The sequence below is a fragment of the Pogona vitticeps genome, chromosome 5 (assembly GCF_051106095.1).
Source record: "Pogona vitticeps strain Pit_001003342236 chromosome 5, PviZW2.1, whole genome shotgun sequence".
NCBI classification, from domain to species: Eukaryota; Metazoa; Chordata; class Lepidosauria; order Squamata; family Agamidae; genus Pogona; species Pogona vitticeps.
Genome location: NC_135787.1, coordinates 123,797,419 through 123,869,507, shown reverse-complemented (window position 1 = coordinate 123,869,507; position 72,089 = coordinate 123,797,419). Strand labels below are relative to the sequence as shown.

General features: G+C 40.2%; 1 long non-coding RNA gene across 1 annotated transcript; it reads left to right on the top strand.

Moving 5' to 3' along the window:
* The first annotated feature begins 37,155 nt into the window (after nucleotides 1–37,155).
* Nucleotides 37,156–66,832, top strand: LOC140707398 (uncharacterized). Its single transcript, XR_013545718.1, has 2 exons — nucleotides 37,156–37,258; nucleotides 66,046–66,832. It is a non-coding gene; the product is annotated as an uncharacterized LOC140707398 (long non-coding RNA).
* The last annotated feature ends 5,257 nt before the right edge of the window (nucleotides 66,833–72,089 follow it).

Sequence of the window (72,089 nt, the reverse complement as noted above, 5' to 3'; positions counted from 1 at the left end):
TTGGGTCATTAGAAAAAATGTGGGAAATACTATGGGTTTGCAATTTTTTCCTATCAGTCATACAATGTAATGGGAAAAGTGAATGTGCCTGGAGTCCCCCACCCCACCCGCCCCTGCAGTTTTTTCCTTACACCAGGGAACTTTCTGAATCCTTTTGCATTGGTTAAGGTGTGTAATCACTTGAATCGATGGAGAAAGGGAGGGCAAGCTGCATGCACACAAACATATACACACAGCACCTTCCCTCTCATCACCAACAGCCCTTTCCTGGCAATAAAACACATTGTTATTTGGTCCTTACTAGTGAAAAACCTACACCTGGGAGAGGAAACAACAGTTAGAACTGAATATGGAACAACTGATTGGTTCAAAATTGGGAAAGGAATACGACAAGACTCTATATTCTCCCTCTGTTTATTTAACTTATATGCAGAATATATCATGCGAAAGGCTGAACCAGAGGAATCCCAAAACGGAATTAAGATTGCCAGAAGAAATATTAACAACCTCAGATATGCAGACGATACCACTCTGATGGCAGAAAGTGAGGAGGAATTAAAGAACCTCTTAATGAAGGTGAAAGAGGAGAGTGCAAAACTGGTCTGAAGCTCAACATAAAAAAAAACTAAGATCATGGCCACTGGTCCCATCACCTGCTGGCAAATAGAAGGGGAAAATATGGAGGTAGTGACAGATTTTACTTTCTTGGGCTCCATGATCACTGCAGATGGTGACAGCAGCCCCGAAATTAAAAGATGCCTGCTTCTTGGGAGGAAAGTGATGACAAACCTTGACAGCATCTTAAAAAGCAGAGACGTCATCTTGCCAACAAAAGTCCGAGTAGTCAAAGCTATGGTTTTTCCTGTAGTGATGTACAGAAGTGAGAGCTGGACCATAAAGAAAGCTGACCATCGAAGAATTGATGCTGGAGGAGACTCTTGACAGGAGGGCCTGGCGTGCTCTGGTTCATGGGGTCACGAAGAGTTGGACACGACTAAATGACTAAACAACAACAACAAAAATCCTACAGCCTGAAAGTGTGTTAGCGTTGTATATTGTTCAGGAGGTAATGGCAGTAATTTTGCTCTGGATAGGTTCATGTTGAGTTTCTTTGGACAGACTGGGCAACTAGAGTCCTGATTACAACTGTTCACATAACAATCTCTGAGGACCATGGCCTTCTGTGGGGTCACAGATGCAACACAGAAGGTCTTTGTTACTGGAAAGGCCCAACAGAAACCTCAAGAATATCAGACCAAAACAAAAGAAAAATAAAAAATAAAGAAGTCAAAAATGTTGTTGCACCTTAAAGACTACTATATTTTAATCTGAGCTTTTGTGGACAAGTCCACTTCTTCAGACATAAGAAGAAAGTGATAGAACTGACATCTCCTTAGCTCCAGAGCTTGGAAGAAATGAGTTATAAATATCATACTTGTCAATACCAAGCTTTTTTGGGGGAGAGCAATGAAGGAACAATTTTTTTTTTCAAACATTGTAATGGATAAAAAGAAGGCATCGTACCTTGAAAAAGTTACTATTTGAGAACTGTCCATTACTGATGAGAAAGTGCAATGGACACAAGATACTTGTTCACTCCAGTGTATATTCCTTGTACAGTGATGAATGATATCAATGATTTGTTTTTGTGACATTTCTCATTTTGTTTAAAAAAATAGAATGTATTTATGTACATACCATGGAGATTAAAGTATATACATTTGACAAAACAGCCCATTGAAATAAATAAAATCACTTCATGCTGGAGGAACATAGGTAAACATGATGCATTGTTCTGCTACCATACATTTATTCTGAAAAAAAATTCTCTACATTTGATATGGCTAGATTTTAAAAAAAGAGAAAACTAATGAATATAGAATAGGCCACCTTATCAAAATTCTGTAAATTATAGCACTCTGTAGCTTGTGTCTGTCCAATGAAGGGCTATGAAGGCAGCAGGGACATTAATTGTTTCCCATCGAACTGTCACATTGCTATTATTTATTGCATTCTGTCCCAGCGTTATATTTTTGGTCAATAATGGGAGAGGACTGCATTTCCTGCAGGCAGAAAATCCAACCAGAAAATGTAGCCTGCCTCTTCAGAAACATTAGAAGATAAAAGGCAGGAAGGAGCTGCAGAATGTTTGAAAGAAAATAGCAAAGATGTTGATGAGATGATAGCAAATCTTTTGCCTACACATAAACCCACAAGACTCATGTGTACTTTATTTGTTTAACGGCATTTCCTGTGGGTCTTTCTTTGCTTTGAATTCTCACGGATCGATTTGATCACAAAATATTGTATGAATAGCACCAATCTCTTCATACCTAGTGTGAAATATTAAGAACATAAGAACAGCCCTGCTGGATCAGGCCAGGGGCTCCTTTTAGTCCAGCTTCCTGTATCTCACTGTGGCCCCACCAGATGCCTCTGGGAAAACAAAAGACAGCTAGATATCTGTCTCCTGATTGTTGTTCTTGTTGTTTAGCTGTTAAGTCATGTCTGACTCTTCATGACCCCATGGACCAGAGCACGCCAGGCCCTCCTGTCCTCCACTGCCTCCCAGATTTGGTCAAACTCATGTTGGTAGCTTCAGTTACACTGTCCAACTATCTCGTCCTCTGTCGTCCCCTTTTCCTCTTGCCTTCACTCTTTCTCAACATCAGGGGCTTTTCCAGAGTCTTCTCTTCTCATGAGATGGCCAAAGTATTGGAGCCTCAGCTTCAGGATCTGTCCTTCCAGTGAGCGCTCAGGGTTGATTTCCTTTAGAATGGATAGGCTTGTTCTCCTTGCAGTCCAGGGGACTCTCAAGAGTCTCCTCCAGCACAATTCAAAAGCATCAGTTCTTTGGCAGTCAGCCTTCTTTATGATCCAGCTCTCACTTCCATACATTGCTACTGGAAAAACCCTAGCTTTGACTATTTGGAGCTTTGTCGGCAAGGTGATGTCTCTGATTTTTAAGATGCTGTCCAGGTTTGTCATCACTTTCCTCCCAAGAAGCAGGCGTCTTTTAATTTCATGGCTGAGTGTCACCTTCTGCAGTGATCATGGAGCCCAAGAAAGTAAAATCAGTCACTGCCTCCATATCTTCCCTTTCTATTTGCCAGACGTTGAGGGGACCCGTGGCCATGATCTAATTTTTTTTTTTGACGTTGAACTTCAAACCATTTTTGTGCTTTCCTCTTTCCCCCTCAATAAGAGGTTCTTTAATTCCTCCTCACTTTCTGCCATCAGAGTAGTATCATCTGCATATCTGAGGTTGTTAATATGTCTTCCAGCAATCTTAATTCTGGCTTGGGATTCATCCAGTCCAGCCTTTTGCATGATGTATTCTGCATATAAGTTAAATAAGCAGGGGGACAATATACAGCCTTGTCATACTCTTTTCTCAATTTTGAACCAATTCATTCCATATCCAGTTCTAACTGTTGTTTCCTGTCCCACATATAGGTTTCTAAGGAGGTAGATAAGGTGGTCAGGCACTCCCATTTCTTTAAGGACTTGCCATAGTTTGCTGTGGTCCACACAGTCAAAGGCTTTTGAATAGTCAATGAAGCAGAAGTAGATGTTTTTCTGGAACTCTCTGGCTTTCTCCATAATCCAGCGCAGTGGTTCTTAACCTTTGTTACTTGGATGTTTTTGAACTGCAACTCCCAGAAACCCCAGCCAGCACAGTTGGTGGTGAAGGCTTCTGGGAGTTGCAGTCCAAAGCTCCTGAGTAACCCAAGGTTAAGAACCAGTGATCCAGTGCATGTCAGCAATTTGGTTTCTAGTTCCTCTGCCCCTTTGAAATCCAGCTTGTACTTCTGGGAGTTCTCGGTCCACATAACCTTGCTAGCATGTGAAATGAGTGCAATTGTACAATAGTTGGAGCCTTCTTTGGAACTGCCCTTCTTTGGGATTGGGATGTAGACTGTTCTTTTCCAATCTTCTGGCCACTGCTGAGTTTTCCAAACTTGCTGGCATATTGAGTGTAGCACCTTAACAGCATCATCTTTTAAGATTTTAAATAGTTCCACTGGAATGCCATCACCTCCACTGGCCTTGTTGTTAGCCATGATTTCTAAGGCCCACTTGACTTTACTCTCCAGGATGTCTGGCTCAAGGTCAGCAACCACACTATTGGGGTTGTCTGGTACATCCAGATCTATCTGGTATAATTCCTCTGTGTATTCTTGCCACCTCTTCTTTATATCTTCTGCTTCTGTTAGGTCCCTACCATTTTTGTGTTTTACCATGCCCATCTTTGTACAAAATGTTCCTTTAATATCTCCAATTTTCTTGAACAGATCTCTGGTTTTCCCCTTTCTATTATTTTCCTCTATATCTTTGCACTGTTCATTTAAGAAGGCCCTCTTGTCTCTCCTTGCTATTCTTTGGAAGTCTGCATTCAGTTTTCTGTAACTTTCCCTATCTCCCTTGCATTTTGTTTCCCTTCTCTTCTCTGCTATTTGTAAGGCCACATTGGATAGCCACTTTGCTTTCTTGCATCTCCTTTTCTTTGATATGGTTTTTTTTGCTGCCTCCTGTACAATGTTACGAGCCTCTATCCAAATTTCTTCAGGCACTCTGTCCACCAAATCAATTTCCTTAGATCTGTTCTTCACTTCCATTGTGTATTCATAAGGGTTTTGGTTTAGATTATACCTGACTAGCCCAGTGGTTTTTCCTACTTTCTTCAGTTTAAGTTTGAATTTTGCTATGAGAAGCTGATGATCAGAGCCACAATCAGCTCCAGGTCTTGTTTTTGCTGACTGTATAGAGCTTCTCCGTCTTTGGCTGCAGAGAACACAATCAATCTGATTTTGGTATTGCCCATCTGGTGATGTCCATGTGTAGTGTTGTTGGAAAAGAGTGTTTGTGATGACCAGCTTGTTCTCTTGACAAAACTCTTGTGGTGTTCAACCTTGTTGCCCCTGTTTTTTTGTCCCTCACAAAGGCTCACATCATTTTTTTCTTCTAGCTGCCACCAGGTATTCTCCTAATACTAATTATGTTATACACGGGTGCTGCTAAAACTATGCGTTATTGAACTTAGGAATCAGAAGTTTAATTAACAAATATTCTTTAAATCGTAAAGGTAAATCATGTATGAACTGAATCAGGTATTAACTAGGATAGGATTATGTATGCAATCACTTTTATTCCAAACTACCATGTACTTTTAATCAATATCTCTCTTGTAATACTTATAACTTCATTCCTGCTTGTTCAATATATTTTAACCTAATTCTCTCTCCTAACACTCAGCTCAATTCCCTAACTCTCTCCTTCCTTCTCCTAAACCCTAACTGTCATTCCACATCTTCAACCTTCTTTAACTCTGCCCCTCCTGCCTTCTTCTTGGCTCCTCCCTTTTGAGCTTCTGTGATGGACAGGCAGAATGACGTCACCTGTTGGTATTTTGCTACAACTCTATTAGACTTTGCCCTGCTTCGTTTTGAACTCCAAGGCCAAACTTATCTGTTGTTCCTTTTATCTCTTGACTTTAGCATTCCAGTCCCCTATAATGAGAAGAACATCTTTCTTTGGTGTCAGTTCTAGGTGTTTTAAGTCTTCATAAAATTGGACAATTTCAGCCTCTTCAACATTGGTGGTTGGTGCATAAACAGGGATTACTGTTTTATTGAAAGGTCTGCCTTGGATTCGTATTGAAATCATTCTATCATTTTTGAGATTGTATCCAAGTACAGCTCTTCCCACTCTTTTGTTGTCTGTGAGGGCTACTCCATTTCTTCTAGAGGATTCTTGCTCACAATAGTAGATAGGATAATTGTCTGAATTGAATTTCACCAGTTCCTGTCCATTTTAGTTCACTGATGCCCATGATGTCAATGTTTATTCTTACCATCTCCTATTTGACCACACACAGCTTCCCAAGGTTCATAGATCTTACATTCCAGGTTCCTATGCAGTATTTTTCTTTGCAGCAATGGACATTCCTTTCACTTCCAGGCACGTCCACAGCTGAGTGTCTTTTCTGCTTTGACCCAACCACTTAATTAGCTCTGGAGCTACTTGTACTTGTCTTTCGCTCTTCCTCAGTAGCATGTTGGACGCCTTCTGACCCCGGGGGCTCATCTTCCAGCATCATATCTTTTAGCCTTTTTTTTCCTGTCCATGGAGTTTTCTTGGCAAAGATACTCGAGTCGCTTGCCAGTTCCTGCTCCAGGTGGATCGTGTTTAGTCAGAACTCTCCACTATGACCTGTCCATCTTGTGTGGCCCTGGACGACATAGCCCAGTGATGGAGAACCTATGGCATGCGTGCGCAAAGCCCTTTCTTCTGACACATGACAAACCTTTTGAAGTGGCTGCAGCTGGGATTTCCCCCTTTCTCTTCCTGTTCTGGGCCCTTTAACTTCCTGTCTGTCCGCATGATTCCCCCTTTAACTTCCTGTCCTTCCTCATGATTCCCCCTGAAACTGCCACTTCCTGTTCTGGTTCTGTTCTTCCGGGCAGCACGGCAGCCACTGGTTTCTTCCCCACCCCCTCATTTTGGGCACTCGAGCCAAAAAAGGTTTGCCTCCACTGACATAGGCCATATGTTCTCTGAATTACTCAAGCCTCTTTGCCATGACAAGGCAGGAATCTGTGAAGTGGTGTCCCCTGATACCACTCTAATATTGAATTATCTGTGATATAGTCATTGTTGTGTACTGTCAAGCTGGAAATGACTTATAGCAACCATAACAGGGCTTTCAAGGTAAGTGAGATATTTAAAAGTAGTTTTACTAGTTCTGCTCCTCCAGTGAGTTTGATAGCTGAGCATGGATTCAAACTCTGCTCTCCAGATTTGTTTCCATTCATCATTTGCATATCCATAGCCCTACATTGGTTTTTAAAGAGATTATCTGAACATGTAGGAAGGGTGTGTTTTATAACTCCCATTCTCGTATGTCACTCTATCCGTTACTACACCACACTGTGATATAGATTCTCCTATTCAGAACTTTCTAAAAATGAAGGTATGCTCTTAATTCTTGTCACTGTTAAAATAAATAAATGCCTCCAAGATTTGGAACTTCAAAACGCCTTTGTTATAAAACAATTCACTATGGCAGCCAATATTTCATCATAAGCTTTTTTGTATTTCTACATTCAAGACTAAATTGGGGAAACTAATCTGGTCTCCTAATCTAGCTTTATATTTTGGGATATTCCTTTATGTTCCTTTTTTCCCCTTTGAAGAACTATTTGCATCCTGTAGGTTTCAAGCCAGGGTAGGAAATTTGAAAGTATCCAAGTTTGATTTGTGTGTGTGTGTGCCTCTACTCCTCTTGTACCTTTCTCCACTTAGCTGCTTCTGCTAGAGTTATTCCTTCAATCTCTTTCTTTCATAAATGGTCAGCTGTGTTTCCTTCTTTAAGCTATGCATCAGTGTGGAAGATGCTGATTTTCCCATTTTATCAACATATATAACACTGCTGTCTGTGATTCTTCTGTTCTTGGACAAAGTTTTTACTTTCTGCAGCACAGCCAGCTATTACATTCTCTTCAGCATCGTCATCCATTTTGAATCTTTTCTCCTTTGTGATGTGAGCATAGATTTTGGATCCAAATGCTCCGAGGCACTCCATGCTTGGTGTTCACCCATGCTACATGTCATATAGTATTTTATTGGTAACTTTGATTGCTAGTCTGTTCTCTAGATACTAAAAAAATGTGATCACAGCTTTTCTCTACTGATTCTCTAGTAGCTTAGAGCCTGTGTGACACCTCTTTTGCTCAGGTATACAGTAATATGGTGTGGTGTGTATGTACGCTATACCCTATTTTTTTCAAGAATATTTAGGTGTGATGCCATATCTACTCTCCTGTGTTGTCTTTCTGAGAAGCTTCAGATTGCCTGCAGAACGTATTTCTGATAGTCATAATGTCTTCCTTAAGCCATTACTGGTTCTGTTTTTTTTTTTCTTTCAGTAGGTAGCTCACATGGTCCCTGGACTCTGTCATGATGTGTAAGGGTGCCTTCTGAAATTTTGGGGTGAGGCTACCTCCATCCTGGTCCATGAGATGCCCATACCTGGAATGTTAGTAAATTAAAGTTTCTTACTTTGGAAGTTGTCAGGTTAACCTCTTCCTTTCCATTTCTCTTCACATGCATCACCTCCACCATAGCTGGCAAGTGCACAGCTTCCAACAGAGCCTTGACCTCCTTCAAATGTTTGATCTACTCTCCTTCTACTGTCCTGAATCCCCTATTTCTCCATACTCCCCCAAAGGCATGCAACACTCCAAAGGCATAACGGGAGTCTGTGTAGACATTTAGTTTCCAGCCCTGGGCCAATGTTAGAGTGAGGGTCAGTGCAACCAGTTCAGTGTTCTGGGCTGAGGTCTGTGGCAGCAGGGCTGGTGTCTCAACCATATCAGAGTCCACTTAAGGCAAGGGCAGAAGGGTGGCAGGGTTCAAACACACATTTGTAATGAGTCATAGCTCCGAGCTATCCAGAAGCAATGCTTGGTGTTTGCTAAGGTGAGCATTTGAAAGCCAGCGCCCCCCCCCTTTGCTCCAGCACCATTGCTACAGCGTGGAGCACATATACTGTTACCAGTGTTCCCAAACAAAATTAGCATGCCTCCTTTGTGAGAAGGACAGTGGCCGCCATGGTTTGTAAACATGAGGGCCAACCCTTGGTCACTGTGTCCAACAACTTGGAAAGGTAGGTCACTGGCCTCTGCCAGCTGCTGATCTTTTGCGTGAGGACCCCAAGGGCCATGCCGTCTCACTCGTGAACAAACCATCTGGCAGCCGGAGTGCTGGAGCACAGAGCAGCTTCTGCTTTATGAGTATAAAAGCCTTTTTTCATGTATAGAATATTTTCTACTCTGTCCCCTGACCCTTTAAATGCCTCATATAGAGAGGAGGTTGCCAAAACAGAAAAATTCCAAATTCAGATTTTTGCAGAATCCCACCATGCCTAGGAATGTACACCAGCCCTGCTTCGTGTCCTAGATTTTCTTCCATGCAATGGTCTTGCTAATATTGCAGTTTCTAAAGCTTTGCTAAATAGGAAATCTCCTAGCAGTGAAATTTGCGATCAGAGGATGGCAACATCTAAAATTAATATTTAGGTCCCCAAATTTAGGACAACTACCATTTTTAAAAGCTGCAGTATCCCAATTACACTATTATTTTTGAACATGGCCTGGCATTGATTTCATATTTTTACAACTTTGCATTTTCCCCACCCACTATAGTCAGTACTACTGGTTCATTAAAAGTTGTTTATCCTTACAACTAACCACATTCTCACACACCTAATTCAAGCAATAAAACCTCCTTCTACTTTTTATGGCAAATCGAAGCTTGTAAATAGTAAATAAAACCAAATCACCTTGCAAAAGCATGCAAGCTCATTTAACAAATTTATTTCAATAGCCTGGCAGGAACGTCTAAAATTAAGACTTTCTTCTTAGTTCTGAAAAGTCACCTTTACATCCACAATCCACCATCTTTCTGAGTTGTTTCTGACTGCATTATTGTTTTGTTCTTGCTTTTGTTTTTAAATCAGCACCATTTAAATGTTCCCAAGAAAAAGTCAAACTTTGAACTCTACGTGATCACTTATGAAATCAGAACCATCACAATAAATTTGTTTCTGGCAACCTAGGTATATTTATTATATTGGTATACTCAGAGGAACCTCTCTACTTCAGGCTGTGCAGTCATTTCCATTATAAATACATTGTTTTTCAAGGGTTTACAACTCCGCTATAAAACTTTTGCTCTAGGCGAAATTTTGGTATTCATTTTCAGATTGGTTACAAAGTTTTGATCCCCCCATTCAACTGCTTTGAAGTATGTGGTTTTTTTTTAACATGTGAGAATGTTACAAAGAAAGAAGTGTCAGAAAGTGATGTGAGTTTGTTCATTTTTACAAGCACAGGTGTATGTGTTTTCTGAAAGGATACAGCCTTAATGCAATAAGGTTAGAAACAGGCCCTTTCTTTGCAGAAGTCATATTGAAAGTCACAAGTACAATAATACAGTGGGAACTGAGTCTGGTAGAGGCGTTAACTTTTAACTAGCAATCAAGGCAGTATCACCTTGGGCAGGCAATCAAATGCATAAGGTTGGGCATTCAGTGCAGCGCAAATGGAACATGACAATGACATTGAATGCAAATCAACTTTGGCCATCCCATGAGAAGAGAAGACTCTTTGGAAAAGACCCTGATGTTGGGAAAGTGTGAAGGCAAGAGAAGGGGATGACAGAGGATGAGATGGTTGGAGAGTGTCATCAAAGCTACCAACATGAATTTGACCCAACTCCGGGAGGCAGTGGAAGACAAGAGGGCCTGGCATGCTCTGGTCCATGGGGTCACAAAGAGTCGGACATGACTTAATGACTAAACAACAACAACAAAATAAATATCATACTAGAGATGGGCATGGACCACTGGTTCAGTGGTTTGGTGTGGTTTGTTTCCTAGTTGAATAGTTGATCCATGGTTCGACACCCCACCCTTTCCAGCAGGCGCTCACTTGGCAGCAGTGCGCAGAGGGGGTGGGGCGAGGTACTCCTAGTGCCACAATTAGGTGTGTTTCTAACCACAAGTTGAAGCAATATTTCTTACCATTAGTTTTGAGTTGCTACTCTGATTTACCTTTACCTGCGTTATTTATTTCAGTAAGTAAAAGGGTTCAAATCACAACTCAACTCTTCAGCTCACTCAGTGACCCTGGGCCTCTCAGCCTAATCTATTTCAGAATGGTGTTGTAAGGATACAATGTTTTTGCTATGCAACCTATCTTGAGAGAAAGTGGGGTGTAAATACAATAAATAAACACTGACAAGTTGGTGATTTCATTTAGCTAGCTGAAGGACAGAATCCATTGGGCTCTATCTTGACATTAAATATTCAGTATTTTGACATTGGAAAAGCAATTTTCAATGGCCAGCATTGCCATATAATTGCTGTTGGGGAGGTAAGCTCTCTGTTTTAGCACAAATGTGTCTCTGTGTGTGTGTGTGCACGCGTGCGTGCGTGCATGTGTGCTTTAATCACAAACTTAAACAGCTCTGGATAAATGAACAAGCAATACTGACTGGAGCAAAGATAATGTCAGGAAACCTTTAAGCGAATGCCGCATTTAGAATGCTAGTGTTTACTGTCATGTTCTTACAGCTCATGGACTAACAATATTTTCTGAGGAAGGAAAAATATAATGGAGGAGAAAAACATAAAACCTTCAGGGCAGTTGAAACTTCTTCTCTACCTCAGATTTCACTTGGAAGAGAGAAATTCCTTAAAGGGTGACCTTAATCACATGGCAGTGATGTACTGTATCATGTTTGGCTGTTTACTTATCTGTTGGGGGAACTGATGCATCAGATAGATGAGCTTGTTTGTCATGTTCAGCTCCTTGTCTAGTTGAGTCAGTAAAAGTTTTATCAGATTTAATGTGGGATGTGTTTATCAGGTGGGATGTGTGTGTTTAATGCAGCTTGCACTAGATAAGCGGGGGGGGGGATGAAGGTGCTCTGAAGGTAAGGAACTGTCAGCATTTCCATTGCAATATCCATTTACCAGGTTTTTATCACTCAGTAGCAGCTTCTGTGTTGTCAACTCAACCTGTATTTTCTACAGAACAAAATCACTTTTATTTATGTTTGGCTTTCTTTAGATGCCGAAGGATTTGGCCACCTTTGTAGAGCTCAAACATCTGGGACTCAACCAACAAGCAGCTCTGAGCACTCAACTGCGCAGAAGTCACCTGTGTGACTGAAAAGTACTTCAAGTACTTCAAGTTTTAATATGGATGATCTCACTCCTCACATGTGTTCCTCCTCAAACTAAAGTGCCATTGGATATAATATGGTACTTCTGAACAAATAGGCATGCTATATTAAGTTGGATCCCCTCAGATGAAGAGCCATTAACTCATGTCGGGGTATTATTATGCTGTATTTTTCCTTTCAAGTGCAATTGAATTACATTAGCAGAGACTGAGGAATATCCAGAGCCTAGAAAACTTACTTTCATGGATTATAACTTCCAGACCCCCCAATTACTGGCTAGGCATTCTAGGAATTGTAGTCCAGAAAGTGACACTTAAAATTCTAGAATTACATAACATACCAACTCTTGCAAGTGAATGCAACAACATCTAGGGATGCAGATTAACATGGGAACTACATTTCACATTATTTCTAGTGCTGGTGAATTTTGCTCCATATTCTTAGGGCAGGATGGAGAGCTCAGCACAGGGACAATTGTGCTGACCAATTCCAAATGAGTTTTGGAAGAAGGAGGATGCTCAAAACAGATGCACTTTAGGCAATAATCTTCTGAAGGAGTCCTAATCTGAGAGGCACACCAATACAATCTTGTGTCTGGACTTCACTGTATTTGGGGCTCATCCCCTCACTAGGAGCATCTACCTGTGCCATTGTTTTTAATTGCTGTATTCATGATGCTGCTTCTTACTGGGAAATCCTTGTGAGGTCCAGCAGCCAAAATGTGTAGACTATTTAGTCACGTTGCTCAGGGTGCACCACGAGGAGGGTAGTCCACATTGCAACCCAAAGTATTTAGGAGTGACCCCTGACTGATCTTTAACTTATAGAGAACATTTAAGAAAAACCACAGATAAAATGAAAACCAGGAACAATATCCTACACAAAGTTTCTGGCACTAGTTGGGGAGCAAGTGCCATAGCTCTTAGGACATCAGCTCCTGCCTTGGTATATTTGGTAGCTGGGTATTGCAGCCCTATATGGCTAAACAGTATGCACATAAAAACGGTGGACACCCTGCTTAACCACACTATGAGGCTATCATCAGGAACAATTGAATTGATGTGGGAGTGACAGAAATGTGAGGTAAACTGACTATTACCAATACAAAGGACTGCCATGATCAAATATTTAGACTCAAATCTAAGAACCCACCATGGAAACTTGGACAGCAACTAGTCAGAGAGGACTTTGACATTGAGATAGCATGGCACCAGAACCAGGCAACTTCTAACCCAGATCTGCTTAACTTGGTGTCAGATCCAGTACAATCTCCTTATGGCTTTGGTCGGGCAAGGAAAAACTGGACAGTATTTAACTGGATCTGAACTAACCACGACAGGTGCCAATACTGAAAACATAAATGGGGGCTGGCCAATAATCCTAATTGTGATTGTGGGTATGTCCCACAAACTTTACGTCACATTCTGACAGAATGCTCCCTTAGAAGATCCCTTTGCTCCCTGCAAGAACTTCATCATCTTGAGGGCGCTGCTGCTCAGTGATTAAGTGATTTTAGATATCCGGCCCTAGGCTTCGTCACTGTAGCAACAGCCCATATATATTTTATATCACTAATTATTCACTATTTGTATTGTGTGTTTTTAAAATCTTGTAGAATTTATTCTTTTAGTTTATATATATATATTATATTGTCTTTGCAAAGTCCTGTTGTGACTTTCCCATGTTTTCACACTACTTTTTCTGTCTGGTTTTCTTATCAGAAGTGCATCTATTAAGCAGGGAAACATGGAAGAGGCGCATAATATCATTTGACTGGTGGAATTAGGAACCATCTGTTTGGCGGTATTCTGGAGCTTGGATTTCAAGTCCACGTGTCCTTAAGGCAATGTTAAGAAACCGTAAGAGTCTAACAGTTTTTATGAGTGGCCTTAAGGCAATGTTGAGAAACCATAACAGTCTAACAGTTTTTACCAGGATGCCTGGGGACATTGCAATGCCCAAGCTATTCTACAAGAAGAAAACTGGCTGGCAACACAATGCTGCTGAGATGACCTCTGCCGGGGTCACAATATAAGGCAAAAAAAAAAAAAGGCAATAAAAGAACATAGGGATCATCACTAAGATTATATAGTGCCAGTAATAAGTTTCCCACTTCTCTTAGCAGCTTTCTGTAGATTTATCCCCAAACCATTTTTTTCTACAATAGTTTCAAGGGGAAATTAATTTATGTCCATTTTGATGGAATAATAATAATAATCTTAGAACTGCAGAGCTGAAAGGGACCCTATGGATCATTGGATCCAGCCCACTGACAAGGAGGCACAGTGGGGAATCAAACTCCCAACCTTTGGCTCCGTAACCAGGGACCTAATCCCTGAGCTATTCAGCAGATCATCAGAATTGTCCCACCTGAAGAACTTTCTGTTCAGCACAAAAAAAAAACAACAAAAAACTAAAAAGTAGGGAAAAGAACAGTTCAGAAATCTTTTGGGCATTATTATTTGTACATATATATATATATATATAAAAAACACAGTGTAAAGGAACCATCTGTATTTGTAGCCTCACTTGCAGTTTGCAATGCTAAGAACAAAGTTCTGATTCATTTGATTTTCAAAATTTTTATACTCAGCCTTTCCAGAAGCAAGATGTTCAAGGTAGCTAATAATAATAAATTAGAGATTAATAACAAATGTTGAGGGCTACCACCTGAGTGGAAAGCACTAGATCCACACATCAACTGTTTCCTGTGGAAACCCCATCTTGATCTGCCAACAAAGTCTTAAGTTCATTCAGCTTTTTCAGAACAGCTCTATTTTCACAGTTCTCTGCCCTGCCATTTCATATGATGTTATAAATATTTATTGTGTGAGATGCATATTAAAAAATTCACTCAGCAAGCATTCACAACTGGTATCCATATGGTATTTTCAATATTTTATTGTAATATTGGAGTTAGTGCAATAATATCGGCAGGAGCTCCAAGGATGGTGGGATATGATTCAAAAATTACTATCTGCATTAAGGCTATATGCCTTCTGTCTTCTTCCAGCTCTTTTTATTTCTCAACGTGACAAATGTCAATGATAGTCTTACCCTGCTGAGGCAAATAATGCCTGCCTATACAAATTGTAATACAAAAATTTTTCATCTGCAAACAATAAAAAAAACACTTCCATAAATTTGAGACACACACACACACAGAGGGAAATATTAGACACAGGAGTTTTGTATTCATATCCCAGGGGCTATGAATACAAAGTGTGACACCACAAGTGCCACAGAGGTCCATTCCCTGCCCAGAATCAGCCCAGTCCACTCTCCAGGCTTTGCGTGGTGCACGTGTCCATTGTCAGTAACACTGTGTCAATTGTGGAAGTAGTATGGCCGGTGCTTCCCCACCTCCCTGCACTGCTGACTACTCCGGTGAGGAGGCGGCATGATGATTCTCTCTGCTCAGCTGCTGAGTGATCAGCAGTGCAAGGAGGCGGGGAAGCACCGGCCATACTACTTCCACAATTGGCGCAGCATGGACGATGGCGTGAGTGGCAAGTGGACTGGCCGATTCTAGGGAGAGGGTCCAAAGGGCCCAACCAGCTGTGGTGGCAATATTCATATTCATCTCCTCCGGCAGATGAATACAAATATCCCATCTATAATAGAGATATTCTTATTCATAACTGAGTTTAGAAGAACAAACAGTATTGGTGCTCTCATGGAGAGGTAGTTAGGGAAATATATTGGGATATCTGTCTTTCCTGTCATCAATCTGGTCATAACATAGGCATTTATAAAATTATTCTTCACCCATGGCAAATACAATGAAAATGAAAATTAGCTTTGTTGATTAAAAAACCCACCTTTCCTTTGATGATATTTAACGAAATATTGAGTTAGATTTGGACTTAGCCATTCATAAGAGTAGACACATGAATTCAGTGAGGCTTAAGTTACTTCCTTAATGTTCCACTGATTTAAATTTATTTACTCAATGGGTACAGTCCTATACCCACTTACATAGCAGGAAGCCCTATTGAACTTGAGAGATTTTCTTCTGAGCACACATACTGTATATTGAATCATCTTGGCAGAGTGTGAAATTATTGGCTTAATAACCTCCAACGATGCAGGGGAAAAAGTTCAGGAATCCACAAGCAGAATTAGCTTCATGTCTCCCCACAGTAGACCCTCCCTTATTTGTTCTCATCAACTGGCACTTAATGTATCAACAACTCACTAAGAGACACTGGTAAGAGAAGAAATAAAAGATTCAAATTTACTCAAAATTTTGGATAGATAAAAACAGCACATTGTAGAAAAATAATGATTGCTTACATGAACAGAGTTTAACTGATTCCTAATCTGATTGACTAACTACATGACAAACTCATTAAATGGTTGATTGAATACAGACACTAACTGACTAACTGACCACAGACAGACTGACTGAAAAAGAGCAAGAAAATAATTATTGAGTAGAGAGGCATGTTTTCTTTCAAAATCAGTCATCTCTGCCCTGAGAGGTCCCTCCCGGCCAAAACCACTCAAAGGCATCATATGGAAGTTGCAATAATTCCAAAAACAAAACAAAACAAAACAAAAAACAAAAAAACAACAACTTTTATTAGTCGATTACTGTCTGTACAGCTAAGCTTGGATTCAAATGACTTTACCTGTGGAAATAGGAAAGGTTTCCATGAACCATTGTATTTCAAGCAATCATGATGTTATTGGCACCATGGGACCACCAAATCATAGGTGGTCCTTGTAAGAAACAGAAGTGGGAATACTTTGGCTGCATTAAATTAAGGGGAAATAGGAAGAATATTCAAAATAATGTTCTTCTCTTTCCATTGAGCCACTTATTTGGAATAGGTTATGATCTGGAAAAGGAAAGGGATGCTGTGTTTACATATTGGACACATGCAATGACCCATCTGCTATAAAACACATGCCCAGTTGAACATGTCAAAGATGAACCAGGAAGAGGTAAGTACATGGCAGGTGTCCATTGAGACCCGTTAAGAGGTATCAAAAATTTCTGCTTTCATATGGAACGATGCATCCATTTTTTGGCTTTACCCATTTCCATATTTTTAACTTGTGTAATTTTCAGCCAAAAAGTGGGCTCCCAAAGTGTCTCATCAGGCCTTATACAAGATTGCAAAGTAAATTTAAATTAAATTATTATTTAAATTTAAAAGATCCAAAGTATAAAGGTAATTTTTAAATCTAAGATATCCGCTCTTTTGAAGCAATCTCTTGCATAGGGGTATATATGCATGCATGTGGATTTTGAAATATGAATATGCTTCTCTTGTGAGGTTCTTTTTCAACTGAAAACAATGTGTGAGAAAATATGGCTATGTGCCACACTTCACTTAAATCTAATTGTGATTCAGTGAATCTCTTTGAAAGGCCCCATTTAAAAAGTGTTTTAAAAAACAATTAGTAAGGATGTGTGTGTATTACCAGGACCACTGCTTGCAAAGAAGTGGAATTCGGTCTGTTTCTCTTGGTCATGACTCTGACAAAATTCATCCTTCCTAAGGCATATATCAAAAGGACAGGTTTCACTGGGATCAGACCAGGATAGAAAGGGTTCCTCCCCTCTATGTACATGATGCAACGCTGAACTTGCTCCTGACCAGACAGCTGTTTGCAGAACAGGCATGCCAAAGGCAAGAATATATGAGCCAGTACCCATTGGGGTGGTGCTATCAGTGGAGCGGCTTTTGCCAATAGAACCAGAAATGAGAGAATTTCACTGCAGCCTTTCCATGCACCCCCAAAACCTGTTGTGGGAGAGGGTTTTTTTTTGGGGGGGGAATCTTGCTGGTGCCAATTTAAATACAAAATGGGACACTGCAGGGAGGAGACATTTATGTTCATGATGAGGTACTGGTGCAACACTGAATTTAGGCCACAATGCTGTGTTTAGCTTGATTCTAACACACTCTGAAGTCAGGAACACTTGATAAACAAGCACTTGTAGTTTGGAACTGAAATCTGAATGAAATCAAAGGCTACATTGCGTATAAGACAATGACATAATTATAGCCCAGTGTTTTGTGAATGTACACATTTGTATTTTTAATTTGCTAGCATTATGTTGTCCAGCTAACACTCTGCAGGTGTACACATTTCTATTTGTATTTTTGTTTTAATTGTAACACTAATGGTAGCTGAATGCCCAAACTGGTTAAATCAACAATTAAGCTAATCACAATTATTGAAGCTGGGAGAATTGTCTGGGGGAAGGACAACAGATATAATGCCAGGCAAAGTAAGGACAAATTTGGAGAATGCCGTGAAGTTCCCCGTTAAGTGCTTCATGTGGAAAGAGGGGTGAGTGAAAAATGGAGTGAGTGAACCATCCCATGCTAACTGCTTACATCCATTCCACTATTATCTCCATTTTTGTATTTGCCTAGTCAAAATTATTTCTTCTCTCACAGCAGTAATGAGGACAAGGGAAGTAAATGATGAGGAAGAAAATTATAGCTGGGCAACCAAGTTAAGTGCTAGTTGAAATTTCAGTCATTTGCTAGATTTTTTTTGCCGTATGTGATTGGGTAATCACACAAAGAATTTTGTGGGCCATCCAACACACTTTGGGACATTACCCATTGTACAACTGATCATGCATTTGATTGCACACATGGTTGTGTGATTAAAAAAAAGTAAAAGTGAAAAATAAAACACCCTTACACACATAATTCTCCTCAGTAGGATTTTGGCGAATTAATTTATCAGTGGAGCCAAATAAAGCTTGTGGTTTGAATAGCTACACAATCCAAAAAGATATGATTAAACAGTTTGGTGGGGTTGTAGCTAAACAAACCCACAAACAAAAGCAAAATATAGAGCCAAATAAGATAGCCAGAGTGTCTGTTAGCTTATTAGATGTGACAATCTTGTTTTTAAAACAAGATGGAGTATTACGTTATCATTCCGAGTCTGTAAAATAACATTCCGTTTGCCTTGCTACTTTGCATTTGGTATGTCTGTGTGTGTGTGTGTGTGTGTGTGTGTGTGTGTGTGTGTGTGTGTGTGTGTGTTTTCAAGTTCTGTCAGCAGCCAATCTGTACCTGTTGACACACAGCAATATAGATTTCATTTAGCCTATTCTGCGTAGCTGAATGGAATGAAATAACGCTGAGCTTCATAAAAAGCTGAGGTGCAAGTGGTGTTGTGAAGATCGGGATGCTGAAAGAATAATGAATTATTCCATCAGAATATTATTTGTTTGCAAGATATCCATTTAAAGTTCATATTTCTCCTGGAGGCTGAAAATGAAAAGTAATGCATTTCCTGACATTTCGCAGTTGAGAGTCACAGCCTATTTTTCTCCAGCTAAATGGAAATATCACAGGAGACATGAATTTACACAACATGGTATATTTCATTTACACCAAACCCAAATATATATTTTATTACAGGCAGTAGTTGTTTATGCCAGATAAGACACTTGCCATTAGTAAACAGGGCAACATAAGCAAGAGTATTAATCATTAACCTTCTTCTCAGAAAATAACACCTTGATTCTCATCTTCACAACCAAGAGCCATATGAAGCCATAGTGCAGAGGTTCTCAGCAGTTTTCCTGGTGGAAGGAATGTTTTTTATAGCAGTTCCTAGGAATTCAGTTTCCCTCACTCCTCAATGTCTTCGTGCATGTATGACATCATGTTCCTTCTGACACCCCCAGTCATGTGTTACTTGTCTGTGGCCTTCATAAAGGCCTGCCTCTGCACTGGCATGGAGCTACATGGCTGGGGAGCTCTTTGCCCACCTGCCCAGACAGGCAAGGCTGCGGAATGCTGCAAGATGTGGTGCGAGGCCAACGTGCCTTATTTAAGGCTTTCCTGCCCTAGTCTCGGCCTCTTTCATGGAGGCACTTGACCCGGTCATCTTCCCTGGGAACTCAATATGAAACCAGCTGGTTGTTTCATGAGCTGGACAGGAATTTTTGACCTGACTCACTGGATTCGAGTATTCAGCAGAAGGTTAGTCAGCTGTCTTTTGCCTGCCCCATTCTGTTTTACATCCATGGACATTGAAAGGCAGATTGGAGCTGATTCGCACTAAATAGGTCACACTGGTGACTAGTGCGGAAGGAGAGGGGGTTTTTTTGTGAGTTCCCGAGGGGCACCCATGTGGTAATAGACCATCTAACATCCTGTTGCTGCAGATTCTGAGGTTACGGTGGCTGAAAGAAGGATGTGCAGGGGGCCTCCCCAGTTTGCAGGCAACCTAGGTCACGAGGCTTAGTGGCCAGTGGACCACACAGGTCATCCATGGCTGGGCTGTCTTGAGGACAGCTTGACTTCGGGGCTTGGGACTTGCCCATTTAAGGTTGGAGCAGAGGTCAGGTGGGACCCCCGGCTCCAAACCAGAATTCCATACCATGGCAGGCCCCTCCCCTGTTGGAAATGCGAGGTTTCAGATTTAACATTTAATAAAATTATGATGCTAATTTCAACCCATCACCCATGCCTCGCCTCTTTATTCTGAGCTAGTAGGGCAATGCTATTATTCCTTCAAATGCTCAGTGTTTCTCCTAGTCCTATTTCACTGGCCACCAACTTACAATGGATATAAATACAATAACAGAATGTCTGTAAATATACAAGGTCATTCTTAAAAAGAAATAAAGCAGGGGGGAGGCTTTTTGTTTCTCTTACAGTTAGGCTCTTCACTCAGTGATGACAACTGTCCTGTGGCTCGCTCCTTTTTTAAAAACTTATTTATTTTAACCTTACACTCAGGCATTTCTATTTTCTCATCATATTATTGGGGTGACCTGAGGGTATCTAGAGACTACAGTGGTGGCCTAAACTGACTTTTAAACACCTGGATGACTGTGGATTATTGGAATTCAAAGAACTGGCATAATGGGGAAGAAGAAGAAACAACAACGGACTGCTTCTAGCTCTCCTCCCAAGGTCGCTAAACAACCGCAGCTGTATCAGATGGACCTATTTGCAATGGAACCTGTAAGTGAGTAAGCTATAAATACCACTCGAAATAAGTTCTCTGTTTTGGCTACAGATTCCCAGGAATCTAATGAGAAAAAGTCTCAATTATTGAAACGCCCTCCTACTGATTTGAAAACAGCAGTACCAGCTATGAAACAAACGGTATCTATTCAAGCTGGTGAAGGGTTAGAAACCTCAGAGGAGGGTGAAGATGTATTGACCCTCCTATATAAGGGGGTTGTAGTTCTCCAACTATTGAGATTAATGGGGGAGCATTGCGGACAGTGAAGGCTATCTTTCAGAAAATCCAGCATATTGCTGATCAGATGGACTCCCTCCAGGACTTACTAAAACAAACGGGAAAAGAATCCCCACACCCCCACGTCCTACAGCTGCAGGCACAGGGGAAAAGTAAGGGAGCCCATCCCAGCAGAGGGGAAATGGCTCAAGACTCCTTTAAACCAAACACAGTCAAAAACAACCACTTCTCAATGCCTTCTTGTAACTTAAATAATCATAGAAGTGATAGACAATCATATAAATAAAGGAAAATGGACAAACAGGCAAAAGGTTCTCCCCTCCCTGAGTAAATTGTTGCAAATAGAGGTGAGCCAACTTGATTTGAAATCTATAGAATGCTTTCCTGCCCCTTGCTATATACTAAGGCTACGGATGGAGTTTTACAAGCCCATGATCCCCCTCATGCTTTACAGGATGAAAAGATTTCTGAGAATCTTCTCCATTGCAACAAAACGAGTCCTTTCGGATGTGTCTCCAGATCCAGATATAAAACAGTCTCAGCAAACTTCTGGAGAGCAAACAGTACTAGCTACTCCTCCGCTGACCACAAGGCCACAGCTAATGGGCTCTCTGCCAAAACACAATGTAGATGAAGGTCCGCTCATGGCACAGCAGCAACAGGAAAGATTACAGCAGTGACCAGCTGCATCTCTACCAGCAGTCAGAGAACTAGTCTCCCTGGATAAGCTGGAGTGCCTGACCAAGTCCTTGGAAGAATCTCTAGTAAATTCAAGAGGGTTCCCAGCTGTGCATAGCTCAGCAATAATGCCAGCAGCTGGGATGATACAAAAACCTCAAATCAAGTCTACTCTAGAGCTCTTCAAGGTTCAGGAGAAGACTCCCAACTTGGGCCACAACTGGGGCAGCATTGCAAAGCAGGTAAACAGTATTACTCAGATGGTAACTGGTCAGGACAAAACTGAATCACCATCCAAGGACTTACTGATGCAACTGGATATACAGTAGATGGAGATGAACTTGTGGAAGAAGTTGTGGCAGCCAAGACTACAGTTCCAAATTCTTGCAGAAAAGTAATATTAGAGCCCTAAGGGGCTCTAATATTACTTCTCTGTTAACTGGAATGTGTATTGGTAAGAAATTAGCCAAGATTATTTTTAATAGTACTTTACAAACTCTTACTTTATTACAATGAGCATAATGCCTTAAACTACACATTTAACACAGCCATTCAGTTGATTGAGCTATGCTGCAGTAGTGATCCAGTACTAGTAAACTAGTATTTACATGGCACAGTTATGCTATACAGGGACAAAAAGCAGGAGAAATGTAAAGAGCCTGGCTGACACTGTGTCGAGTCTTCAGTAACTGCCTACTCACAGAAAGACTTCTACCACTGCAAACCTTCATGTACATTCTGACACAAAGGCTGAAATCCTGTTGCTGTGTTACACACACAGAAGAAAAATGGCGTAACAGTCATTTGTTATACAGGTCACTTGCTTCTAGTCAGCAATTAATAAGTCAATGCTGAAATTCCTGGGGGCACCCCTGCTTGCTGGCTTGCTGCATGCTTGAGAATTCCAGTGGGGACTTGTTAACTGCTGGGCAAAAGTGAGTGAATGTTATGCCCTTTGCCTTCTGCTTGTGTAATAAAGCAACAGGGTTTCAGCCAAAATATTCATTGCAAGGGAGACGCACTGGCCATTTATTCCCTCCTGGTAATTCCATATACATAGAGCCATAAATGTTTCAGCATCTCTATTGAATAAGATTAAGGTGATAAGAAAACTGCAAACGACCAGAATGATTCACCCAGGAGAGTTATTTTGTAAAAGGCAGAATTATGAACATTTCTGAAGAAACTGACATTGTTTATATGAAAGCAAATGTAGAGTGAGTAAATTACCAAAACCAGCCTCTGCTGAGCCTCCTTGAATGAGTATGTTGTTTGGTAAGTCAATACGAAAGTACCATCTGTTCTATTTGAACACCTGCAACGCTAGCATTTTATTCTACAGGTATCAGAATTCCTGTCAAAATATTTTGTTCTGCTTTCTTGAGTTTTGCCTTCTGCCACTTTAAACCTTTAATTCCAGCATTTCCTTCCCTTTAAAAATACATTTTCAATATCTTTCAGTCACATAATGTTCTGCATAATATCCAGATCTACTGATATTATGAGGAAATAGTAACTTGTTTAAATACAGAGCAAAAGAGAATGAAAATCAACAGGGATGGGATTCTGCAGTTTTTGGACTACAAAATCCATAATTCTCCATTCTGGGAGTTCTATCTAACAGATAGCTTATAGAGTTTTCTTGATAGTACATAGAAAGCTGGGCAGAGTAGACCTAGCTACAAAAACAAAAAAACAAAACAAAACACTTGAGGCTTTTCACATAGGGAAGCCACATTTAGGTGTCTGTCAAGTAGAACACCCAGAATCACTGCCCGCATTAGCAGCAGGAAAAGGAATGGCAAGATTTATCTAGCAAAGTACAGCCTGAATGCTGGCAACAGCAATTAAATTCTTCAAAAACCCCTCTGGTTTATTAATGCGAGATACTGTGCTTCTGTACCCATAATTCAAAATAACAGGAAATGGCCTGAATTGGTGCACAATATCATGTGCCCATGTTGTCACCAGAAAAAGGATGTCTTTGAATAACAAAGGACAGTTTGAATGTTTCTATGTATGCTCAACAAAGCATTAAAACAATGTCATTGTTTCTCACTTTTGAAAGGCTTTTTTTGGGAAGATCAATATTTCAGCCCTTGCAACCAGGATTCCTTCTAAATTTAAAAAAACCAGCAGGCAGGGACAACCTTTCTTTTTCAAGATAAGCAAGTATACTATTTTGAATGCATTTGATCTGTTTTAAATCGGGATATTTGAGGTCACCTGCTTCCACATGGGGGTAAAACAATTTTCCTTTTTAAAAAGGTTTTTTTTAATCCATATGTCTGAAGAAGTGATTTGATCCATAAGTACCCACAAAAAAATATAGTAGGCTTTTAAGTACCACATGGTTTTTGCGATTTTTTAAAATTTATTTTTTGTTCTTTTTTTTTCTCCTTTAGATTTTGCCTTAAAAAATCATAACTCAAAACCCTTTGCCCAAACTTCCCCAAATTTGGCAGAGAGCAAGAGCAGTGTATTCTACATTTGTGCCTTATATGGTGCTGAGCAGAAGACCAATTTCAAAGTTATATTTTTTTGGGGGGGGGGTGTACCCATTTTTATAATTGGTCTGTAGAATCTTGGTTTGCTCTGCCAGCACAATAAATATCACTGCAGTGAATACGTACACTTCTGTGAGGTAACTGTATACATTTAGTGAGTGCCGATATTCCTTCCCTTTAAGCTGTGCAATTCAAGAGTAGAGGTGATATTCTTGCCTCAAATTTTATGTTACCTGATCATCCGTGTTGGTGATTTTCAGTAGTTAAACACTTCTACTTTCTGCTCCACAGCTCTTGATATATTCTCAAGGATGAAAGGGATTTCACAGGAATGTTGGGAACCCTGGGGGAGAAACTGGAACTGTTTTATTTTCTAAAAACTGCCACTGCTGATGACATCATCAACCTTGAGGGGTGTAGCTTATGCAACAGAATTTCAGCCACAGTTTGGCTGTTTCCTCCATCTCTTTTCTGATCTGTGAATCTCCAGATTAGTCTAAAGAATTCTAGACCTTTGTGTTTTATCCCACAACTGAATCAGGCCATCCTGACTCAGTCCTGTCTCATACAATTGAGGAAAATTTGGTTTGTAATTTGGGGGTTGTCTAAATCCTGTACATAACCCTAATGATAAACAATCTGATTTATCAGTACACTTTGTCTTACAAATGGGTAAACAAACACACATGTCTGTAGATATGTATAGGAGACAATAACTTTCATTTTTTATAGGGATAGATAAAAGGTTCTTTGTCTCAACAAATTGCCAGTCTTTGGAAACTGATAAATAAAATAGCAAAAGACGGCAACACACTACAAAGCTGAAAGAAATTAAAGATTAGGATATTGCTTGGAGAGGTGTTTACATATATCTTAAAAGAATAAAAGGATTTTGGTGGATTATCACTGTTTAGATTGTTGTCACTCTTACTAATCAGCCTTTTATTGATTAGCTGGTTCTTTGATCTTTTCAAGTTCAAACAAAAGTTTGTCCTATATTGCTCTGGAAAACATAAACAGAAATAAATCTATGTGGATCACCCAAGGGCAAAGGAAATATAATAGTGGAGTTTCTCACACTGAAGCGAGAGAGAGAGATAAAAAAACCTTCTTCCAAGCATGCACATAACAGAAAGAGCTTGCATTGTCTTTAACAACCACCAAATAACGGATGTAAAAGACATGGCATGTTGTATTTACAAATACAACATTGGGCGGGGGTGGGAGAAGGCTCTCTATAGCATTATCTAGGCACGTTTATTTCACTTACATACTCTTATGTTGAATAGGGCATGTAAGCAATAAAACTTGTAGTTCTATCCCGGAATTTAAAAAAAAAGTTCGATTTGAAAGCATGAACAATTAGAGCTTCTGATCACAGAGGGAGGCTCCACATGTAGCAGACAGGGTTTGTTTTTCCCTCCCCCCCCCCACCCTGAGTTCTTGTACATTTTCAATAGCAGTAGGGGTTGGGTGTGAATACACGGGAATAAGGAAAGGATGAGTAAGGACGGGAAAGGGTAAAATTCCAGGAAGTGAAAGAGTACCTGGTTTTCCTGAAAATAAGTCCTAACGTGAAAATAAGCCCTAGTATGATTTTTTAGGATGCTCGTAATATAAGCCCTACCGCCAAAATGAGCCCCGGTTAAGTCAAACCCCGCCTTCCACCCTTGTGCAGCAACCAGAAGAAGATGACATGACTGTAAAATAAAACATCCCCTGAAAATAAGCCCTAATGCATTTTTGGAGCAAAAATTAATAGAAGACCCTGACTTATTTTCAGGGAAACATGGTATTCTTACATCCACTTACTTATGTTAAGAAGAGAAATCACATAAGTAAACAATATTTTTTTCCCAAAATATCTATCATTACTACTCTCTCCGCCCCCCCCCATACTGTTATTCACATGGGGCACTGAAAAATAGGGAGCAGGCCTGCAACTCTCTCCTTACTCAAGTCTTTAAATTAACCCTTTCTGCACAGCAACCGTCTTCCTGAGGTGTCTTGTGCTCCTTAACAGATATGGAGTGGAATTAAGACAGAACATTTTTTTGAGGGGTGGAGTAAAGGTAAAAAAGACAGAACATGTAGTGGGAAAATATGGGATATGGGTCTCCCAAATGGAAGATCTGTATAAATTTAATGACCTCTATATCAGTGGTTCCAATCAGGTCTTCCTGTACTGCGACTCCCAGAAAGCTGGTCAGCACTGCTAGTGGTGAAGGCTTCTGAGAGTTGAAGTCCAAGAACACCTGGGTTACCCAAGGTTCAGAACAACTGCCCCATATAATTCTGTGTTTAAAGCAATAGGACTTCCCACTGGAAGCTTCATTTGGGAGCATCTGTAATTTTAAACAGAAATGCTGAGTTATAAAGGAGGTTCCCATCCCCACAGCTTTCCAAGTAATGGCTGTGCTATTTTACACATCTTCAGAATACCCCTCGTGTTAATTTCTTAGCCTTATTGTTGTGAATTCCCACGATCAGAGCACATGTTCAAGCATTCTTTTGTTTGGTAGACCTATTTTGGCAGGAATGTTTTGACTGAATTTCCGAGCAACCCTGTCATGGCTGATGCTCACAACTACAAATCCCAAGAGAAATATACTAAGGCAATAATTGAGATGAATGCATACGACACCATATATGGACATGCGCTAGCTTGAGGAGTAAGATAGAATTGTTGCAGAGCAGTGCATGAATCTCTATTTTGTCTTCCCCGTGTTTCTCATCTCCCTTTCAGCCTAGGCCAGAATCCTATTAACATTTTCCACATGTGTAAGGGAAAATACAGATAACATAGCTTTTTGTACATTAGATGAGGGCCTACATCAGGTGTAGGCATGCAACTGGCATGTGAATTTACTTTGTCACGCAGCTATAGTGTCTACTGTGTTTTCTCTGTGTTTGCTCGTTGCAAACCTGGATTATTTTTCCATACTGAAATTTCATTTGTCCTGAACACTGGCAACTTTTCATAAAATCTGTATGGAAACGCCTATCATTTTGGCGTGCCCTTCTCCTTAAACTCTGGATGCATTTTCTTGTACTTGAAGAAATCCATTGCAAAACTGAGGACGTTGATATAGTGGTTCAAAGGTGCATTATAATGCAATCTAAAGAAACATCTCTTCCACTCCTACTCTTAGGGAAACATCCATTTTTTTCACCTCATGCTTGCCATGAAAGTTTACAAATTCCAAGCCAAATACAAATGTTAAAAAAAGGATTTTTGTTCCGATTTCCAATCCATTTTACTGTATATATTAACAAGCTAAGCAGGGTATAATTACCCATGTTATAGAACGATCTTCACGCTTGACATTTTTCATTTCTTCACATGGCAATTTGTAAGGACTGGTTCTGCTCTTATAAGTAGGGAAATTCTATGTGTGCAATGTGACATGAAGCCATCATTGCAAATGGGAAGTAGGATGTGATTTGGGTATATATACATACATTTCTGAGCAAAAGAAGTCCCCCACATTTAACATTATGGGATACCACTTCATAATAAGAGCCATGAAAGACTATTAAAATTGTATAGACAAAAAAAGTTTTCTTGAAGAAAGTTATGATGAAATAAGTTATGACCCATCTGCTCCAAACAGTAGATGACATTTTAATGTTACTGTTTAATGATACATTTGATTTCATTTTAGCTTATGTCCCATTTCTTAAATAAGGATGGAAAGGCACCAGAAGACAGAGTGCTACTTTAAAATTTTATATACTTCATATACGCAAGCCCTGGAAACAAAGCAGCACAGTACAAAGAGGAAATGTCGTTAAGAGTAATAAAATAAATGCTCTACTGGAAACCTATTGATCTTTAGCAACTCTTGAAGGGAAACCAATGGTTCATAAAATTTTAAAAATAACAAGTTCGTATAAGAATTACAGCTTTGAATTCAGGCATGTCTGAAACTTTCCTGATATAAATACTTATTAAAGCTCCTTTAATATACATAATATCTTTAATATCTAAGTTTAATTCTGGGAGAATGATAGAATTTCATTTCAGGACAGGGATATTGAAACATCTAAATATACTAGTCATGCCACATGACTGGTATACTGGAATAATACTCCTGGAATTTTAAGATAAGAATCACAACAGTTTTAGAATAAAAGAGACGAAGCTTAACTGAGGGAAGGGGGAATCACATTTCCCAGAATATGGTTTTTGAGTTATGTGTCTTAAAAATGTACTACTATTTTACCCCCTGTTCAGAAATACAGTGGTGCCCCGCTTTACAATTACCTCGTTAAATGATGAAATCACTTCACGACGATGTTTTTGCGATCAATGTTTTTGCGATCGCTATTGTGATTGCAAAACAATGTTTCAAAGGGCGATTTTCGTTTGACAATGATCGGTTCCCTGCTTCAGGATCTAAAAACAGCTGATCGTTGGGTTTCAAAATGGCCACCCGCTGTGCAAAATGGCTCCCCGCTGTTTATGGAGGGAAAGTTTATGGAGGCAGTTCACACGCCAATGCCTTCATCCCTTGGCTGGGAAAAAACATCATTGAATTCAATGGGCCTTAATCCTAAATAGACATGTATGGGAATCATTTTAAGATAATTATAACTAAAAATAAGAATAGCAATCCCTCAGAAAACACTTTGCAACCCCTTTGGGGGCTCCCAACCCCAGGTTGGCAACCACTGGTCTACAACCGGGGTACCCACTCCCTGGTCTGCAGCCTGGTTCCAGGCTGTGGCCTTGGCAGGACCAGGACACAGAGACAGATCTCCTACCCTCTGCACGTACGCCTCCCCATGCACACACACCTCCCCCACATACATGGGTGCCCCACTCACCCACATGCACATGCGCAGGTGCCCCTGCCCATCCATGCATGCATGCACTGGTGCCCCACATACCAGTGTATATGCCCCACCCACCCGGACATGTGTGCACAGGTGCCTCGCTCACTCTCGCACGTGCCCTGTCCACCCAACTGCGCACACGGGTGCCCGTGGTTTGGAAAAGGCTGGGGACCAGTGGTGTACAGGATATCCTCTTGTACTCACTACTTTGCACAAATAGACACAACGCAGAAGATATTCCTGGAATTGGGCTCTTTTCCTTTCATTTGTTTTTTTTAATCCCAATGTAGATAAATAAAGCTGGTAGAAATAGACAAGATGATGTTGCTTGGAATTATTGCAACAGTGAAAAGAATTATATTTTGATACTCAGATGAATTTTAATATGATTGTTTGGTTTCATTCTGGAATTATCCATTTACTGGGATAGAGATCAGCTGTGACAAGCACAGGTTTCTGATTTTTCCCTGGAGGTCTATGGAGTTTCTTAGGGAGAGTCAAGCACCTAATTTCTGGGTTTGACACCAGGATCCCAGATCTATCAGTGCTACAGTAATTCATATCAGAATGAACAGTATTCCAAGAAATACAGTTATTCATGACCTTTCAGATACAGTACACATAAAAACTATGTTTGGTTGCCTTTGATTTTGTTGTCCAATATAAACATTTAGGAAATTCTAAAACCTTGTTTGAATGATTTACAATTCTAACATATAATCTTAACCTGCCCAACACCAGGTCTATCAAGTATCAAACAACTCAAAGGGTAAAGAACATTTTGATTGCATTTTGTGAAGAGGAATAAAAATGTTTGACCTTCCTTTAGCAAACCATCAATGGCAGTCAATACTTTTCTGTTTATAAGAGCTGTTGTTTTATTGGCATGCTCGTAGACACAGGAAGGACACAATGAAATTTATCGGCTTGGTTCCCTGTGATAATTACAGAGTTAATTGGAATATTTAATCTGAAGTGTAACACACATACCCCTGGATTTTATAGAACTTCTTTCTTCATTTCTCTTTTTTCTCTCTGAAAGCAAACATTTCCTGCCTCTGACCCAAGGCACCAATGGCTCCCATGTAAAGGCTTTCATTATCAAAAGTTCATAGGGTATCCACGACTGGAGAAGGAAATCTTTAATTACCCAAAATTGCCACTATTGGCATGATATCATGAATTGCACAGGATTCATGGGATGGAAATAGGGAATATTTCATTTTTTAAAAAATTGTCCAAGCTGATGACAGCATCAGCCTTATGCAGCATACATTACATAAACCTTTATTGGCATTTGATTACATTTAGAGGAGTAAACAGTGTGACCAAGAGATTAAAGGGAACAAATTAGAACTGAAGTTGGGAAGGATGGGGGTTGTGGTTTCTCATAAGAATGGTTAACAGAAATTCCGCCACGAGATAGGTAGTAGTTGGAAGGGAGTCACTAAGGAGGATTGGGAGGGGATCAGAAAGGGCAGGAGGGAGGGTTAGGAGAAAGGGGTTTAGTAGGGAAGATCTAAGGGCGGAGTGAGAGGGGCAACGAAGTAGGATGTGGGCTACTGTGTCTGGTTCACGGGAGCAGAATGTGCATAGTCTGTTTGGTCAGGGAGTATTGGAATATCTACCAAGATGGTAAGCAGATGGGAGGATGTTAAAACGAGCAAGAAGGAAGGCCCTTCTTTTCCTTGGGTCTGTCAGGTGAAAAAGGTAACTAGCTGGGCGGCCCATTAAAGGGGGGAGCCCGAAGTAGGATGGTGAACAGGTGGGACTGAGGTTGGATAGGAGGGTTCGAGTTTCTTGTTCCAGTAATTTGGACTTAATGATGAGGTAGGCTTTTGAAAGGTCGAAGTCAGCCAAGATTTCGGGGGATAGGTCAAGGGTGGAAAGTTTGGCGTCTACTAGTTTAAACCAGTTTGATATGTGAGAGTCTTGGATAAGATCGTATAGAATGGAGGTTGGGTGAGAATTTAGATGGAGTTTCAACCAAAATTTGAAGGTGGAAATCCAGGCAGAAGTGGAGGGGAGATGGATACCTAGTTCTGAAACGATCGTAGACAGTCTAATTAGATTGGGAATCCCCAAGATCTTACGGAGAAATCTAGAGATTGAGCGGTCCAGTTCGGAATTGGCGACTTCGATCCAAACGGGTGCTCCGTACAGTAATTGAGGAATGGATTTGAGTTTAAATGCCTGAAGAGCAGCAGGGATGAACTGATTGCCTTTGTTAAAGAAAAATCTAGCTATGGCGTTTTGAGATAGAAGAGCTGAGGATATGGCAGATTTACGATGGAGTAGCCAAGAATGACGGTAATGGAATGTAACTCCGAGGTACTTGAAGGATGGTACTTGCTGAAAGCTAAGGTTTAGTATTTTCCATTGGGATGGAGTCCATGATTTGGAGAAGACTAGAATTTTTGTCTTCTCAGAATTAATAGATAAATGGTTTATGAGGCAGTACTCTTGGAAAGTTAAGAGCAGCTTACGGAGACCGCGCTTAGAGAGAGATAGAAGGACAGCGTCGTCAGCATATAAGAGGAGAGGAATAGGTGAGTTGTTCAGGGAGGGGGTGGGGAGGTCAAGAGGGAGTAGGGCAGGGGGAAGGTCAGCTAGATAAAGGTTAAATAGGAGGGGTGCCAGAATGCATCCCTGTCTGACGCCTTTGTGAATAGGGATGTCATCAGTCAGGGCGCCTGTACGGTCTAAATGGACGCGGCATGAGTTGGAAGAATGTAGCTGTTGAATGAGGGAGAGGAGGCGGGGGTCGATATTCCAGTTCGTTAGTTTCTCCCATAAGATGTTCCTTATGCAGCATAATTTATATGTAGAGGATTTCAGCTAATGCCTAGTTGATGCATAGGTCTCTATTTCCTGAAAGGGAAAGAGACAAGGATAAGGCACCTAAATGGGACAGTGCATCCATCCAAGATCCTTTAAGCAATTAATTACAATTCACTACTCTGGTCTTAAGAAGCTTGCCTATCTTTCTTCCCAATCTTGTCACACTTTTCAAAAAAATTAGGGGCAATTTGAAGAAAGAACTGGTTGTATATACAAACTAATTTAATCTGAAGTGAAATTCCATTGCTTAAAAAACCTAATTTTTTCAGCAATTGAATTTCAATGTAACAGAATTAACTCCCTCCCCAAAAGGTATGGTTTAAGCTGAGAACATAGGGTGTTATCCACCCGTCCCACACAGGAGCTAAGGACTGATAAATCAGACTATTTCCAATTCGTAAGGTTTGGTATCTGCTCATTTGTCAAGTAGATCTCTTCTCTTCCTGAAATGCCCATGATTGTTTGAAGAATCTCCACATAAACAAATTACATTTAGATAAGGACCAATGTGAATTTTAAAAAGCATTTTCTCTCTGAGCCTTCTGGCGCAGTGGTTAAACTGCTGTACTGCAGCCAAAACTGTGCTCACAACCTGGGGTTCAATCCCAGGTAGCGGCTCTAGGTTGACTCAGCCTTCTATCCTTCCGAGGTCAGTAAAATGAGTACCCAGCTCGCTGGGGGGGGGGGCAATGTGTAGCCTGCATAATTAACTTGTAAACCGCCCAGAGAGTGCTTGAAGCGCTATGGGGCGGTATATAAGCAGCACGCTTTGCTTTGCTTTAAAATATGCATGAATAGGCTATCTGGATATACAGACATTTTGCACTGCTAAATTCAGGCATCCTAAATTGAAAATGTACCTCTATACTGTACTGCTCACTAATGGAATGTGAACACATTTCTCAAGCTTTCTTGCTGGAAACGCTGCACATTTGCAATCAAAGACGCTACACAAGATGGATAAAAGTGGCTGAAAAGCAATTTCTTTTTCTTGTGTTTTTAAAAATTATGTTAGATTACTGTATATAAGGCATATATTATGCTTATTTTTTATATGGACAATTAGCATAGGTTTTAAGTAGAAAAGAAACCCAGTGGGACATGGGTGGCACTGTGGGTTAAATTGCTGAGCCACTAGTCTGTCGATTGAAAGGTCAGCAGTTCAAAACTGTGCGGGGTGAGCTTCCGTTGTTTGTCCCAGCTCCTGCCAACCTAGCAGTTTGAAAGCTTGCAAGTACGAGTAGATGAATAGGTACCACCTCGATGGGAAGGTAATGGCGTTCCGTGTCTAGTTGTGCCGGCCACATGACCACAGAAAGTGTCTATGGACAACTGCTGGCTCTTTGGCTTACAAACGGCGATGAGCACCAGCCCCTAGAGTCAGACATGACTGGACTTAATTGGACCTTTACCTTTAGAGAAGAAACCAACAGAAATGCACACGGGGGGGGGGGGAGAGTTACAAGAGATAAAAGAAATTATGGAACACTGCTTTTCTTGGGATTCCAAAAGGATTTAAACAATGACAACATTTAATTCCAACCCTCAACAACAGAAATGGAGGTAGGAGTAGGGCTAGTGCATTTCTCTTTGCCTGAATTTAAAGCAATACCATTTTAGAACGCACCATTTTAGCAAAATGCAGAGAGAGATTTCCTCTTGTGAAAAGCTCCAGGGAGTTCAACAGGACACACTTTCAGGTAACTGCCCAGATCAACAGCTTTCCTAGTTGATAAAGACTGGTTAGAATGACTAAGTTGGTGAGGCCATGTGCTGTCTAGGAACCATGCAGAGATTTAAATGGAAGATTATTTTTTTCCTGTTTCCTTAGAGTTTAGCATTTTAATGAAAAACTTGACGTGGGCAGATTTCACAGAACTACACCTGATATATCTAATATGTCTAAGAAAAATCATTATCTGGGGGAAATATCATTCTGAAGCACTGGTTGCATGTTTCCTCACAATTTATCTCGATGTCATTTCCAAAAGTGGCAGAGAGTACCCAGTTTCTTTACAATAATTTCTAAATGATTAGCAGTTTTTATGATCGGTTGAAATATTACTCTATCTATCTATAAAACATTTTTTTACAAGTATTCATTCATTATGAATTAAATTTTATATCCCACATTCGGTCTCTGTAATTCCTTCCTCCCAGTGTAGTATGGTTTTCTTTTAAGTATTAGCTGAATATATTTTTGGCCCAGTTAATGGGCAGTTGAGCTGCAGAAGTGTAAGAACCTTGCTAGATTAAGCCAGAGGTCCATCTAGATTAGAATTTGGTAAATTACGTCTTTAAACATAATTTGTTCTGTAATTTGTTAGAAGGCCTCCAGAGAGGTAAGGTGTTACTGACATTGTGCAAGCCCCATTTACTAACTCACTGTGTTTGTCATTATGTTGCTCATTAGTTTGAGGGGGGGAAAAGTGGGCATATTGATAACATAATGCTGTGACACCTTAAGAATTATATCCCAAATCCCTGTTTTAAAAATATCCTGAAAAAGCCCTTAAAGTTAACATTGAGTGGTTGCTAAACCAGATAGGCGGGATATAACTAACTAACTAACTAACTAACTAACTAACTAACTAACTAACTAACTAACTAACTAACTAACTAACTAACTAACTAACTGGAAAACATGATATGTTATACAGTCACTTGGTTTACAGACATTACATTACTTTAAAATGTAATGTTGTTATTTTCAATGAGGGCATCCCTTAGGAAAGATGACATCAAACTCTGAGGCCGCAGGATGATGCTCTAAGCCTCAGAGATCCTGAACTCACTTGGAGGCAGGAATCTGCTGCTCTTGTGAAGAAATGCCAAGTCCCGGACCCAGACATCAATGCTGGCCCACTACCTAATATGCAAGAGCACAGAAGAATAAAACCTGATGGAATGACACGAGGCCTCCAGCCAGTGTGCTCAGCTAGGGCCACAATGTCACCTAGTTGGCTGGATTTTGCCTGGATTTTACACAATACACCTGGTGCCTTTTTAGTCCATCCACTGTTCTGGATTCTAAACATTCATTTTTTTAAAAAAGCAAAATAGTCTCTATCCCTTATAGAACTGGTGATATAACAGGAAATGTACAGGATTCTCAAACTATGGATGCAATTAGTGCTTGTAATGTTTCTCATCCTCAAATGACTGAAATGAATAAAAAGTGATTGTTGCTGAAAGTCAAATTCTGTTTTCATTTTTGTGGGTGTCAAGGAGAGGCTGTGTATCTCATTTCATTGTAAAACCACCACAAGCTGCGGCTTCTAAAGGTCACTGAGTAAAATTGTATAAGTAGGAGCTTCATGGTCTGCTCTGTCTGCTGTCTACATCCCCAACATCAAACATTGCCACTATCTATCAAACCAGAGATCAAATGAATTTTCCTTAAAGATGTACTGTATATTAAAGACCAGATAGCTGTACAGTACTTTAATTCCCATCCACTTCAATCAATATGGTCAATGCTCAGTGATGATAGGAGTTGTAATCCAAAACATCTGGAAGATAGCAGGTTGGGGAAAGTTGATCCAGAACAAAATGTATTAATTTATTTCAGGAACTAAACAACAAAAACAGACATTCAATAAAGAAAAAAAGACAATATTTTCTATCTCATATACTGACCCTGCATCTCTGACTACTCTTTTTACCAGCTGTCTTAAACACTTGCCTTTTAACCTGTTTATTCTTAACTCCATCCTTAGATGCCTTTCTGTACTAACACCTGCCACTTCTCACTCATTCTGACCCCACCCCTGCCATTCCGTTTAACTCTTCTGCTTCTCTTCTTCTTTAACTCTTTCTGGCACAAGAATGATCACTGTTGCTATAACCGGTATCATTAATGACCCTCTCTTCCACTGACGCCCTCCCCCCACCATAAACCTTCGTTATCACCATTTGCTTTTTAGAGATCCTGTAATACCAAGCTATAGACTTCTCCACTTTCCATATTAAAATTGATTTTTTAAAAAATATCACCACCTTTTGCTTTTCCCTTTGTCTCATTCTTTTTTCCCCTTAGCTAAAAAAATGAACCCGTATCCTTGTCAGGAATCCCCAGCTGGATCTACTAGCTGGTCTTTAAGATCTGGCCGCTGATTTAAAAACTTGCATGCTTTTTTAAAATATATTTTGGTATTTCATTAAACTAATTTAATGGCATGAGCTTTTTATGTCCCTCTTGTTGTAGGGCACACATTGATTTGCCTTCTGAGCCTTGTACACTTTCTGTTCTGGGGGTTTGCAAGTTTATTAATCTTCATGTTTTACGATACAAGGTTGTCTGTAGGGCTCTGATTATGCTTTACTCTTTTACTTCTTTCATGGTTCCCATGACTCTGACATTGTCATCAATATGACCTTGGTTTGTCAGAATGCCGTTGGAAAACAACTGGCAATAAAAAAAGGAAGGAAAGCACTTTCATTTCAGAATAATTTCTTAATTTAATCACCATACTCATGCACTTCTCCATCTACACCTGTCTGAATTACAGCCTTGGCAAAGCTATATAAACGTGTCTCTCTTTTCTGGCCATTTACCTGTAGAGAAGCATTTATACCTACCAAATCGTGTAGACTGGCAACTTCTAATTTTGCAGGGGTGGTGTGAATCTGCTCTGGGTTTTAGTTCAGATTTGACACGAACTACCATTCTTATCTCCAAAAATGCGTTCAACACCTGAGATAGTTCCTTTCAAGTTTTGACTAAAACTAAGAACATGAAATTAAAGTTACTAAATTCTGCCACATGCAAGCCCAGCAAACTGGGGATTGCCTTCCAACTCAAGCTGTTTCCTTTTCTACTTTGTCTCTGATGTAAAACTCATCTCATGACCACACCACATAACTATGGGAAAAATGAAAAAAAATCCATGAGAGATCTCTTCTGTTATTTATGTACAAGTTGGCGATCACTGCTGAGAAAGATCTGTGTTTTGAGGCACATTTAGAAGAGGTGATGTTCAGAAAAAGGGACACTCTTTAAATAGGGCTCGGGCAAATCTCTCCACTGGAACACCAAAAATATCTGATCATTATTGTATGGGTGCTGGCTTTCCATTTTACTAATAGATACCTAACCCTTGGAAAATCTGCCCATTTTACACTTAAAGAAAGGTAGATTCTTTTGCCTACACAAATGGCTTACCTCCCTACATTGAAATACCATTGAAGATGGTATGGACCACAAATGCACAAGCCCTATGTGGCTAGGAGAGAATGGGCCTGGTTTATGTCCAAAGGCCAAGTCATTTCTAGTTTCATGATAATGGAAAGATGCGCTCATTTACACAGTCACATACGTTCATCTCTTGGGCAGGATCTCCTTCATGCATCCAGCTGTGAACTGGTCCCAAAACCTGAAGTGTAACCAATTGTTTGATGGATGGAATGAGAGAGAAGAAAAATTGCCAGACATTGATCTTGTGAGTGGTTTTTCCAGAGTCTTTAGGACTAGTTTGACGGAGCCAGACAAACTGGACAATTCTTTATCTACAGCACATTTATACACATGCAGCACCTTCAGGGTAATGAAGACTCAACATAGGCAGCTTCCTAAATCAAAAAGGGATCAAAATTTTAGAAGGTGGCCAGACTAGTAAGCAATGTAGGACCTTCTCTTTGCTATGTCCAGATGGGAAATGACTGCTCAGTTGGTGGAGAAAATTATACAGAGGCTGCTGAAGTTTGTCTAAGCTCTTCCTAGGACTCAGAGACTGCAATTTCCAGGATTGGAAAATGGCTTTTCATTAGGGCTTCAGCTATTACTTTCTTTGTACTCTGGCATTATCTTTCTTTGTCAAGCACACACCCACACATTTCAACATTTATAAACCCAAAGCAGTCTTTAGAAAGGGGCATACAAAGTGCAACTATGGCCTTCTTGAGCTGCTCTACACTTGACCCAGAAAGGGACAGATATCCCTGCTCCAACTCATTTGGATACATTTCTCCAAAGCCGGTGCACATCCCTAATGACAATAGATGAAAACTAATGTAGGTCATCACTATGCCTGTGTTGCTTCAAGCTCACATTTTTTTCGACATGCAGAGGCTGAAATCCTGTTGTGAAACCCTGTGTGCTCAACGGGGATGACATAATCATCATCAGAAAGGCATCCCTAATTAAAAGCTTACTCTGGAAATTTCATGATGCTCCAACTTTGGTACATTGTATGTGAGTTGTGTGCACCCCCCAATCACCATTGATCAGCACCAATTGGTAGCTGCTGCTGCTGATGTCACCACCACCCCTTTGTGCACGCAGATCTGCACAACAGGATTTCAGCTAGGGATACCTATGTTTTAAAAACAATATACCGCTCTGTACCTAAAGAAGATAATCATACAGCATATATAAGAAGTCTCATTGTTCAGAGGAGATTTCCTCCTGTTAAGTATGTCTCAGACTGTAGCCTTTGGAAAGTTGTCTATCGTACAAGGGAGATAATGTTTATCTTTGATGCAGCTTTTCTGCCCTTATCAGTGAGTCACAATGTTCTACAGCTCCCAATATGCACTGCTTAAAAAACAAAGTTTCCTATCACTAATGTGCAGAAATGCCCTCAATAAAACTGAGAAGGTGGGGAAAGCTTATCCATCTCCCCCAGGACTGCACAAAGCATGCACATTGCATTAGAAGTAAAAAGTCCCAGCATAAGGGTCAATTGTAGATGTGATCATGGCAAATCAGTGACAGATTTCACATGGTAATTTTAATGGTAAATACAGCTGCAAAGAAAGGGCATTGGTATTAAAGTGTACCCTGGGGCTGGAGAATGCATCCCTTGCTCCTGTCCTTCCTTTCCCCATAGCTTCTATTTGCCTTACTGGGGAAGTGGGGCAAAAAGAGGTCATGCCAAGCATGGGGGAAGTGCCACCGCCACCTCCTTTGCCCAGCACAGCACTCTTATCCAAAGCCAATGTTACTTTTATCAGATTAAAAAAATATTGTGAGACACGACCAAGTTTGTCTCCTGTGGTCAGATCTAGCTTGGTTCACATTGTGCACAAGCTTCCAATTGATGGCACTGCTGGCTGTCTCTACTGCATGTGCCCAAAAGGTGTAAATATGTTAACAGACATTAAATTATAGTGTATTATAAGAATTTTAGGAACATGAGAAACTGACTCATAATGTGTCAGCCAATTATGGTTAGCTCTGATAGGTGGTTCTTCAGGGTTCCAGGCTGCATTCTTTCCTAAGTGTACCTGGAGATCTCTGGTAGGGCTTGGTGGTCCCCATCCAAATAGAATGCAAGTTCAACTCTGCTTAGGGTCTGAAATCAGCTGTGTTCAAGATGGGAAGTGTTGCAGAGTTTTGAATTTCGTGCAAAATCCCTTTTGCTACACAGTATAAGTACAGATAGGGACGTGGTGGCACTGCGGGCTAAACCACAGAAGCCTGTGCTGCAGGGTCAGAAGACCAAGCAGTCGTAAGATCGAATCCACGTGACGGAGTGAGCTCCCTTTGCTTTGTCCCAGCTTCTGCCAACCTAGCGGTTTGAAAGCATGCAAATGCAAGTAGATAAATAGGGACCACCTCGGTGGGAAGGTAACAGCGTTCCGTGTCTAAGTCGCACTGGCCATGTGACCTTGGAAGATTGTCTTCGGACAAAACGCTGGCTCTATGGCTTGGAAACGGGGATGAGCACCGCCCCCTAGAGTTGAACATGACTGGACAAAAATTGTCAAAGGGAACCTTTACCTTTACCTTTATAAGTACAGAGACTCACAAAGGAGAATAGCTACAAGTTCCACAAATATTCCATCCCTTTCTCATTAACTGGCACTTAAAGTCTCAACAACTAATTCTCAGATATGTGTAGGAGAAAGAATAAAAACATTTCATTATTGTGAAGATGTCAACAGCAAACTGACAAACACTGCTTCCAACAGACTAAAGAGAGGGAAAGGAAATATTCAGCAGAGAGACGGGTCTCTCTTAGAATCAAGAGGTCGGAAGGAACAATTGGTTAGTTACGGATAGATTGACAGTCACCCCAGTACAGAAAAAACTCTCCCAGTCACTTGAACCATAGGTAGTAAAAACTCCAACAGGAGGGTGGTACAGTCTATACCAGTTTTGCATGACTCTTTAATTTGTTAGCCCATTTTATATGTAGAGAACATAAAAGAAAGAAACTTCTTGATATTGTTATCAATGACACATGGTGCTTATGTCTCTTTGTTGTAAGGCTGATCAGAGATGAACATGTGTGGCCCTCCGGATGTTATTGGAGCATAGCCCATATTTCTAGCAGGTGTTTCTAATGGTAAGAGATGTTAGAATTGGCAATTCTATAATAACTGGGAAGGGAAGCATGTCCCTCCTGCTTGGTCTCTATGGGGGGGGGGGAATGGAGTAATTGCTAACATGCACCTCTCTCCCCCCCCCTTTCTATCCTGACAGCATTAAAATGCAGAGCTGAAGCAGAGAACTCAGCTATCATGCAAGCCCCTTATTAGGTTTCCAGCACATTCATTCATCATTTCCAACTATCTGTGATACCGACCTGCATGCAGCAATGTAAATTTTATACAGATGTATTCACACTAGAAATGTACTGTGAGCATTTTTAAGTTGAGTAAGCAAGCGATTTATAGATATACCAATGTTCCTCTTGCAAACACTGCAATTTTTAAAAGTTAATGCTATGGTGACAATTTAATGATAGATCTTGCTGCAGTCACACTGAATGGGGAGACTCAGCGCTTTGCAGCGAAGTTGCTTTCTTCAGGTTTACTGATGATGATCATCATTTATATAAGCACTGTTAATCTGCCAAATGCTTTAGTGAGACAGTCATGTTTTGCCCCTGCAGAAGTCTCCTGAGAAAGGCTGGTATAATTCCCATTTGACAACTGTTGGGAAACTGAGGTTAGGCAGCAATGCTTACCCCAAGACATTCATGATTAATGAAGGATTTAAGCGTGGTCCACCAAAAGCGATCAAAATGATGAGCACAGGTTTTGGCTAGGGCCCACCTAGGACTATGCCATGAAGCATGGGAAGTTGAAATAGCTCCTGGCAGGACGGTGTCTGGAATGACATGGGTTGTGTGACAAAACAGCCGAATGGGAAGACCTGTTTGTGTATCTTTCTCTTGATCTGCATCTTTAACATTTTGTGTTCCTTTCATCCCAGGGGTTTAAAACATGCATAAATATAGGCCAGTGGTTAAAAAAATTAATGGAAATGAAATGACTCGCCCATCTGCATTGGCCAAATTCAGAAGGGTTCAGATATATCCCAGCATGGAGAATAGCATATTGTATCTGCCTGCCCTGCAACTCAACCTGCACCCAATTTTCAGTATGTACCAGCAGCTGAGGCTTCCTGTTCATGAACTCTCTGACTTAGACGTTCCTTTCATTCAGCCAAATTCCTCATCTCTGAGTAATTCCCCCCCTCCAATAAACAGAGTAGTACAATCACCTCAGAGGCCAGACTCAAAGGGGGGGGGGAGGGCAGTTCCTAGTAGTTGCCATTTCCACCTTTTGGGCAGCAAAGTTGTATGTGTCTCACAGCCAGTCTTCAGCCCCTAAATTAGCCTTCTGCCTGCCATTGTGGTGCAGAATGTTATCCATCTGTCACTCTTGAAGTAAGACTCTTGAATCCCTGGTTTGTTTTAATAGCACTTTCTAAAGATATTTTTTACCCTTGTTTTGCATAATTAATACCTATTCCCTCGTCGTTCTTTTCCCTTACTTTTCTGTTTTGTTTTGCATGGTCTTAATCTGTAAACCTCTGGACTAAACCTGCTTCATTTTTAATTTTTTGTTAGTGGTCAAAGATATTAAATACTTAACAGATAATCTAAAATGAAGGGAGACAGGGAAACAGAGGAAGACCAGAACAGGAGGACCGTCAGAAATTCCAACAGTCTTTCTCAAGTAGAGTGGGGTGGACAATTTGGCTACTGTCCACCCATCCGCTGTTTTAAAATAGCACTATGCTTGCATGCAAATTATAACTGAATACAGCACACAAATGAAAAGTAGCCGAGTAGCAGAAGAGAAAATGACTTGTGCAGGTATTTGGGGCAACAGGTAGGCTTAGAGGAGCAAGTTGTACTGTCTGCTTGAGGATGACACATAACGGCTGCTTTAAAAAGTGAATGGCAGCAGGTATAGCCATGAGGGATGGTGCTAATTTAAGCAATGTGACAAATGCCGACAGGTGCTAATTTAAAGAAATATGGCATTGCAGATGGCATACACTTTAGGGTTTCGGTTTTTGAAATGCTCAGAGCAAGGATGACAGCTGAAAAGGAAAAGCGTAAAGGAATGGCACAATAGTTCTCTACTTAACAGTGAACTAGAGCTAAATCTTTGTAAAAAGAAGATGTCGACATGGGAAGGCAATGTAAAAAGGACTAATGGGAGTTATAAGCGAACTATATCTTGTATTATTGGCCATGTCTGTTAAAGCTAGTGCTTTCTGATCTGTCTTGTCTAGCTATCAAACTATCAATTTCTGCAAATGGAAAGATCAATTTGCACAGTTTTGGGCTTCCTCTCTCAAAGAATCCGTGTCTCCATATCAATCATATAGATGCATGCTGTGACTTCTAGGTTAAGCAGGGGTTCGCACTTCTTGGAAACATGGATCACAAAATTATAGTTCAGAAGAATCATCTCACATTCCTGTGTGCCACATAACAGCAGAACATCAGCTTGGCAAAGCACTCCTGGTGCTCGCACCAAGAGGCATCATATTCCAGAATGGAATATGAAAACAGCCTACCTGTTGTCCCCGAGTAACAAGGATCAGCCAAAGACATTCTTGTTGCAACTAGAGATGGTCATGAACCTTCAGTTTGAAGATTTGTGCCAGTTTGCCAGGGTGGCATCACAAGTGCTGTACATTCCTTTCCCTGCCCAGCCAGCTCCACCACTCACCAGCCAGCATGTGCTGCTCTTCTCATCCTCTTTGAGCATTTGACCAGTCCCAGCAGGAGTACATGATTCCCTTCTCCACCTCCTCCGGTAGCCGGCCCACTCAAACCCAACACTGCAGGAATCCTCTGGCAGCCACCTCCTTGTCTGAGTGGGTGGCTGCCAGAGGAGGTGGAGGAGGGAAGCACACACTCCTGCTGCAAGTGGATGATTAGGTGAAGAGGAGGGAAAGAACAGCCTGTGAATGGGGGAGCCAGCTGGACGGTGGGGAAAAGGAATGATTGGCACCTATGGTGTCATGTTAACAAACTGGCAAGAACCTTTGGATTCTGTGCCCATCTCTAACTGCAGCTCCAGGATGTACATGCAAGGATCTGCTGGGAGGCAAGGACAGTAGGAGATGTGAGTCCCTAATGTGACTAAATATTCACTTTCAGAGAGGACACCTCCATTTGAAAGGCTACCAAAAGACAACCCTCCTTTTGAAAGGACCCTGTCTGAGTCTGGGTGAGGTGAGAGGGCTGCAAAAGCACTTTAAGCACTCTTTTCAAGAGGAGCAATTGCCCTTAAGGTGACCTTTCCATCTGCTAGAGAATCACTCCAGCCTGGCCCCCAAAAGTAGCAGGCCTGCAGTGAGACCAAAAAAGCCCAGCTTAGGCATGGATCAGGGCTGGACTGGAGTCCATTTCCCTGTGTGTGATGTGATTGCTGGAAAAGAGATCACACCACACCACTCCACAAGTGGTCTAAATTGCACCCAATGAGCACCTGGATAAAAGACCATGCATCAGTGGGTCATGGTTTTCTGCACTTGAGTCAGATGCATTGTGTTTCTGTTTAATTTGCAAGCGTCTTTTTTGATTTTTGATTTATTTATACAGATGAATTAGTAGCTGGCTAGACAGCTGCTAAAGAGCCTTTCCTAACTCTGATGTCCCAAATCCAATATTTGCCCAACTTGGAGGGGATGGGGAGGAGAGTCAGCTGAAGGCTTGCCATAGGTTTGGCATCTCTAACTCACATGGGAACCATTCTACTGCTCCCGGAAGTCCCGAATCATACAAACCACAAAATAGTTCATTTCATCACAAAGTTTGTGGTTCAGAATTCATAAATATCAACATACCATGAATCATCACAAATTGCCCTCTTCTTGATTCATGTTCATTTCTAGTGCAGAACATGTTAACACAACATTGGATCTTGGCCAGCATATCTTCTTGACATTTTATACAGTGAAAGGAGACGAGCTGTGTCAGAGTGTTTGTCTTTCTGGAACTTTATTTTTCAGACATCTAAGAAATGAATCTTGGGAAGGGAAGAATATATATTGATTCTTCTTGTTTAGAGCCTCCAGGCAAAGCACAATTAAGGAGCATCATTTGAAATCTTGTTGAATGGTGATAAGAAAAGAGGAGTTCAGAGATATTTGTCTTGCCTTTGATATCAGCCTTTGTTTTCCAAATGATAAGCTTTCAGCTTGGATCAAAAATTTGCATTTTCCTAGGGTGATATTGCTTGTAATGTTCTTTGAGAATGACAGGAGTTTCTGTCAGCTTAAGAAAAGCTTTCCAGGTTGGCTTCCAGATTTGCTGACAGAGCAGCCAACAGCCTAAATTGAAAGGCCAAGGGGAATACTTAAGATGTTATCTAGCCTCTAGTGTAATTGATAAAATAATTGTATTTGTGAGAGAACATTCCACTAGGAAGATTTGCTTTTTCACATATATGTCTGTTCTATTCTTTAAATGTAAGAGGATGGTCAAATTATGATGCAATCAAATATGTAATTGATGGCATGCCATTTTTTCCCTAACTGTTAACTTTTGAAAGTTTGAGCGAAGTATAGGCATTCACAACAACAGAACACAAAGGCTATTCTGTCATCAGATCTCTCATTGTTAGTGTGCATGTTACTGGTCCTCCAAATGTTTATTTGATTGTCTTTGTCTTTTATTTAATTAATTTTTATTTTATTTTCTATTAAGAGGGGATGTTACTCACTGATGGCCTTCCTAATTCCTAATTGCACATTAACAGTGTCATGTATGTATGTATGTATGTATGTATGTATGTATGTATGTATGTATGTATGTATGTATGTATGTATGTATGTATGTATGTATGTATGTATGTATGTATGTATGTATGTATGTATGTATGTATGTATGTATGTATGTATGTAATCACTCTCATTCTCTCTGCCTCACTCTCTTTCTAAAAATTAAGGTCTTTTGGGTGACATGATATTCACTCTCAAGTAAATATTTAAGACTGCCGTTTTTTAGGAGTACAGCAGTTCATTTGTACATATGTGGTAAGCAAAAATTCTTTGTTTAGTCTGGGAGGTTCTGTTGATCATGGAAATTTGGGACAGATTCACACAACCTTTTAGGTTGGTGGAGTTTGTGTCACAAAAGCAGTCATCCATATTGCTGAAGCACTTAGATTTGGTAAGTTTTTTTCAAAATAGCCACACACAGACATAGTACAGCGGGGCCTTGACTTACGAGCGTCCCTATGTACGAAAATTTTGAGTTACGAAAAGCTCTGGCTGCAAAATTTTGGTTTTACTTGTGGCCAGAGCTTCGACCTACGAAAGGAAAAAGGCAGGGGGAAAGGGCAGGAAACGCAAAGCTGCCCCTGCTGCCCTCTGCCTCCTGTCCCTGCTACACTCTGCCTCCCATCCCTGCTGCCCTCTGCCTTCCATCCCCACTGCCTCCTGCAGTGGAGGAGGCAGCGGGGACGGGAGGCAGAGAGCAGTGGGGATGGCTTTGGAAGCATTTTGTTTGCAGCCCCAGGGGATTGCAGTGTTTTATTTTTATTTTTATTTCTTTTATTTCTTTTATTTTTATTTTTTTAATTTTCTTTCTGTGAAATGGTTTTCAGTGCATTCCTATGGGAAATGGTGCTTCGACTTACGAAATTTTCGAGTTGCGGCCACCGTTCCAATACAGATTGATTTTGTAAGTCAAGGCACCACTGTATATTATGATGATATCGCTTTCAGAAGTTCTTGGGATGGCAAGACCTCGTCAGAATGAAGCATTCTGTTCTCCAATAAGAGCAGGCATGGAAATAACAAACAACCCTGGTGTTTCTAGAATAACTTGGACATTTTTCACTCCTGGCAATTGCTTAATTGATTAAACTGTTATCACTAGAGTGGTGGTTTGCAGGTAACTGTTGTCCTTGCTGACTGATAGCTGACTAATGTATGAACTAATGATGTGATTAATAATGAAACCAAAAATTCCATATTGTTGGGTTAATGTGATTTCACATAGGAGTATATAGTTCAGTGACCTTTAAGTCACTGGCCATAGCTCAGTTATCAATGATCAGCCATCTAATCAATGGGCTGTTACTCTCATATCTCAGCAGTCAACAGCGTGATTCCTAATTAAAGCTAGCCATTTGCTTGAAGTGATTACTGTGTTCATTATCTTGACAATTTCATTACTGTACCAGGTAGAATGAAACATTTATAGGAAAGGAGGAAAAAGATGAGCTATTGTAAGGGTCAGGGAGTATCATTATAGCTTTTGATTCAGACTGTTCTGATTAAGATCAGTTGTAGAAGAGAACAAATCCTGAAACTAAGTGGAAGTTCTGTCCTATTTTTAATCGAATGGGGTCTTTATCATTAATATCTTCTTGTGCCACTAAGATGTGAACATAATGACCACTCCACACAGCTAGGAATTTGAGCTGATGGGTAGGAGAGGAGCAATATATATATATTATTTGTGCTGGTGTGTTTGCATGTACAGCAACACTATAAATAAGGAGAAATTTGAATTGATTGGTTGATGTGTTCAATGACTGGCCAATGTCCACATTTGATGCTTCTCAGTTTTACTTTAGGTTTGTTAGGGGGCTATAGTACTGTAGTTTACAGGCGCTGTCACCCACCACTCAGAGCAGGGGACTATTGAAGGCAAACAGACAAACAACTTAGAGGGAACACCAGGAAGTGCTGGGAGCTCTTACCCAAAGATCAAAAGGGAATATGAGACAGGATATAGTAAGTAAGTAAGTAAGTAAGTAAGTAAGTAAGTAAGTAAGTAAGTAAGTAAGTAAGTAAGTAAGTAAGTAAGTAAGTAAGTAAGTAAGTAAGTAAGCAAGCAGGCAAGCAAGCAAGCAAGCAAGCAAGCAAGCAAGCAAGCAGGTATGTATGTAGAGAACCCAGTGTAAGGAGCAGCATGTACAGGGCATCCAAATGAGGTTATGGACCTCAGTACCCAGGGGAAAGTGAGAAGAGGTTGGCTAGTGCTCCTCAATTAATGGTCCCAAAATGGGACAAAGGAACAACAAATGAAGACAGCCCATCAAGTGGGAAAAGGCATCTGCATCCCTGCCACCTTGACTATCCTCTGATGAGGAAAGTTGGCTAGTAATGTAAGTGTCTTGGGTTCTAATTACTGCAGGGGAGGCCAAGAGTGAGGCTCAGGGTAGGGATTTGAGCTGATGAGTAGATCAGTGGTTCAGGTCTCTGTCTGCACAGCCAGATGTTGGGAGTTCAAGCCCCTGCTATTCCTCTTTGACAGGGGCTGACTCAGTGATCCATAGGGTCCCTTATAGCTCTGCAGTTTTAGGGTTATTATTTCTAAAGATCACAAGTGTGCAAATCTGTAGGCTCTGGCTAATGACAGTATGTCTTGCTTTACTGAGTTATAAGTTAGACAGTGTAATGCTCTGGGGACACCAGGATGAACGACGGCCAGAATCCAGCCAGTCGGTTTGAACCAGCAGGAGATAGAGATGGCAAGCAGTTTGGGTTCCAGGTGTGGCAGGATGGGTGGCATTGTGGTGTGATACAGCTATACCCCATTTCAACATTACATATTGGTATGGTGGCCTAGGTTTGTCTTCAGATCAGATAGCTGTCTGTGGGCCAACAATGGGGGTTCAACTACATGGTACCCACTGGTACTTTCTTGTACTAATAGGAACTACCACTGGACTGGGTATAGGGCTGTATCCCTCCGTACCTGATGTAGGATGCAACCCAGTTCCAATGAAGGTCTGGTCTTGTTGGGATTATGACTTGCCAACAGGGATTCAGGTGACACCACCAACCAAGAGTGGCTCTGGAAAGGAGATTACAGAGATGTTTGAATTTCTGAATAGAAAAGTCAATAACAAGGATCTAGAGAAGGAGGATGAGTAAGATAGGGTGAGTCACAGAAGGCATTAGCCAGAATGCTCTTGGGACAACTGGCTATCGGGTTTCCTTATTTGGAGTGCAAGTAGTTAGTACAATAGTTAAATTTAATTTCCATGGTGCAGGGACTACCCTGGCCATGCATGGCTGCTGTTTGAGGAAGCCTTTTGTCAAGAGTGGTTGGCAATATAGTGGGAGGCAGAGCTTGTCACGGTGCTGTCAGCAGCTCCTGGAGAAGCTCATGGGGAAAGCTGGAATTGCCTGGTCTGGGGATTCTTCAGAAGACGAAGGGCCAAAGAGAAGACTAGGAGAAGTCTCCCTGAAGCAGTTGGTGAGCAATAGAGGGGAAGGAAGCCGGGCAGCAACCTGGTATTTCTTCCCTCTGAAGAAATCACCCGAGAGCAGATCAGACATGGGAGCCATCTTGGGTAGTTAAGCTGTGAGTAACCCACCCCCTACAGAGGAGAGGAGAACAAACAGATACTGCATTGAAAACTGACAACAATAAAGTAAGTTGAAGCCTTTGATTTATGAACAGCCCCATAAAGTGAAAGAGAAACTAGAGTGCAGAATATTTGGCTGAATGAAGGGAAGAAGTGGCCAGCTTGCTTACCGGTCCTGCTGCCTCAGAAAGCGAAACTAACTTCTAGTTTGCAGGCTGGTCAAGGACAAACACTGAGAGACTGAGAGGAAAAAAACTGATTATGGAAATAATCACAGGGTGACATAATACAACTACGGATTGGATTTAAAGCTGTTATCATTCAGGAAAACAGAGTGAAAAATATAACATTGCACTGCCAGATTTCTCAACAGTACAGACAGAGTCCCATCAAAACTTTGGAACTGTATAACATCCCTGGGGGTGGGGAAGCTTTGAGAGATTCCCCTCAGAGGCTACGGGCTATATCATATACTGGGAGAAGCTAACTCATTCCAAGGGGAGAGAGATATTGTTGCCGAGGGTCGACTATGGAACTGGGAAAACCAGGACTGGAGTTGTTGATTGGATTTATGGATTAATGGAAGGAACATATGGTGGATTATAAGGACACCTACTAGAGGAAAAGCTGAATGACAGCCTCAACACACCTCTTATATTGCCTAAAGAGCAGGTTGGACTACAAATATATATGATTTGATATGTGGAAAGCCTTTTGGAACTCTGGAACATTGCATTGAGGTTGGAACTGTACAAATATTAAGGTGGGAAAGCCTGAGATTTTTCCTAGCTCTGATTTGATATGTGCAATGTTATTTGGGATTCTGGAACCTCGTATGGAAGTTGGAACTGTATAAATATTGAGGTCTGAAAGCCTGTGATTGTTGTTAGCTTGGATTTTCTCTTTGGATTGCATGGGACTCTGGTAATAGAGGTTGAGAGACATAATAACTCTACTAGGCTTCTTGAGAAGAAGGAACAATTTTGCCACGGTTGTATTTTAAACTGTTGGGCTAAAAGCTGATTTACATATCATAATACCTCTGTAAGGATTAGAGAAAGAACCTGGGGGAGGGTTTTGGTTGTTGGTTTTGGTTCTTGGTTAAAACAGTGGAAACATCTGAAAGAGCATGTGGTATATTTGAGGGCTGGACATTCTGGTGAAGGACATAGTATAATTTATACAAAGTCCATTCAGAGACAGTAGGAGGAAAAATTGAGATATTGACATTGAAAAGATCAAAACAATTCCCAAAAAACAAAAACCACAAACACCAGGAACCTCTCTTGCCCAGTCTCAAAGTCTGGGAAAACTAGTGGCACAAAAGAATGGCAGACTACCATGCAAAATTTACTAACAGCAGGATTTCAACAAGTAAATGAACGTCTCTGCCAAATAGCAGAAAGAGATGATGTTAGAGATTTCAGATGCCAAACAATATTTAGCTGAAAACAAAACAAAGAGACAAGATCTTGAGGAAAAAGTGAGAGGAACAGGTGCTAGAGTGAATCAAATTGAAGAAACATTAGAGGCAGTGCAGAAGAATCAGAAACAAAGTGATGGCAGATTAATAATACTAGAGATGGAGAGAGCACTGAAGATGCCTAGATTTCAAAATGTGGCAGAAAATGAAGGGGAGGATCTAGAGATATTAATGAGTAAGGCTTTGGCTGCAGAAATAGGGATGGAAGCAGCCGACTTGCAACAATATATGGACGCGTCTTACAGGATGAGTTCAGCATATGCAAGAAGAAATAATCTCCCCAAAGAAATCCATGTGAGATTTATGAAGAAATCAGTTAGAGACAAGGTTTTAAGAGTATCACAAGATAAACAATTGATAATAGAAGACAGGGAAATTAATGTCCTAAAACAAATCCCCTGGCAAATGAGGCAGAGAAGGAAGCAATACTCCTCCCTTACATCTTTATTTTGACAAAATGGAATTTCATATAGATGGCTGACACCGGAAGGTTTATTCTTTTGAAGTGATACACAGAGATACAATATAATTTCACCGATGAAAGTGCAAGACTTTATGGAAAAAATGAGAAGAAACTTACAAAACAGGGAGAAAGAAAGAAGGAGGGGAAATCAGAAGAAAGACCTCAAGAGAAATCAGACCACTCATCACAATCAGAATCAGACACAGAGCCAGAAAAACAGGAAGTAGCTGAGCCAAGACATACCAGAGGCATGACGAGGAAAAAACAGAAAGGTAGTAATCAGCAACAAGATGACTAAAAAACAAATGAAGATACTTTCAGTCAATATAAATGGCCTGAACTCACCTCAAAAACAGAAAAATACTTTTCTACAACTGCAGAAACAGAAATCTGATTAATTTGCATACAAGAAACCCATATGAAAAGAGCAGATCAGAAACTGTTGGAATGTTCAAGGTCAGGAAAATTGTTTGCAGCTTTGGACATAAGGAAAAAGAAGAAAGGTGTGGTTATGTATATAAAGAAAGAACTAGAACCAAAACTAATTTTTGCCTCAGACAACGGAAGGCAAATGTTGGAAATCCAAAGAATATCAACAAAGATAGTAATTATTAATATTTATGTTCCAAATGGAAATCAAGATAATTTCTTTAAAGAATTACAACTAGAACTAACAAACCAAGATTATGATCACTATTGTGTGATAGGAGATTTTAATGCTGTTTTTGACAAAGAACTAGACAAAAAATCAGAAAAAATAACCAAAAAAGGAGTGAGGAATGATCTCAAGAAATTTTCTACAATTGGTAGAAAAAGTAAATATAATAGATGCCTGGAGGTCGTGTTACCCAAAGACAAAAGACTATACTTTTTACTCTAACAGACATAAATCATGGTCAAGAATTGATCCATGTTGGATCTCAACAGGCCTAATGAAAAAATTGGAGCAAATAGATATTTTACCTAACACATTTGCAAACCACAGTCCCATTTCATTACAACTGGGTAGCAAATCAAAAGAATTTAATTGGAAGCTCAATACTTCACATTTTAAAAAATGAGGAGTTTATCAAGCAAATAAAAGAAGACATGGACTTCTTCAAACAGAACATGAGGCCAGAAACACCAATGACAATGGCTTGGGAGGCAAGTAAGGCATTTTTAGAGGAACAGCCATAAGATTGGCATCAAAACAAAAAAGAGAAAGACAGAAAAAAAATTATAAGGTTTTGGAAAGTAGTTTAGCCTCAGATGAAGTAAAGCTGAAACAAAATCTATCAAATACAGAACTGAAAGAAAAGATAAAGTTAGTACAACACTAGATAAATACATTGCTCACTGAGGAAACTGCAAAGAAGCTTAAATTTGCACAGCAAATTTTTTTTGAAAATGCAAATAAGCCAGGGAGATGGTTAGCATATAAATTAAGGAAAGAGAAGAACAATAATACAAACACTGAAAGATGAAACAGGATCTGAGAAATTTAAACAAGAAATTAAAAAGATTGTTGAGGACTTCTACCGAAATTTATACAGTAAAAGGGAAGTAGACAAAGAATCCCAGAAAGAATATGTAATGAAATACAATAAAATGAAACTGACTAAAGATCAAATGCAGTCTTTAAATGAGCCTTTAATATATGCAGAAATTATAGAAGCCCTCAAAAAGAAAAAAAGGGAAATCACCAGGCCCAGATGGTCTTCCAGCTAAATATTACAAAGAATTAGAAAATGTATTTTTTTAAAACCATATAAAAAACTCTTGGAATTTGTTGAAGAAAAGGGAGAATTGCCACCAACATGGACAGAAGTGATAATTTCTCTCATACATAAGGAAAACACAGAGAGTAAAAAAATAAAAAAAACTACAGACCAATCTCATTACTAAATGTGGATTACAAAATATATGCAACCATATTGGCAACTAGATTGAAAAAAATCTTAATACAGACAATACATCAAGACTAGTTGGGCTTCCTTCCAAAAAGGCAGATGAAAAATAATATAAGGATAATCTTAAATACTTTGGAATACTATGAAGCTCACCCAGAAAAGCAAATGGCTATGATATTCTTGGATACAGAGAAAGCTTTTGATAATTTGAATTGGAATTTTATGCTACACCAATTGGAAGTGCTACAAGTTGGAGAAAGATTTTTGAAATGAATTAAAGCAATATATACCCAGCAAAAGGAAAAACTTAGAATCAATGGAGAGGTGATGAAAGAAATACAAATACAGAAAGGTACAAGACAGGGATGCCCACTCTCTCCATTACTATTCATTCTTACTCTAGAAATATTAACTGAGCAGATTAGAGATAAAAAGGAAATAAAAGGACTGAAAGTAAGAGGTTATACTTTTAAGCTCCAAGCTTTCGCAGATAATCTAGTTATTATATTGGAGGATCCAATAGACTCAATTGAAGACCTGATGGAGATGCTGATGAATTTTGGTGATATGGCAGGAATGAAAATAAACCAAAAGAAAACAAAAATACTTGTTAAAAATATGAGAGACCAAGAACAACAGAGATTAATAGAAAGAACAAACTTTCTTTGTGATTTGGATCCTTAAGAGTCAGATACTTAGGGATCCAAATCACAAAGAAAACTAGTACATTATTCAAAGACAATTATATGAAGTTGATTAAAGAGATACCAAATAGCTTGAAGAGATGGGAAAAATTATAGCTATCATTGATGGAAAGAATAGCTACCATCAAACTGAATGTTCTACCTAAAATGTTATTTTTATTTCAGACAGTTACCATAATATTAAAACAGTCATTTTTTTAAAGAACTTAACAAGATAATTATGAGATTTGTGTGGCAAGGTAAAAAACCAAGAATTAAAATCAAAGCAGTGCAAGATGCCAAACAAAGAGCAGGTTTTGGTCTCCCAAATTGGGTATTGTATTATAGAGCCTGTGTATTAGTCTGGATAAAGGAATGGATAACTTTAGATAACGATAGACTGCTCAAGTTGGAAGGACATTATTTACAGTTAGGTTGGCATGCTTTTCTATGGTATAAAAAAGATAAAGAGCAGAAAAGTTTCAACTCGCAAATGATAAGAAGAGCCCTACTAGGGACTTGGAAAAAAGATCATCCAGCAGATTTACCAAAAAAACACCAGGCTGGGCATCACCCATAGAGGCCTTTACACAATCTAACCACATGACAGAAGCAAAAGTTTTAAGATATCAAGATCTATTAAAAATGATTGTGAGTTAAGGTCCAAAGAAGAGTTAGAAATGCAAAACATATATCTAGACTGGTGGTCCAGAGCACAAGTGGACTCTAGGTATAGAAAAGATAAAATAGAGGGCTTTTACACAGAACGATATGCTGGGCTCAAATGATAAATTAAGAAAATGCATGATTATTTGCTTGAAATTAAAATAGAAGATGAAATGGTAAAAGAATGTATGATTAGGTGGGCACAAAATATAGGACATAATATTGATATTGATCAGTGGTTGCAAATATGGAAAAATAAAGCTCACAAATTTAATGGAGAACATATATAAGATATTTTATAGGTGGCATATGACTCCGAAAAAAATTGTCAAAGATGTATATAGAGATGTCAAATGTTTGTGTGAAGTGTGAAGCACAAGAGGGAAGCTTTTACCATATGTGATGGACTTGTAGAGTAGTGAAACAATATTGGATAGCAGTACATATACTCTGTTACAAAAAATACTGCTTTGTACTGTTCCACTAACCCCAGAATTGTTTTTACTGAGCATTATACCAGATAATATAGATAAGACAAAGAACTACCTAGTTATATATATAGTCACTGCAGCCAGAATTCTGTATGTTAAGAACTGGAAGAAATCGGAGATGCCAAAACAAGAGGAACTCATAGAGAAAGAAATGGGAAGTGGCAGAAATTGATATTCTATCAGAAGTGTTGAAAGACTGTCCAGTACAAAAGGCAACTGAAGAATGGGATTTATTATATACAGTAAATGGATAGAGTCACTAGATAGTGCTTGAATAACATAGAATTAAACTAAGATGTAACTGTAAGTTGAAACCTGGAGGGCAATCAAATTGTAGAAAGGTGAAAAGTCGACTTGATATTGCAACAGAACAGATTGGATGACAGTACATTTTGTGTTCTCCTTCCCCCTTTTCCCCCCATATCCCCCTCTAACTTTTGCACTCCTTACCTTATCCCTACTTGTTAAAATTTTTTTAAAAAGAGTGTTTGGCAATATAGTCTACCTACACAGCTGGGAATTCAAGTCAGATCAGCACAGGGAAGGAGCCACTATTCCTGTGGGTCTTTGTACCATAGAAGATACTGGTCCCATTCATACAGTGAAGGGCTGCTTTGCATCATGGGGTGAATGCCATGGATACTTTTTTTGCCTCAGAGATAGCCCTCCATTGACCAATTGGTGGCAGGCATGGGACATAGCTACGCTAGTCCCATTGCTGTGGTGGGTAGTGCGGAATGCAGATGGATCGGCGAGTTCCCCTTGGTGCACAGAGGAGGTTATAGCCCAGCACTGTAGATCGTGAGATTACAGTGGGGGGCAGTATGGGCTGGGCCCACCCGCGGGCCCACGGCCACCAAGAGACAGGGGGCTTGAGGCCCAGGGGTGGTCAGGTCAGGGCTGGCCAGGGCCATGCTGTCTTCAGGGCCGCATGACCTTGGGGCATGGGATTCTACAATTTTTGTAAAGAAGGGGTCTGGTGAGACCTCTGCTACAAAACTGATTCCACACCATGGCAGGCTCCTCTTTTGGTTGGACTCTGAAGTTAATAATATGGTTAACATTAATAAACTTTATCCCATCACCTGTGTCTCGCCTCATTATTTTGGGATGGGGGCAATGTTATTTTGAGCAAAGTATAAGCTCATCTGTACAATGAAGTCACAGTAATGGATTCCCATAGCTTTTCCTATCTATATAATTTGAGGTGGGGACAAACGAATACTAATTAAAAGTTAATGAAACTGCTGTTACATAGTTTGCCGATATTGACTAGCAAGTGAAGTAATGGATCTTCTGGAATACAGAATGATTTATTTTATAGGGAAAAAAGGAACTCATGTGAAATAGAATAAAAATCAATAAAAATATGTTTTCCTTCTCACTTTGATTTTTGTATTTTTTCCCCCTTGAGACTTGCATCAGCTTGTCCACTTAGGTTTTATTTTGGGCCTCTCATGTGCTAATTATGATGCAGGCAGATGACTGGATTGTAAAGCAGCATTAATTTTTTAAAGCAACCTTGTTCAAACACATTTAATCACATCTGTAAAGTTGGGTTATCCCTAATTCATGTTCAGACACAATGTTGGAAAAGAAAGAATATGAAGGATCACAACTGCAAGTATATCGATATATAGATGCCTGTATTTTAACACAGACCAATATTTAAGTGGACTTCACCATACTTTCTGCAACATGTGAGGAAGGGAGTCCCTAGCTTCTCCATCTCTATTGTTGTATAGAAAGAGATAAATCTGAAGAGGGACTCTGGCTTGCATGGCAATCTCTACACTGTGCTGATTTCTCTCTTGTTTTTCTGTGAGGAGATCTGGTGCCTATTCACTTGCAGATCATACTCCCCTCAAGGCTTTCTCACATAAATGGCCTCTATTCCCTAAAATGAGGAGATCCAAATTTCCAGATCCGCCGTTTGTGGCCAGAGAGGTGGCCCAGGGCACCATTCCCACCAGTGAGTGGACTGATCCAGTTGGCATTGTGGTGATAATGTGTTTCTCACTGGCTGGTGGCATGGGGAGTGCTGGGAGGACCATTGGCTGGTGGCATACTAAGCTAGGCGCTGCAGGGCAGGAGGACTGGAGTCATGTAGGCTTCAATCTGACTCACCTCTCCTGCATAAAAGCAGGAGCTTGGAGGCTTCCAGGCCAGTTTGCTGCTTGCTTGCCTCCCCTCCCTCCCTGTTTGTTGATGGTTCTGTACGGTGTGTTGGGATTAGAAGTTATTAACATTCTTGAGGTGGATACAACTGGTGCATAGCTGTTTCAGTAGGTTATCTTGGTCTTGTTCTTGCATTCTGGCACAGCTTTGCTGGTGGTTGGGGCAATGGGATGGATCCAGTATTGACATAATAGGCAGGAACCTGTAGCCCCTTGGTATGAAGAGTTCCCCTCAAAGGAAGTTGGGGATGGGGCACTTGTTTTGTCCTTGCTTGTGGGATGAAGACCTGGCTCTGTCCCCAGGTGGCAGGGAGTCACCGAGTGGCATACACCTGTGTGGGCTCCAAGGGACTGTCACTCCTGGTAGTGACCTTCAACAATCAATTGATGAGTGGTGATAGCATCAGGTCGCACTTGGGTCTCCCAATGCACTGGATCCATTCCCAACACTGGATCTGGGAACTGCTGCTTTAACCAATAAACTGCTGTCCTTTCTTCCGAAAAGTTTGCTGGCTCTGATTATTGCTCTGTATGTCCAGATGGCCTAGGCCTGCTCAACAAAGCAGTTTAAAATATATAGCCTAATTTCTGCATTTCTCTGCAAAGCGTGAACACAGCAGGCCTTGAAACACTTCCTCATCTCAACTAGAACAGACCTACGGATGCTTTGGGATTTATAAAAGTGTATTCAACAATTGATTCAACTGGATTGATACTGTTGATGTTATCAACTGCATTTAGCTGTGAATAACGATAGGCTACTAGAGTTGGGGGTATTCGTATTTGACCACTCATGATTCTGCTGCTGCGGATCTGCAGTCCCTTTCTATTGCTCCATTGCTTGCAATGGATTAGCCACTCCTGGCAGAAGATGGGATGACGAGCTTCTCTGCCAGGTCACAGAGGGCCAGACCCTCGTTATCTGCACCTGTGGGGGTATATTTGTATTCATGCAAAATGGCTCCCTGCTGTGTTTTAGGATGGATTCCTCACATTACAGGCACCCGAAAATGGCCACCTTATGGAGGATCCTTGCTGGAGGCTGAGGTATTTTGCCCATTGGAACGCATTAAACCGGCTTTCAATGCATTTCAATGGGATTTTTACTTTCGCTTGACGACGATTTTGTTCTACAGTGATTTTGCTGGAACGGATTATCCTCGTCAAGCGAGGCACCACTGTAGTTGGATGTAATTCAAAGTGTTGGTTATGCCCTCTAAAGCCCTATATTAACCTGAAGCCAGGTTACCTGAAGAACTGTATCTTTTTACACAGAAGCCCCTTTGGGTTCTGAGGTCTTCATAGACCCCATTTGCTTGGCCCCACAGTTTTCAGAGTTATGTTGGGTGGTATTCTGAAAGAATGTCTTTTGGTACCTACCTGATCCTAGGCTGTGACGCACACTTCCAAGAGAAGCTGGGATACTCCCTCCCCACTCTCTTTTCACTGGTATCTAAAAAACCTTTTGGTTAGGCTGGCTTTTTGCAGCTGGTGGGGTCTTTTTTAACCTTTTGGTTAGGCTGGCTTTTGGCAGCTGGTGGGGTCTTTTAACCAATGTTTGTTGTACTGTTTGTTATGCCTGTGTTTTTAAGTTGCTTTTAATTCAACTGTGTGCTTGTGTTTTAGTTCCTTATTTTTTTTAATGCTGTGGCTTGTATTGGTTTTAATGTTGATGTGAACCACCCAGAGTCCCAGTTTTGTGAGAAAGGTAGGATATAAATAACTTAATTGAACAGAAATAGTAAGACAGATAAAGTTATGTCCTCACATATCTCTATATCCCTTCCTTGTTATTTATTCACTGGCCAGAATACAATGACGTTTTTACTCTGGAGAGATACTGTAGAAGCAGCCATGAATATAATTAACAGGATGATGGTCATGTGTCTGGTCATGTGACTGGAGTACATTTATACCCTTTCATTCACTCTGTAGGAAAGTGCAAATAGAATTCTGGCTATTGATTTCATTTACTGTGGAGTGCAATCCCAATTCAATTCAGGTCGCTGCATCCTCCTCAGAGTGGGCAGATTATCCCAATATGATTGCAACTTTGTCAACTAAACCTGATGTTACAGTTCCCTTGAAGCACTGTTCTTTCTTTCCCATCAGGGTTATAAATACAGAGAGGATGATTTTGATTGCAACAAGGTTGCTAAATCTCTGCTTAATCTATAATAATAACCTGCATCACAGAATCACCCCATATAATCCATCAACCTAGCCTATTTACATTCCTAAATAAGGCAGAGAACTACATAAGTATCAAGCTTGCCTAGCACTCCCTGACCTTCAGTTTTATCCCCTTTTTAAGATCTGCGACTCCAATGATTTATGTTCTAGCTCTGGGATCGTGTATAGCTTGCAAGGTAAAACACGCAATTAATATTCTTCTTTGATGTCTTAGTGTGATTCCATAAGATGTGAACAATTATGGAGCATCATAAACTATCTTGTCACATTAATCAGTCAAGCAAGGTTGTAAGTTGTTGATGAGACTGCTTTCAATGAAAAGTGTTTTCTTATTGCATATGCTGACACTTTGAAACATCATAAATTGATTTTATATTTGGGCTGAATATATATGTGTGTGTACACACACATATATATATCTACACACTCTCTCTCTCCCAACAAATTAGATGTGCTCCTGAAGCAGGAATTCCCCTCAAATCATATGGCATTTACCAGACATTTTAATTAAAATGCAAAATGACAATTTAAAATTGGTACCTCTGGGGCCAAACTAGACCTGACAGTCAGTGCGCTTCCAAACATAGCAACCTGTTTAGCTGCACCTGTTTAACTCCTTCTGCATTATGTCTAGAAGAAATTCTCCATTTCTCTATATCATGGCATTATATGTTTTCTTCCCTCAGCTCCACAGAATTGAGTCTCAGTGGTAAAGATAAATAAGAATGTTATTTCTCTGCCTTTTTGATGGGAATGGAAAGAACTTGATTTTTTTTAAAAAAAAAACAAAGATGTGAGGAATTAAAGCAAAGAGACTCAGACACGCAGGCCCAAGGGGTTGAATGCTTAACTTTTAATTCAGTTGCTGTCTAGGTACTTGGAGCCCATATATGTCAAGGGGGGAACACATGCTCTACCTTTAAGTAACTTTCAACAGACAAAAGAAACATTATGAAGAGAGGAAAACTGCTCTGTCAAGATAGCTTCTCCAAATGAACCATGAAAACTTTTGGTGTTTTTGGAGAGAGGTTCAGCTCCTGTCAGAGAAATGACTGAGAAACAGCAGCTGCCCCCTTTTCAAACTGTTGCTTTCATGTGTTGAGGATGATAGTGGAGAAGGATGTTTGTGTCCATGAGGGCTACATATGCTTAGATGATGACTGAAGAGGGCTTGGAAGTCTTAGCTTCAGTCATTGTGTATTTCAAAGAACCATATAAGTACCAAATTAAGGTTCCCATCTCTTTTTTTAGAGGCTCCCCGTCTTTAACACTTATATAGCAGGCAGATAAAACATGGGCCCTATTCATACTGTACTGCACAAACTTGCTGGGTACAAATGGGAGAGGATCATTGCCATTCATTTCATTGAAAATGTTGATATGGAGAAAATGGACAAAGTGAGATATTTCTCATTCTTTCAATATACTAATATTTGGAGTCTTGAGATTTCAGGATAAAGCATTTCACTCAAGAACATTGATTATCAATGAGATCCACTGTCATAAGATGTGGTGATGATCCTGACCCCAGGAAAGTCTAAAAATGAAGACAGCTGAATTCCTTCATATCAATTAATGAGTTCTGGGAACTTTTGTTTCTATCAGGAACAAGGGTTTTGTTAAGCTAATGGCTCTTAACTGCCCATTCAGTACCAACCATTCTCTGATGCTTTACACTACAAAAAGGTGTAAAGGTGTTATTTTTACAGCAGGTTGGATTCAACCTCTAGCTACTCTCCTTATGTATGTGACATCCTTAAGGAATGCATTTAGCATTGGCACCTCCCAGTGATTTTCCATGACCAATTGGGGATTTAATCCAAGTCTTCTGAGTTCTAGTCATGCACTGTAAGCACTATACTGTATTGGCTCAAAGAAGGGAGGGAGGGTGTCATGATTCCCACGTGGCCCTTGTTGTTCCACCAAACAAAGAGCTCATGCTAAATGCCCCTCAGCTGCCACCAGTTGATTACATCAACATTACCTATTATTAATAATTGAGGTCCAGGCCATATGTCATTTTAAAAGAACCAAATAGAAATTGTTTATTGTTACAGATGTAAATACTTCAAGCAATGTTGTCAACTCTTAAACAAACATTCTCTTTTATCCACTCTCAGCCATCACTTTCCTGCCCACACTCCAAAACCTTCTCTCAAAACACTCTTATCTCCTGACTTTCCCTCCTCCTGCCAAGTCTCTTATATGTCATGACTACACCCCTCCGGCACTCCCATTGGTCAATGCAAATACCATATGAATATTCATGACCTGGGTGGACACCACAGAAGTGTACAACCAACTGTGTGGAAAAAGAAGTATGAAGTAGAAGCAAACAGAGGTGCTGCTAAATAAAGAGGCCTCAGATGTGTGAATGAATAATCTCATATTAATTGAAAGTTTTATATAATCCAGTTAGAGATTTGTAACAGTGGGATAGTGTCACAAACATTATTTCAGTATTCAGAGATTTTCAGAACTGTGGATACTTAGCACTAAGAGGCCAGAAATATTAACTACAGTTTTGTATTACATTGACATACATCATGATATTTCTTGATTGGAGTAAATGGGCTAAATCCCACATAAATTCTGTCATGTGCCCTCAAATCAGTGGGGCGTAGTTTAATTGGGAGTAACTTGCATTCATTTCAGGACTGCTGCTCTAGGTAGCACTAACAGCAGATTTGGTCAAAAATATGTTTTAAACATACATGTTAGTGTCTCAACATCTCTTCCTGTATTGTGGAACCACCATTGATAATTTATTCCTAGAAAAAAAAGTGCCACTGCTTCACCGAGGGAGCCTAGCTTATAAAGTCTCCTCTTCACACTGTGAGGCTCCACACCCACTACAGATATTGCATGAAACCAAAGAGCCATGGAGGCTCTCCATGCAACTGAGAACCTGGATTTTTCCAGAGTTCCTGATTGCATGGAGAGCCTTAATAGATATTAAGGTTCTTTATTTCTGCATAGAAGTTGGATCCACGTGCTGAAGGTGGTGGAAAATGATGGCAGGGGTGGGCAGGGCTAACAAGCTCCTTCTCCTTGTGTATTTAATCTAGATGCATACTCATTAGCTAGGATACACAGTGTGGTGTAATGGATAGAGTGGTGGACTAGGACTCAGGAGGCCTGGGTTTGAATCACTGCTCAGACATGGAAACCCACTTGGGCGTGTGGAGCTGGTTAAACCACTCCTTAAATATCTCTTATCTTGAAAACCCCATTAGCATCACTATGTCAGTTTCAACTTGAAGGCAGAAAACATCAACTCCATACATACAAATATGTAGAAATACTTTGAAATATTTGGATACAAATAAAATCAGACAGGCCACAAATCAGCTTGAAGTGAATTGGCAGCAATTTATAGGACAAATAATTTGGACCAAATCAAAGAGGATGGTATTCAGACCCCTGGATAACAGTGATTTCCCAAAGTTTTCAGTTATCTTTAGGGCCAATTGTGGATTTGAACCCAAATCTCCTTGTTCAGCATGCTAGACAGTGTCTTCTGCCTTGCAAAATGTATCACATGCTTATGATCCACAGATCAAGCAGCATTTGAAATGTGAATATAAGTTTAATTTTCTGCCCTGCATGCAAGTGTACATTTGGTTTAGCTGGGTATTGTATTTTACCAGTAAGCATGCATTCTTTTCTATTATTATCTTTAAATATTTTAATGCAACGTTTTTTTGAAATTATTACGAAAGATAAGACCTCTGGGATCTGGCTGTGGAGCCAGAGGTGGGCAGTTCAGTTCCCCACTGTAACTGCTTTACCAGGGCTGGATTTGATGATCCATTGGGGTCCTTCCAATTCCTCAGTTCTACAATTATATCCCCATCCTTTAAAAATCATGGGAAGACCTTAAACCAAGTAATAGAAAAGGAACAATCCCCCCCCCCCCACATCTGTTCATGTGTCATTTTAAAAACCTGAATCAGTTCTTCCTAATGGTCTATGACCTCAGTATTTGGTGGAACATCTCCCCCACAAAATAGCTACCCACCCCCCTTCTCCTCAGAGCCATGTATATTAAGAACAGTGACATCCCAAAAAGCCAAACCCAAAGAGGCCAAAAACACTGAGAAGCTCAAATGGATTTTGATTTGTGCATTTTTATTTAAAGGTAGTTTTAGCTAGTGATAGAATTTGCTGTATTGTATTTTGGTATTTATTATATGGTGTTTTAGTGTATGATTTTATTGTATACTGTGAACTGATCAGAGAGTGGACTGACATAGACAGACAGACAGACAGACAGACAGACAAATAACTTCCTTCAATGAGGAGTCACATTTTAGAGTTATTTAAAATGTGTACTCAGCCTAATGGCTTTGAAAACATCTTCAAAGTACAAAGATATTATGTTGTTTCACAGGCAGCAGGAACATGGATGTTTTTGAAATGTGTAATTGAAAAATTCAGCAACTATGCTATCAGATATAGGTCAGATGAGTTGTTTTTCTGTAATCAATCACTTAAGGTGATCTGATTTCTTTCTCCAGTGACTGATGAAGGTGTTAAGGGAACTGTCGATACATATATTGTTCAACCAATGACCTTTTCCAACCACGTTTAAAAATACTACTAATAAAAGTGAGTAGCATGTTAGCACTGCCTGTTTACAGTTTAAAGAGAATACCTTCTCCGAATACAGTTGGTTTGCCTTCAAAGCATGTGAGTCTAAGGACCGCACTGTATGTTACAGACAGTCCATCATCACAAGCCGAAATTCTATTCGTATTTCAGAGATGTGCTTTCAGTCTGTTTTGATGACTAAGCAATCATACTTGCAAATGAAGCCCATGCATACCTCCCTCTGACCAAACACAAACCAATCCAAAACAATTTGCAAACAATGAGAGGCATGATAGTGAGGCATTTTCAGCACTCAGGGAATTTTCTCTTCAAATTACGTTTCATCTATATTGTAAGCAATGCAGTTACACTTCCTCAGACTTTTTAATCCAGTTTTCTCTACTAGATGTTCTTGTTAGTACTTACAAGATGTCATTATCAAATTTTACTGCACATTTTAATTTTATTCTCCTTTTCTTCAAACCTGGAGTCTCATGGAGTCTCGTGGAGTTCACTCTTGTGCCTGTCCTCAGAAATGAAGCTTCTATAATACACCAGCAGGAAGGCTCATTTTCGGAAGTCATATTTTGTTACAGTTTGCAACTAAAAAAACCCACAACATTATTTGGTGCACAGAGACAAGGGCAGCACATTAAGAAAGCCTCATGTATACATTCTTTTCCTTGCCAAGGAGCCATCTGCCAAAATATTTAATAAATATTCTCTTTCCAGAGGACATATGCTGTGTACATATGGGTTGTAGTAATCTGTGAGACTCTATTAAGGAGGGCATTTTGCTAGTATATTTTTCAGCCGTGAAACTCACATGAGGAAATATTTGCTCCAGAATGAATGTTTTTAGCCCCAAAGTCACAAGCAAGGTGAACCACTGAAAGTACAGTGTTAAGTTCCTTACGGGCAGAAACAAGAGTTAGCTTTAAAAAAATAAAAATAAAATCTTCATGTTCTTCTATTTCAGCACTTTATCATTGCCATTTCCAGATCTTTACTTAATTTACTTGTCTTAATTGCACATGGCATGATGAAATTACACTTTCCCCATTCTGTTTACACCTGCCATCCCTAATGCATTACCACGTGTGAGATTTATGAGGGCAACACACGAGGCCTGTCATGGTTAATCACACTTGTAACCTTTCAGGTGTGTGACAGCACACTTCCAGCTGGAAAGCATGCTATGCGTTTTTTTGATTGCAGAGCATATTTCTAAAATAATGCTCTAATTTGTGGGCAGATTTCAGATCCCAGGCAGCAAATGTGATAGGTAATTCTACCTTCAATCTACAACAAACAACTGTTTGTGTTTCAAGAAAGTATTTCAGTAGTTTGAAAGATCTGATAAACCTTATCTTTCCAGAGTGGAGTGGGAAAAGCTGTAAAATGCTGTATTTAGATTAGCTATTTATTCCCAGTTTTATCATATCTCAAGCAGATATAATGAACTGTGATTTTCTTCAAGGCAGAAGTCTTTCAAGAATTCAAACAAGAGTTAATGTTTTAGGTGCAAGCAATGAAATGGTAGAACAAGTTAATCTTCTAATTCAGTAAAGCAAGGGGAAGGCAAGTGTGTATGCTTATTCTCTATATTAAAGAATTATGTCCTCCCATAGCAATATTACAGATTAAAAATAATGAGATATTTAAGAAGAGATTTGCAGTAGAAGATTCAAAGTTATTTCAAATGCTTAGAAATGGATTAAAGAACATTGCACATCTAATTTACAAATCCAGAGTATTTAAGTACAGTTGAGAACAGACAGTCTAATGGTTTTAATTTGTCAATCTGAAATTAATTCCAGATTTGCATCATGGAAGAATAAACAGAACTTGGACAAATCCACTAGTTATTGCAAAGGAATTGAGCTAATAGAGTGACCCAAAAGGGAGAAGAGGAGTTCAAAGTCATTTGTAAAAATCCTTTCTTTGACTTTTCCAATTGATTTTTAGAGCTGTTTGAAAGGATCCTTAGTGGGACTAGGAAGGACCCAGCTGTAAGTAGGTGTTCCACCTCAGTTGCCCCAGTGATAGCGCTCATCACCTGCAGCTCCCTAATAGACCGGAGAGATGAGGAGGATGTCAGCAGGTCAGTAGGAGGTGCTGAGGAGAAAGGGAATGTGGCAGCCCCAGAGGGACTCCTCTTACAATCCTGATTATATAAGGATCAGTTGGGACTGGAGGAAGATCTTTGAGTGGATGCCATGGACTGGGAGGCGTGCCAGGTGGAGACGGCAGTGGACACCAGAGACTCTGACAAGACAGGTTAAGAAATGGTTCAGAGATGTGACCTGGGGGTTGGCCAGTGGGCTGATCTCATTCTCCCCAAGGAGGCAACACTGCGTGACGTGACACCCACTGGGATGAACACTGCTGCTGAGTAAGGAAATAGTGGAAGAGAGGACATGATGATTGGTTCCACCAACAAGCATTCCGTCAGCCAGCCCCAACAAGCCTTAGAACCAGTGTGCCTGCTACCTTCCTCTGGTCCTTAGCCTAGAGAGGACCAATGTCACAATGGCACTTGCATAAGGGTCTGTCCCCGTTTGCCCTGATTCCGACTGCTACCCTGAAGTGAAAATCCAAACCTTGCATCCGCAGGGCTGAGTGTCTGTACAGACATAATGATCCAGCATCCCTGCTGTGGCACCCCCTATCTCATTCACCCCCTCAGCATACTAGAGCTGGTCAAGGAGAGAAGCTTCTATCCTCCAACTGTAGAAGCCCCTTGAACTCAAGAAGGGCAGAGACTCTATGCTGGGAGCTGGCATCCTGTTGTTGCATAGAGTAGCTAGGACACATTGGCTTAAATTGTTGCTATTCAGTTGTGGTTAATAAGCCAGTTGTGTCTGAAGAAGCAACTGTGTCATGATGGAGGGGGGCAGTGGGGGCAGGTCACACCCTTTTTTAAATGTTCAGGCTGTTGAAATTCTTGACTTACAAATAAGTAATTGTCAGTTAAACTGGTTATTTTTAAATGACTTTGTATTTATTTATTTTTTTAAAAAAACACAACTTACAATGTGATGTTTTCACAACATCCAGGTAGAATCTGCACACAATAAAACGATTTCTCCGAAGATCTCCTGAGGATCAAAGCTGTTCTACCAAAGAGCCATACACCACCAAGCATCCAACTTGAATTTCTTTGAATGCATTGGAGGATAAAGATAAGCTACACCCCAGGGGTTGTTAGTGGATTGGTATTGTTGGATTTTTCACAGTTAAAGAGTAGAAGTTACTCTTCTGGGAATGCAGAATTACCCTTGTAATGATGCAGGAGAATGGAACAGAAGGCCAAGATCCTAATATTTGAATCAATCAATTTTCATAGCTGCAAGGGCTACTGTTTTTCAGCACATTTCTCCTGAACATGAAATGGGATTCGAGGCTTAAATATAAATAGTCTATTATAGCTCACTGGGCAGCATTTCAGCCAGGCTTGACATCATTGTGCGGCACTCTGAGATTGCTCTTGAGATCTCATCAGGACCCACCAGGGCAATGATGCTTGCCACAGATTCCCTTTACTCTGGATTTGACAGCAATCGTTTACATTTTCTCCAGGGTCTCTGGCATAACTCTGGTGCATCGATGAATTGGGCCATCTGCATTCCACCTTGCAGCTAGGATCAGCTAAATCACCAACTGTATACTTAAAAACAAAACAAACAAACAACAACAACAACAACACCTTAGAGCCCATCAGAGTCTTTCATGGCCCATTAGCCTCCAGACGCAGACTGTTCCTTCTACCCTGACAAAGGTGAATGCACACCTAAACTTCAACCAGATGTGTTCTGACTGTGTCAAGCAAATATATATAAACTTTTCCAAGAGCATCATTCTGTTGACTAATAATAATAATAATAACTGTGTGCTGTCAAGTTGATTTTGACTCATGGTGACCCTTTCTAGGCTTTTCTAGGCAGAGTGTACTCAGACGTGGTTTACTATTCCTTTTTTCTAGAGGTGTACACAGCTTACCCAAGGCTACACAGGCTTCACGTGGAAGGAATAGTGGGGATTTGAATTTCCAGCCTTATTTAATTCAATGAACTATCCAACTAGACTAGTGACACCAAATCAAGAGTTCACTCAGTTAATTGGCTGGGCCAATGATATGTTGAGACACTGTTACAGTGGACCCTCTACTTAAGGAATTAATCCATATTGGAATGGTGGCTGCAAATCGAAAAGTCTGTAAGTCGAATCTCCATTGACCTACAATGCACTGAAAACTGATTAATCCCATAACCAGTGGTTTTTATTCTATTTTTATTCCATTTTGGTTTTTTTCTGGTCTGTAAGTCGATTCATCCTTTATGGGCTGGCTTTCTCCTGAGGAGGGAACCAAGGTGGCTCACAGCTTTAAAACAAGTAAAACTAAAAACACACTAAGTTACAGATTAAAGAGCAATTAAACTATGATAATGATAACCATAAACCATTAAGTATACTGTATACCAACATTTCTTACTTGCAAGAATGAAACATAGAGAGATCTACGTCCCTGGTTTTTATTAACCACAGTTTAAGGTGTTGGAGGCCACATGTTGGTGGTAAGTGGGGCCAAAGGTAGATGTGAGCAGAAGCAGCACAATAAACTGGATAAGGCTGTATTTTTCATTCTTTCTTTCTGTATGCTGTTCTCTCTATCTGCCACCCCTACTGTTTCTTCCTTGCTCTGTCCACTGAGTAGACTGCTGGGGGTGGAGAGAACACTCTGGAAGTCAGAACTAACCATTTGTAGATGGTTTTGACTTTAGGCCAGGAGCTGTGTAAATTACGAATTCCAGCACCAAACTACAGTTAATTGAAAATGGAAGCAAAAGCTTCCTGCCTCCTCATGGTTGCACCAGAAAAAGAGAGGGAGGAGAGAATGGAGAATGCAAGCCAGATACACATGGAGGCTCTGTGGCTAAAGACTGTGTGCATGTGTGCATGTGAGAGAGAGAGACAGAGGATGACAGAGACAGAGACACTACACTACCCCAAACAGTGATAATATGAGGAAACAATGTGATTAATTGGGCAAATTCCTTCCTGCAACATATAGGATGGACACCCTGTGGTAACCTTCTCTTTTACATCTCTTTTTAACAAGTTCTTTAAAACTGAATTCTTCCTCCTGTTTTTCAGCAGCTGGAACCTATGAACTGAAATAAAGTATTCCACTAGAACAGCCAGACATGCAGGGTTTTTTATTATTCCATTTTAAACTAAATAATATGCTTTTATCATTATTCTGTTCAGCCAGTGCTCTGTGGATAAGTGCTACCCATCTTTCTGGTCTCCTTTCCTTTTTCTACTGCAGAGCAAGAATGAAGGCTTTGCTAAGAAAAAAAATCAGAGTGAGAGATTCAGGAAAGTGCCAAAGAAAAAGGAATCTATGTTCCATCAGAAAGTCATACACCCTTCAGCTTTTTCCATTCAAGGTTCCTACCAGCTTCCTCTGAAGCCTCTGCTAAAAGTGTGATAGTGCTGACCTTAATTGTACTCTATAAAGCCATCATTTAACCCCAGAAAAAAAGCCTATGCTTTCTCCCCTCTCTTGCTTTGTACCATTGGGATAGAAACTTGATATTGCCCATTATGCAGAAGGTCAACTCTTCTTTAAACCTTTCATGAGGAAAACCCTGAAGTCACTCTGCCCATTTAAGCCATCTACTCTTTGATATATGGAAGTCTTGACTGAAATAATGCTATAAAGTAGATACTAGGTCCTTAGAGGAAGGGTTTCAAGGAAGATCTTGGGACTGGGAGCATCACAAGTGGTCACATCTGCTAGTGGATCAGTGAAAGGATGAGGTGCTCTCAAACTCAGGTCTACAATTACATTTAGTCCCATTAGGTTCTTTTAGAGATGTCATCAAATGCACATAAAAGCAGCAGTCACTGAGGTAATCTTTAACTGACTTTTATAGTTGAAGAGTATATAATGCAGCCTTCTTTTGAAAGAAGTGCATCTGGCCCAGTTAGTGCCTCAATGAGAGACTGCCTCAGAACCCCTTTGATTTTCATGATACAAAACCAGGAGGATATAAGATGTTTAATAAACAGCAATAGGAGAGGCTTAATAACTAAGAGGATAGAATAATTAAGGAAACCCATTGTGCATCAATGTTCCAAAATACCAGACCAATATCATGTGCTGTTCCTGACAAAAGGTCCATGTAGGCATTCATGATTTTATTGAATACACACCCCACCCAGAGTGTTAGACATCTTAAGTCCTGGGCATTTGAGGCAGACAACAAAGATATATATATTTTTTTTAAAAAGTAAGTTTAAAAAATTTTTCAAACATGATGAGAGAACAGAAACTGCCTGCTCTTTTTGTATTAATCTAGCTCAGTGGTTCTTAACCTTTGTTACTCGGATGCTTTTGAACTGCAACTCCCAGAAACCCCAGTCAGCACAGCTGGTGGTGAAGGCTTCTGGGAGTTGCAGTCCAAAAACACTTGAGTAACCCAAGGTTAAGAACCAGTGATCTAGCTCAACCTGTCTTTCTAGAGAGGTCTTTGGTGGTCTTCAGGAGGAAAACTGTGAGGAACATCCTGCCAACCTCCTCCTCACTTGCTAAAGAGTTCCACAGCCTGAGGATGGTCACAGTGGTGATCTCTGCTCGCCAGCTTGCCTCTTTGCTCTCCCTCCTTGGGCAGCATGAGATGCGTCAATCACAGGAGGGGAGGGGGAAGAAGCAGCTTATTTATAGCTGCTCCTTCCTGACATCAGCCTCTTTCAAGGATTGCAACTCACCTGCCCACCCTCAGTTCTAGTGTGAGCTTTACTGGTCGCCTTTGGGGGCTGGATAGGAATTTTTGACCCGCCTCCTTATTGGACAGTGGGAGCAGGGTTTTTTCACCTATCCCACACAGGTAGAGGGCATCAGGGATGTTAATTAGAGGTGGCCTTTTTTTTTCTTCAGTCACACCGGTGGCTAGTGCGGCATGAAGATGGATCAGTGAGTACCCCTTGGAGCACAGGAGGTTATAGCCCATCTGAATGCCCTGCGCTGTGGATCATGAGATTACAGTGCAGGAGACGGAGGATGTGCTAGGGCAACCCATGGGCTGACGGACACCAATAGTCAAGGGGCTCAAATGGCCAGGGCCGTGCTGTCTTCCGGACCACACAAGCTCAGAGGATGCAACTCACCTGTTTTCATTAAGAAGAGGTCCGGTGAGACCTTTGTTATAAACCTGATTATGCATTATGGCAGTCCCCATTTTTGATTGGACTCTGAAATTAACAATTTGGTTAATGTTAATAAAGTGTGGCCCTAGTTTACTCCATCACCTCCGTCTCACCTTATTATGCCTGAATGCATCATCAAGATACTTACGAGCTATATTTATGAAACAAAATGGAATCCCCAATACAGTAAAAAATCTACATTGTATGGTGGAGAGCGCATAATTTTCACCAGACACAGAGGTAATGACTGTAGTAAGTGTGGTGTAGTGGATAGAGTGATAAACTAGGATTCAGGTGGTGTGCATTCTAACCCCCACTCAGCCATGGAATGATACTGAGGGAGGGGTGTAAATTCTAAAACTGCTGCTTAAATATCTCATTTACTATGAAAACTCTGCTACGTTTGCTCTATACTGATTCCAACTTGATGGCACATACACATACGCAGAGATAATATCTGATCAGGAGACTCCATCCATGTCAAGGATGCATTCAATGAAAACTTGACCCTTGAGAAAGGAGTGGCGCACAAGGCTACATGTGCATTCCTAATATATAGACTTCCCATGTGACACATTATTTTATGTAACTATAAGAGGCTGGCTATACATGTGCTCACATGCACAGATGATCACTGGCTGGGGATATGTGTGAATGATTCTAAGCTTTGAAATACCTGTGCTGATTAATTTACTTTATGCATAAGCTTCCTTTATGAGTTGTCTCCAGGAAAATCCAGCTGAAAATCACTCTGGGCTGTCTATATGATACTGTCTTGAAAATTTAGCTGTTTCTAAGCAGTTTAAATAAACCAAAGAGACAGCTGGGATTTGGCCCAGGTTGCACTGATTTTGATCATCTCCTTCTCTGGAACATCCTTTCTGACCCAATATATTTTTTTTCTTAACTATTAACAGCTTTCAGAAGAACACTCAATTCTATCAGATCCAAAAGACAAGCTGTTTTGTTATGGAAAGATGCTGCGGGTTTTATGTTTGAAATATAACATTCAACTTTCAGATGTGGAAGTCAAGGAAACACTTAAAATCAAGGGCAAATGATAAAATCAGTATAGTTGCTGGGGAGAGGTAAGCCCTAAAGAGAAAGGCAGTTGTAAAGCAAGCTTGTTCACAGGCAGAATGTAAAAGCAAAGAACCCAATCTTGGTACTTATCACTAAGGTCAGACTTCCCTTCTCCTAGCAGTGAAAGCTGAAACAACTCTGTTGTTTCCTTCTAAACCAAATGTTTCCCTGGCAATCCTGCAGTCCTAGCAATTTTAAATAGGTTCTTTCAAATTTTCTTTTACAATTAACTGATTACAATTACACTCCCAAACCACTCCATCTCCCCATCATAGTTATTTATCATCGTTGGGGCAGTTTTAAAAATCCAGCTTTCTTCCCCATTTCTCAAAAGTAACAAAATAGTTACATTTTAGTTCCTTTTTTAAAAAAAAAGTTGTTTGAATGTTTTTCATGCAGCAGTTATTTGAATGTTTTTCATTGCACTATTAATAAGTTGTTCTTACCAAGCAAAAACTACATATGTAATGTGTAGCCTGTATAATTAAAAAATTGTAAACCGCCCGGAGAGTGCTTGTAGCGCTATGAGGCGGTATATAAGTCCAATAAATAAATAAATAAATAAATAAATAAATAAATCAATCAATCAATCAATCAATCAATCAATCAATCAATCAATCAATCAATCAATCAATCTTACAATGGGCTAAAGAAGATTGATACGTCTAATATGTTTTTAAACAAATTTAGACTATATAAAACTTTTGATATAATTGTGTACAAAACTGAACAAGTTATTTCTGTTATTTCCTAATTACGTTGTTATTGCAGGAGCCACTGTGATATAGAGCAGTGGTTCCCACCCC